Raw genomic sequence first — 70,758 nt, 5'->3', positions numbered from 1 at the left:
AAGTTAATTGTTAAATATTTGGGTTACTACCCCTAAAACAGTTGATTTTATTTTTGGCATTCTGTTAAAAATATATAGAGAGAGATATATATCTCTCTAGATCTATATATATATACATACACACACACATAGATTATTGTACTCCTTTTTAATTATAATGTATATAATTTGAATTTTTCCTACTTATTAGATTATGAAACATTTCCATGTTATAGTTGTCACAATTTTAATTGACATGATTACACTTTGAGAGGCTGCAAAATATTTCACCAAGTCATGCCGTCAATAATTTACTTAACTCTTTTTATGTTAGTTATTTATGTTGCTGGCTCGTTTTCAGTTAATACTTTAATGTACATTATTGTAGATATTATTGTACTTTTCTTCTGGCTAATTATATCTCTAGGATAAATTTTTGAATGCATTATTGTGTTAAATGGTATGAATGTTTTTATGGCTTTTGATATATATATCGCCATACTGTTTTTCAAGAATGTTATACCAGTTTGTACTACTAAGAGATATACAGATGTACCTGTTTCGCCATAACTGGATATAAATACATTGTTTCCTTAAAAGTTTTTGCTTATTTAATAGTGTAAAGTGGCATTTGTACTTCTTTGTTCTATAATGTTGAATTTTTCTCTTTGAGTCTCTTCATGGTGAATTGTTTGTTCATATCCTTTGCTATTTTAATTAGTAAATTATCGATGTGGGCTTTGGATGGTAAGGCAAGTATAACCAGCTAATAAACAGGTGATTATTAAAAAGATGATCAGAACCTGTTCGGAGAGAGTGTTCAGAGAGAGTCTAGTCTGGATGGTACGTTTTCTTGAGAACATAGTGGTTGAAGGGGAACGGGTGAGTTATTCCAAGGTTCAGCTCAGCACATGTTTAGTGCGCATCCATTGTGTACCACGTGTTGCGTCCTCTTAGTGCTTCTCAAGTCATCGTGGCGTATACTTGGCTGAAGGAGGAGGCTGCTTGAGGCTGCTTGAGGCTTGACTTGTGGGACTTTGGTTGCTGAAGTCTCTTTGTGGAGGGCTGAGGGGATGACTGACTAGAACCTCTTTAGCTCATTCATGGCATACCACAGTGCCACGGCACAGTCTTTGAGAAGCTCTGTTCTGAAGGATACAAAGACGAATAAAGCATCATTTCCTCTGACAAGGAGCGAATCATCTAGTAGAGAGAGTAGGGGCACCAAAACAAGAAAGGACTAATAGGAATTTGAAGGGTGCTGTAAGAGGGGTTCAGACAAGGTGCTTAGGGGTTCAGTGGAGGGAGTGATACTGCCCCCTTGCGGATGTAAGGGAACACTTCAACTGAGGAGGTGGCATTTAAATTGCACCACTGTGAAATTGAGGCGCCAGGGCAAGAAGAGCGCATTCTGGAGGGAAGGGTAGCTTGAGCAAAGGCTGAGGGGTGGTGTTGGAAATGAGGTGGATGTCCGGAAACTGAGTATCCAAATTACCCGGACCCTGGGTTACATGAAAGAACATAGTGGACAGTGAGGCTGTTGAGAGGTCATGACTGGGTTTTGGAGAATGCATATGATGGATTGTGAGTGAGGAGAAACTAGAGACAGGGTTTTCAGTCGAGTTCATGGCACTACTCCAGGTGAGGGATGATGAGTGCCTGAGTTAGTGTGCTTGGGAATGAAAGGAGGTGGTGGAGTCACGAGGTACTTTGGAGGTTGAACAGAGAGATGTGGTGACTGATTAGGTAGGAGGGGAAGGAACAGTCAGTTCTGTGTCTTAAGTCAGAGATGATGCTGAGGTGTTTGTGGTTGGATGGCTGGCAGAATGGGACAGCAGGAATACAGAAGTCAGGAGGAAGAGCAGGTCTTAGGGGTTTAGAATAGAGAAAAGATGATTTTGGTTTTGTGTGTTGAGTTTAAGGAACTAGTAGAAAGGTGAAATCAGCATCTTAACCCTGGAAGGAACAGATGAGGAAGTTCAGGGCCCAGAGGAGCCAGAGGGACCAGTGAGGTCTCACAGTTAGATAAAGCAGAGTGAAGACTGAAGCTTCCTGATTCCCAGTGCAGCACTCTCTTCAGTGCCTCAGACTGAGAAACTTCTCTGCTGTGGTGTTTTCCTCGCACCCAGGTGTGCTCAATAGGAAGTTGGAAGTGGCAGAGCTTATGTTGGGAGTGAAGAGTTTATTTTTTAATTACATTTTTTTATTATGGAAAATTTCAGATGTATAGAAGTGGAAAGGGTATAATCAATCCCACTGTACCCATTGTTCAACTTTAATAGTTAGTAATGTTGTTTCATCTGTTTCCTCCCTCTCCATCAATTCTATTGAAGCAAATCGGATAAAGTGTTTTGGTGAACTTGAACTCTGGGTATCTGTAGTTAAGGAGAATTGAACAGTTCAGTAGGGTATGTTCTGAGCTTTCTGGGTGGGGGTCTAGAGTGAACAGAAGTAGCATTAATTGCCAGAATTCCTGGGCAAGTCACTTACGTCTTCTGAGCCTTCGTTTGTCTGTGAGACGGAGGTAATAATGGCAGCGTCACAGAATCACCTGAGATAAGGTATAGAAAACCCTCTGTGAACTGTGAGCCTGAAGTGTTATGCAGATTTTAGTTGTTGGTAATAACAGAAAGGTAGTGCTATTCCTCCGGGCTTCTGTGTTGCTGGCATTCAATACATTTTTATTATTCAACAAAGAATTATGTGAGGTACCTGAGGCTTCAACAGGGAACAAAACAGACAAAATCTCAGCTCTCCTGGAACTCATGTTCTAGGTCTGGAGTATAATAGGAAGCTAATACCTTAATAGTGATTAGTGTGGGCCAGACACTGTTCTAAGTGCTTTCATATTTTACCCTATTTAATTCTTGCAGTAATGCCTTGAAGTGTAGCCCTGTTATTATTCCCATTTTGCAGATTTGGAAATCAAAGCAGATTTTTAAGCAGATTGCCTCAGGTCACAATGCCAGGATTCAGATTCAGGCAGAGCTGGCTTCAAGCCTGTACTCTTACCCCTGTGCCATTAAAACGCTTTAGCTCATTCATGGCGTACTAGTGTTTGGTACAAATAAAAAAGGTAGGCCCTGATTGAAATTATTCCTAAACAAGTAAGTGTTCTCTTCTTGAGGGAGAAAAAAAGACAAAACCAAATGAAAAAAATGGCAGTACACAGTTCTCTGTGGATGGGGGTATATTAGTATTCTTACACAGAAAAGAATGTTTCTTCCTAACTTTTTATAGGCTTCAGCAACTTTCTTGGTTTCTTTAGATACAAATGGCCACCTCAGTGGAACGAAGTCATTTTCCTGCTGGTACTTGGGAAGAGTCTCTTCTTGAATGAATCTCCTTCTTGCTTACAATTCTTCTTTTTTCTCCTACTCCTCTCTTTCCTTACCTTGGGGCAGTTCCCTTCTGTGATTTCCCCTGTTGTCTGATCCTCCTTTTCCTCACAGCTGTGGTGTCCCTTCCCAGTGTCACCAGCTGCCCATGTTCTCAGGGATTTCCTTCCTTCTGCTTTTGCCTTCTCTTCCCTAGCCTGCCTCTGTCCGTCTTCTTGGGCCTTACCCTCTGTTGTGGCTCTTCTGAGTTTCTTCAGCGGGACTAACGTCAGGACCAATTTCCCGCCTCTGGCTCTGGCTCTGCCTTGCCAGCTCGTGGTTCTTCTTCCTGGGCAGGGAAGATGGGGAAATGGGCAGTGAGCCTTCCTTAAGTTTGCATCAGGATTAGGACATGGGCCTCACTCCTTTTAAGGACGGTTAGGAGGGTATTATGGCTTGCATACCTGTGGGGTTTTTTTGGAATATTGTTAAAATATACATAACATAAAATTTACCATTTTAATCATTTTAGCATACAATTCAGTGTCATTAAGTGCATTCACATTGTTGTACAACCATCACCACCATCCATCTCCAGAACTTCATCTTCCCAAATTGAAGTCTGTACTCATTAAACACTAACCCTCCATCCCCCTCTCCCTCAAGCACCTGGCAAACATCATTCTACTTTCTGTTTCTCAGAATTTGAATAGGGTCCATTCATACCATAGGTACCTCATATAAGTGCACTGATACAATATTTGTCTTTTTGTGACTGGCTAATTTCACTTAGCCTGTCTTCAAGGTTCATCCATATTGTAGCATGTGGCAGCATTTTCTTCCTTTTTAAGGCTAAATACTATGCCATTGTATGTAAATACCACATTTTTAAAAATCCATCCAGTTTTTGATAGACACTCAGGTTGCTTCCACCTTTTGGCTGTTGTGAATAATCTTGCTGTGAACTTGGGTGTATACATATCTGTTCAGGTCCCTACTTTCAGTTCTTTCAGGAAATACCCAGAAGAATTGTTAGATCATATGGTAATTCTGTGTTTAATTTTTTGAGGAATCCCCATATTGTATTCCTTAGCAGTAGCACCGTTTGATGTCCACCAGAAATGTAAAAGGGTTCCACTTTCTCCACATCCTCGCAAACAGTTATTTTCTATTTTTTGGATAGTAGCCATCCTAATGGGTGTGAAATGATAATATATACTTGTTTTTAAAGGTGTTTTATGTAGAATAATAGAATTTCAGGACTGGAAATGGTATTAAAGATTTCTGGTTCAATTAGCTGTAGACAGCAACAAATGTTCTCATATGTCTTAGCATTTTCACTTCTTTCTCAGTTGGAGAAAGGCATTTTGGGCAGATGGGTCTCTACTGGATCTTCGGCTCAAGATGAACTATGTCTGACCTAGGCAGGGTACATGGAATGCAGCTTTGCCAGAGATCTGCTCTTCTGCCAGTGACTCTCTTTCTTATACTTCTTTACAGTTTCCAACTGTGTCTTCTGGGTTATTTAATCTTCTTTCCAGCTTCTTTAAGGGATAAGGTAATTGTATTCAAATAAACATTTTTATTTAAAAAAACTAGGTAGGTTAGCAATTAATGAGCCCAAGATCAGTATAAACTGCTCAGATGATTAAAAAGACTCTATTCAATATCAATTTGAAGGAAACCTAAATATTACTCCTGGATGTTAGCTATAATTCCTTACTATGGAAAATAAGTCACCCCTTTTCAATTTTTTTTTTAATTTGGAGGAGATGAGTTAAGCAGCATAAAATAAAATATATTTTGTATTTACGAGAAGATTATAACTTCTGGATTAGTTTGGGTTTTGAATCATTTTTAAGTTAAAGAAAACTCTTAGTTTAATTTATATTATGAAAATCTTTACGCCTACAGCAAAGTTGTAAGAATAGTATAATCAATACCCAATTGTTAGCGTTATGTCATAATTTGCCTTGTCTCCCTTTCTCTGTCAAATAGATAGAATTTTTTTTTCCTGAGCCAGCTGAAAGTAAGTGGCAGACATCTTACGTGGCATTTCATTCATACTTCATCATGTGTCTCCTAAGATTGAGGACATATTTCTTCATAAACATAATACCATTATCACACCTAAGAAGATAATTCAGTAATACTAATAGTTATACTATCAGATATCAAGTCCATGTATAATTTTTTCCTATTTCTTCCCAAAATATATTTTATTTCTTTAGTTTGTTTTTGACTCTTTAGTTTCTTTTTTTTAAATTAATTTATTTAATGTATTTATTTTTGGCTGCGTTGGGTCTTCGTTGCTGTGTGTGGGCTTTCTCTAGTTGCGGCGAGCAGGGGCTACTCTTCATTGCGGTGCACGCGCTTCTCACTGTGTTGGCTTCCCTTGTTGTGGGGCACGGGCTCTAGGCGTGTGGGCTTCAGCAGTTGTGGCGCACGGGCTTACTTGCTCTGCAGCATGTGGGATCTTCCCGGACCAGGGCTCAAACCCGTGTCCCCTGCACTGGCAGGCGGATTCTTTACCACTGCCCCACCAGTTATTCTATTATAAAAAAATTATTTCCTCATTTGTTTTTATGTGATGATGCCTTTATTTATTTATTTTTATTATTGTTTATTTTTGGCTGTGTTGGGTCTTTGTTGCTGCGTGCAGGCTTTCTCTAGTTGTGGCAAGTGGGGGCTACTCTATTGTGGTGCGCAGAATTCTCATTGTGGTGGCTTCTCTTGTTGCGGAGCACGGGCTCTAAGTGCGCGGGCTTCAGTAATTGCAGCACCCAGGCTCAGTAGTTGCGGCACACAGGCCCTAGAGTGCGTGGGCTTCAGTAGTTGCGGCGTGTGGCCTCAGTAGTTGTGGCTCGCAGGCTGTAGAGCGCAGGCTCAGTAGTTGTGGCGTACGGGCTTAGTTGTTCTGCGCCATGTGGGATCTTCTCGGATCAGGGGTGGAACCCGTGTCCCCTGCATTGGCAGATGGATTCTTAACCACTGCAACACCAGGAAAGTCCCAGACGTTCCTTTTTTTAATGACAATTTTGAAGAGTCCTGGTTCATGTATTTCATAGACTGTCCCTCAATTTGGGTTTGTGTGATGTTCTCCTCATGACTGGAATGGAGTTAGGGTTTTGGGGAAGGAGATGTTTACTTTTTTTTTTTTTAAAGAACTAGACAGGGTCTTTTTCTTTTTTTGGGGGGGTGGGTGGGTGGGTAGGAGTTTATTAATTAATTTATTTATTTTTGCTGTGTTGGGTCTTCGTTTCTGCGCAAGGGCTTTCTCTAGTTGTGGCAAGGGGGGGCCACTCTTCATCGCGGTGCGCGGGCCTCTCACTATCACGGCCTCTCTTACTGCGGAGCACAAGCTCCAGATGTGCAGGCTCAGTAGTTGTGGCTCACAGGCCTAGTTGCTCCGTGACATGTGGGATCCTCCCAGACCAGAGCTCGAACCCATGTCCCCTGCATTAGCAGGCAGACTCTCAACCACTGTGCCACCAGGGAAGCCCCGGAGATGTTTACTTTTAATATTTTGTTTCATCTCTCTCTCTTGGCTTTTTATATAAGATATTCAGTGCATATAGATATATATTTTAAAAAGCATGCTTGTAGACTATTATTTTATAATCTGCTTGCTATTTTGTAATCTGGTTGGGATGATGGTGGTATGCTATTTTTTTTCTTTTCAGTACGCGGCCTCTCACTGTTGTGGCCTCTCCCGTTGCGGAGCACAGGCTCCGGACGCGCAGGTTCAGTGGCCATGGCTCATGGGCCAGGCCTCTCTGCGGCATGTGGGATCTTCCCAGACCGGGGCACAAAGCCGTGTCCCCTGCATCGGCAGGCGGACTCTCAACCACTGCGCCAACAGGGATGCCCATTTTTTATTTTTTTGCGGTACGCGGGCCTCTCACTGTTGTGGCCTCTCCTGTTGTGGAGCACAGGCGCCGGACGCGCAGGCTCAATGGCCATGGCTCACGGGCCCAGCCGATCCACGGCATGTGGGATCTTCCCAGACTGGGGCACGAACCCGTGTCCCCTGCATCGGCAGGCAGACTCTCAACCACTGCGCCACCAGGGAAGCCCGGTACACTTTTGTTTTAATTATGCAGTTGGCTCTCTTGCGTTGATTTACATTTTATTTATAAAGCTCCACTGCTTTGGATTATGATGTGTTTACAAGGCTACACAGATAATCTGGAAGGGAAAATGAAGAAATACAAATGACAGAAAATATTTTATAATAATAAAATTTTCTTGGCAAGCAGCAACATTTTCTCAAGGTCAGTCTTTTAATATAATTTGCTTGCTTCATAAATATGGATTTTTTGTTTTTTCATATCTTTATTGATTAGTAAGCATATTAAATGACTTGGGAGGAATCTCACTCTCTTCAAGAAATAATTTGGAATTATTGATCCAGAATGCTGACAGTTCTCAAAAATGGGTCAGGAAAATCAAAGTAATAGATGGAAAAAAAATCTCAATTTTAGCTCTTGATATAACTTTCCTTAAATTTAGGGTTCTTTTTTATAATTTAAGTTACTAAAACAGATGGTGGAAGGTCCATCAAGATATTTATTTTATGTATTTAAAGCATTTTACTTTGCTGTATTGAATTCCATTCATTCTGGAATTTAGGAGAATTTACCTCTTTATGAAAGAGATTATTCAAAGTAGAAAATGATTGATGACCTTCGCTTCCAGTTTTCTTCTCAATAGACTTAGTCTCTCTTCTAATGCTTTTTGCATACTCAGTAATTGTATAAGTTTTAGAGAAAAATGCAAGTCTGGCTGAATATTAAGCAGAGTACAATAAATAAAGCTTTTTTCCTTTGCAGAATATTTTACATGTGTGTCCCATAGATTCATCAGAGATTCTAGTTTTGGATAAAGGCAAGTACATTTCAAGACAATACAACATCCCTATCTATGACATTGGCATTCAAATGAGAAGTGAATTTGGTTCAGGACAGTTTTTGAAATGCTTAGCATTTAGGTTATTTTAGGTCAACTCTTTGGGAAATTCAATTAGAGTATTTATTGAATGGTTTTAGTGAGCTGATTGGTTGTCATGTCATGTCATAGATGATATAAAACATGACTCCTATTTATAAAATAGTTCTGTTGGTCAGATAAGGCATCTTACATGATGTATTTAATCCAAGATAATGGATGGGTAAGAGGCAGATCATTGTCTAGGAAGTAATTCTGGTTTTGAGAGAGGCATTCTTAGGGAAATAGGCCTTGGTGTGTTCATTTAGAGCTGGGCAGGATTGAGGTCCGGAGAGAGGAGGGAAAGGATATTTGGGTAGAGGGAAGGGCATTGGCAGAGCCTCAGAGGCCTGACGGTTCCTGGGGCCTGTGTGGGAATGGTGGGAAAGTTGGGTTGCAGTCAGCCTGTGGGTGGCCTGGACGTTGGGTAATGAGCGTGGCTGTCAGTTTATGGGCGCCCTCTCTAGAGCGGTGTGTAACTTGCTTCCTCCCTGAGGAAGTGTGACACGCTTCTGCTAGCTGCAGTGTCTTCCCCACAGCTGTGCTGTCCATTGAGGAGAAAGGGGCCTGCTCTGCCATGGCTTCCTTACTCCTCAGGGTATGGCGTGTGAGTTATTTTAATAATGTATCAATCTGCCTTTTCTTTCTTTTGTCACAATGCATTTACTTTCTAACGTGGTCTTGTTTTCAGGGTAATAATTGGGTTTCCACAGGGAAAATAATAAAGTATGAGGCAAATTATTGACTTAAAAAATGCATCTCTAATATTTTTCTAGTAGTTCTTCTTTTGTTTAAATTTTTGTTTCATTAGTTATGTAAAGAAACTTATGGATAGTAATTTCTGCTCAGGTGGATAGTGGTACTGTTTAGCACAGCTCATTGGTCTTCTGAAACCTTTACAAATGCAGTCTGATTCATTCCAGCCAAGTTAATTATGACTCACATCATTTTTTTCCCTTAATGGAGGCAAATGTAAAAGACAGAGATACAGAAATCATCTTCAGTTTAGATTGAAGAAATTTTAGTTACTACTCTTTGTTCCTGCTATTTGATCACAGTTTATTTTTATTTTTTGAAGTCTGTCTCTAATCAAATAAGATTTAATGTTTTAGAAGTAATAGAGGACCATGACTAAACTAATAAGAAAAGTTAATTTAAGGACAAGAATTGATTTTTAAAAATATAAAAGTACATTTCATGACTTGATTTCAAGATGATCTGGTGGTATCCTTATACTGTCGCAGAAGGAAGTCCACAGTGGGACGAGAATGATGCTTACAAATCAGCACCCTTATTATCTATGACTGAACATGTGTTAGTCCAGGCCAGTCTGCCTACCACCTCTGTGGAACACTGTTGATTTCCTTTTTCTTCCAGTATTTACTTTTGGTTCTGGACCAGTTATCTAGCTGTGATGGGATTCTTCAAAAGTATCCTACATTTTGTACTTAGTGAACTAGTGATTGTTCTGTTTGCAGACATTCTTTCTGAGGCTCTACTCTTGCCTCGAAAACCTACATTTGCAGAAAGGGAAATGTATAGGTTTTCCTTTTCAATGTATTTATTTTTATTTATTTTTTATTTATTTTTGTCTGTGTTGGGTCTTCGTTTCTGTGAAAGGGCATTCTCTAGTTGTGGCGAGCGGGGGCCACTCCTCATCATGGTGCGTGGGCCTCTCACTGCCGTGGCCCCTCTTGTTGCGGAGCACAGGCTCTAGACGCGCATGCTCAGTAGTTGTCGCTCACGGGCCCAATTGCCCCGTGGCATGTGGGATCCTCCCATTCCAGGTCTCGAACCCGTGTCCCCCCCATCGGCAGGCAGACTCTCAACCACTGCGCCACCAGGGAAGCCCAGGTTTTCCTTTTATTAACAAACTTATCCTTCTTTATTTCCTTCCAGTTTTTAAAAACCGTGTCCATTGTGACATTGAGATTCATATTTAAAAATAATTTTAAAATTTTATTCTTAAAATTATCATACAGTAAAACTAACTTTTTTCTTTTATCCTGTTAATTTAACACGTGTAGTTTGTGCAACCATCACTACAATCAGAATACAGAATAATATTATCACCCCCTGAATTCCCTGATGCTATCCTTTTATAGTTAACTGTCCCCATCCTATAACCTCTGCAACCACTGACCTTTTCTCCATCCCTATAGTTTTGTCTTTTTGAGAATGTCCTATACATGGAATCATACATGTAAGCTTTTGAGACTGGGTTCTTTTACTCTGTCTTTGAGATTCATCTAAGTTATTGCATGTATTGAAAGTTTATTCCTTTTTATTACTGAGTAGTTTTCCATTGTCACTCATTAAAGGACATTTGCATTGTTTCCAATTTTTAACATTTAAGAATAGAGCTGCTGTAAACATTTGTGTACAGACTTTTGTGCAAACATAGTTTTCATTTCTCTATCTCTAGGGTAGCTGTCTCTGGGGAGAGGGGATTGCTGGGTGATATAGTGAGTATATTTTTAACTTTATAAGAAACTGTCAACCCTTTTTCCAGAGTGTCTGTACCATTTTATATTCTCCCACTAGCAATGTACGAGAATTCCACCTATTCCACATCACTGACACTATCAGTGAGTTTAATTTAGCCATTCTAATAGGTATGTGGTAATATCTTATCATGGTTTTAATTTGCATTTCTCTGATGACTAATGCCATTGGACATCTTTTCATGTGCTTATTTGCCATCATTAGATCCTCTTAGTGGAGTGCCATTGAAATCTTTTGCCTAGCTTTTAACTGGGTTGTTTTCTTACTGTTGAGTTTTGAGAATTCTTTATATATTTGGATACAAATCCTTTTTCAGGTATGTGATTTGCCGTTGGTTTTTTCTCAGTCTTTAGCTTGGCTTCGTATCCTTCTAACATAATAGTGTCTTTCAAAGAGGAAAAAGGTTTAATTTTGAGAAAGTCCAGTTCATAAATTTTTTTCTTTTTTATATTATACTAAGATGGGTAGATTTTAAAATAAGTTTCTGTTCTATAAAAGCGGTGAAAAGTAACTTAGTGATGGTAATGTCCTCATAAAGTTGACTTTGTGGAAGGTGCAAATGTTATTTTCTGGAAAGGTAGTACTAATTAATATACCTCTTAGTCTTGGGAACATCTAGGACTTTTGTTTAACCAAAGGATGCAATTGGTTGAGGTTTGTGAGGGTTTTCACACTTTTTAAAAAAATGATAATCACTAATGTGGTTAAATATGTATACTTTCATAATGCAGAACTATGTAGGAATTAGTCCTTAAGACTCTTCCAGGGTTAAAATAGTGGTATATTACATTCCCATTTGATGCTTTGGGGAGTGCCTGAGTTTGAGTTTCTGCTTCACTGGAACAGCATTAGAACTCTGAGTTCAGATTCAGTGTCATGGCTAAAAGCACGAGCTGCATCAGAATGTCTGCATTTGAATCCTGCCTTTTATTTATAGTGTAACTGTGGGTGAGTAACTTAACTTGTCTGTGCTTCAGGTTCCTTATCTGTTAGTGGGAATGATAATAATAACATCCACCTTGTAAGGTCATTATGAGGACTCAAGCAGATTACATAATATAGTCATTTCAAGGGCCTCTGGCCCACAGGAAGCATTCAGCAAATGGCTCTTGTTATTCTTCTTATTATTATTGCTGAAATAGCTTTATGATAAAATTGTTTAAACAAATGTTTTGGAATATTTTCAAGAGTCAGAATAACCACATATCACACTAAGTCATTTCTCTCCCATGCCCACTTTTTTCTCTTTGCACTTGTTATTATTAATCAATACCTGTGACCAGTGTTTTTAATAATCATGTATATATACACTGTTTTACAAGCCAGCTATCAGTTCATTCCATTTTTCACATCTTGTGAGGTACTAATCAGATATACACATATACATCAGTTTGCTTCAGCTGCCTGAAATATCAACCTAAATTGGCTTAAGCTGGAAAGAAATTTGAGTTAGGCTCACCTAACTGCAAAGTCAGGCACAGCTAGCTGGATTCAGGGCTCAAGTAAAGTCATCAGGACTCAGGTTCTCCCCACAAGTCAACTCTGCCTTTTCCTGTATGGACTTCAGTTGTAGGAACTGTATGTTAGAAACTTGGCTGTAGCATATTCACCCCCTGTAGCCTGTCAGTGTTTAGATTCAGCCGGAAAGAGCGCCTGTCTCTTTCCCAGAAGCCTCAGCAAAAGTCTCATAATGTCTCATTGGCTCTTATGGGGTCACATGTCTGACCTGGAGCCAATCGCTGTTTGAGGCTGTGAGACTGGGATTGGCCAGTTCTGGTCACGTGTCACCCGTGGCTCTTTGGCAGAGTCGAGCCCACTGGAGCCACGCTGACTGAGAGGCGGGGAGAGGTACCTACTCTGAGGGAATTTGTGGGCTTTTATTACCAGAAAAAGGGATGGACGCTGGCTGGTCAAACGACTAATGTGCTGTTAGGCTCTTTTTGTAGATCGGCAACGGATCACAGGGGTTAATGGATTTGAATTAGACTGGATTTGAATTAGAACCTTGGTTACTGATTCCAGCTTTTTTGTCTCCAGGAATGCCGTTCCCCACAGGGGCAGGAGTTTGCAGAAAGTTAGTGTTGTGTATTCTTTTGGTGAAAGTTGGATAATTTTTAACAGGAAGAGAAAGAGTCAAGGCAAATAGGGGTGGCGTTCTCAATGGGTGGACGTGGTGCTTCTTCCCACACTGGTGGGTTTAAGCGACTCAGCGCCCTTCTCCGGGCCTTTCTGTCCCCGTGGCAGAGGCTGTACAAGACCCAGCTTGGTCAGTGTCTGTCCGCTACATGGCAGGGTTGCGTGCTGTAGACACGGGTGTATCCGTGTATCCTGGCCAAGAGTGTTGGCTACATGGTGAGGTGTGTCTGGTGCTGGCGTCGTTTAGAGGTCGTTTCTAGATCTCTGTATTTTTTATAGTCCATTTTAGTGTGGCTTGAGACATTGTCTCACTTTGACTTCGGCTGGCAGTTTCTGTTTTATGTTTTTCAAGAAGACGCTTGAACTTCTTCAGGAGTATGTGTAGCCAGGTCATGCTGTTTTCTGAAGAACCAGAGAAGGCAGTTACCAGAGACCTGCCTTGTATGGAGAGCTACGCTACAGAAGTACCCGCAGTGAGGTTCAGGGAGACTGCAGTTAGAAATGAACTGTTGGGACCTGATTAATTGTGGTAGGCATCTTCATATCCAGTGCTGAGGTGGGCACCTGAGCCTACATATCAGAGACATTAACTCTTGAAATTAAGTCACTTCCCCCCATAGCTCCCGGAGTTAGTAATTCTGTCCCTAATCTCTACTTCTGTGTTACTTTTATTGAGATATCCCTGGCTAATATGTTTGGTGATTAATGTTGACGGTAGGCTTTGTGATCTCCCCTCAGAGCCAGTTTTAGGGGTTAGCTTGTGTTTGTCAGCGATGTACAAGTACACTTGTTTCTCCAATGGCTATTGGAGAGCATAATCATTCTTATGATTGCATAATCATAACCATTATTATTTTACCGAGATGGTGAAAATAATTCCTCTGTCAAGTAGATAAAGTAGTTACATAGCATGATATTTTATTTTCTAAAAATAGAGTGTTGTATGTTGAAATCTGTAAAGTGATTTCCACTTTGTATAAATTGAAAATATGGAATTTTAGTGAAATAACAATAGCTAACACTTACTGAGCACTCACTGTATGCCAGGCATTCTTTTAAGCACTTTACACGTATTATTTCGCTTAATTCTTAAGTGAAAATAAATAACCATAGGAGGTAGGTATTAGTTGTCTGCTTGCCATTTTAGAGGTGAGCAAGTTGAGATACTTGAGGCTAAGTCATTTGCTCCAGGTCACACAGCTGGTGAGTGACACAGTTGGTGAGTGACAGCTGGTGAGTTCTGAATGTAAGTCCTCTGGCTCCAAGTCTGTGCTTTGGATCACTATGCTGTGTTCTGTCCCTAGTAAAGATTTTAGCTCATGTGTTGTTAGTTTTTCTTTTCATTTTGCTTCTTTTTGTAATATTCTCTAGATGTGGGCTAGGAGTTTTATAGAGAAGATTTGCTAATTCTAGGACCTTTGGAATCCATGGATTTATCCATCTTCTGTTGCTGTTATTTGGCAAGCAAACACTATATGCTTGTTTATATCAGTAGGTGTCAACCAGGAATGATTTTGCCCCCCAGGGGACATTTGCTGATGTCTGGAGACAGACATCTTTAGTTGTCGTAAGTCAGGAGACGTGCTCCTGGCACCTAGTGGTCAGAGGCCAGGATGCTGCTGAAACATTTATGAAGCACAGGACAGCCTTCCGCAACAAAGAATTGTTCAGCCCAAAATGTCAATAGCATCAACTCTGGCCTATAGAATAAGTGACTGATGATCTTGTAATGCCATTCTGATCTCTAATGGGCAAAGTCACATTAGTAATGTAGAAATGATTACTTTTGATGTTTGTTTGATAATTGATTTCCCCAAATTCATGCATGTTTGTATAAGGGACATAAACACCAACCATAACTTAAATATTGAAGTTCCCTTAAAGTAAACTGGGAATTATAGCCCACTGAGGGAGAGCTGAGGAAGTTTAAAGGGAGGCCATGTAATGCCTGAGGATACAATACTCTAAATATTTGTTGGATTACCTTGTGAATTACACAATTAGATTTCATTTTTTGTGTTGTATTAACTTGTCAAATGTATAAACATTTTAAATATCCTGTAATTTTTAAAACCGTGATTTGGTATTTTTTTAATTAAAAATTTCATACTGAGAAAAGTGGAGAATATTACATTGTACCCCGTGTATGTACCACCCATATTTAACAAATGCTAACAAATACTGAAGTGCATTTTGAGCTCTTTCTCATCCCATCCCTTAGGTGTTTCTACATTTTTTATTATACCAAACATCTCAAAAGTTGAAGGGGCCTGGAACTCTTCCGTTGTCTGTCGTCAGGCCTCACTCACTGCTGCTGCCTTTTGTCTGCCTGTCAGCTTCTCCCCTCATCTTTCACTGCAGTATATAGGCGGTAGAGGGCGGAGCCAGGTTGTCTTTTCAAAGCTGGAAAGGCCAGGCCGAGAGTGGATGCGTAGGCTGGAGGGAGGCGGGAGGACAATAAGTATGGGTTCCCCCCAATGACTGAAAGCAAAGCGTTCCCATGAAACCTTTCATAAGCCGAAGTGGCGTAAAGCGAAGAAGCAGTGACCATAGGACACATCTTGCTAACGGATGCACAAAATAAATTGAGCTAAAGTACAGAAGCTCAGTGACAGTTCAAAGCTATGGTGGCTTGATGCTGAGGTGCTGAGTGTGGTTCCCAGAAAGGAGCTGGGTGGTGCCCCTTGCACCCGCTTTTGCAGTGCACAGTGCGAATTGCCTCTGTACGGGCTGCTGCACAACACGTGCCGGGCACTGTTCTCATTTTCCCCCCTTTTTTGTGAAAATAGATACCTCTTTGGATTTCTTTTGGTTGGGAAAACAGGCACTAAAGTGGGTCTTTCTTAAAAGCGAAGTGGCATAAATTGAGCTTTGGAAGGATGGAGGAGACCTGTAACTTGGGGCCGTTTGGTGAGGTAGAAAGTGGGGAGAGTGAGCGAGGGTGGGAAGAGGCAAGAAGAGCAGTCTCGGAACCGACAGAGATGGTGGTGGGAGGTCTGCAAGCGTGGTCCGCCGGAGCAGTGTTGTGAGTGTCAGGTCAGAGGATCTTAGGTCTTCTTTGCCCAGGATTGCTGCTCCCTGCATTATGAGTGGTATAGCTCAGGAGAGGCTGCGCTTGAATTTTCAGTCTCTATTACTTGGACTGCTTAGTGGTCTGTTATTAATGGCAATGCCTGCTTATCACCAGTTGTTCACAGGACTTCTACATGATAGGTTCCTTCTTTTTTTTTTTTTTTTTTGACCACACCATGCCGCCTGCGGGATCTTAGTTCCCCGACCAGGGATCAAACCCTCCCCCCACCCCTTTCCGCCATGGAGGAAGCGCGGAGTCCCAACCACTGCACTGCCCGATAGGTTCCTCCTTTATTTAAACACCTCCCATCATGCTCCATTGCTATGGAATAAAGCCCTCACTTCTTGTGGCATTGGAGGGCATTCTTAGCTCCTTTCCCTCTTTCTCTGACACACCTGGAGTGTATCATGTGCTTTTTCTTGTCTTGGTGACTTCTTGTGCATTCTCTCTGATAAACTCCCCTGTGCTCTCCCTATCATCTCTGCACAGTGAACTTGTGTTCTTCTTTTGAGGGCAGCTCATGCCTTTCGGCAGATGGAAGGTATTTCTTGCTATTTTCCATTTGTGCTTTGCCTGTCTTGCTAGAATCTGAGTTTCTTGAAAGCAGTGATGGCATGCTTCCTCTTTGCGTATAGTGCTGCTAACACAGGGCCTGGCCTCAGGAAATGTTTGCTGAACTGAATTAATAGCCAGTTCAAACTTGCCCTTGAGCCAGTGTTTTGTACTGGTGGGAAAAATCCTACACGGTGTGGACTTTGATTCTCTGAAGTGTCAGTTACAGTATTGTACGACGGAAGATAGGAGTCTGGGATAGGAAACAGTTTTGCACCTTCTGTTTTTTTTTTTTTTTTGCGGTACGCGGGCCTCTCACTGTTGTGGCCTCTCCCGTTGCGCAGCACAGACTCTGGACGCGCAGGCACAGCAGCCATGGCTCATGGGCCCAGCCACTCTGCGGCATGTGGGATCTTCCTGAACCGGGACACAAACCCGTGTCCCCTGCATCGGCAGGCGGACTCTCAAACACCGTGCCACCAGGGAAGCCCTAGATTTCTTTTGTTAATGCAGAGCCTGAGTTTACAACCCACACCCCCGATATTGTTACCTACTTTAATTATGTGTTCTTTTTAAATTTTAATTATTTATTTATTTGGTTGCACCGGGTCTTAGTTGCAGCAGGTTGGCTCCTTAGTTGCGGCTCAAGGGCTCCCCAGTTGCAGCAGGCAGGCTCCTTTAGGTGCGGCTCGCAGGTTCCTGAACTGTGGCGTGTGAACTCTTAGTTGCAGCATGCATGTGAGACCTAGTTCCCTGACCAGGGATCGAACCCGGGCTCCCTGCATTGGGAGCACAGAGTCTTAACCACTGCACCAGCAGGGAAGTTCCAGTTATGTGTTCCTTTATTCATTGGCATGTATACATAATTCTTATCATTTTCCCCCTGTATTTTTATAAATACAGAAAAGTGAATAACATCTTAAAATAAAATGAAGGAAAGGCCTAATGTATCTGAGTTTTTCTCAGTAGCACGAAGGGAAATGTTTGCCAGCAAGAACTGTGGCAAGGTTATCCCAGATGTCAACTGTCTCTACTACCAGGGGCTCAGAGCCCTTCTGAAGCTTCCTAATTGTCCAGGACAGCTCCATTATGACTCACCATACAGGGCCTAGCCTCTCATGCGACACTCAACATTTAAAAATTAGTCTTCGTTTCTCCTTCCCAGCAGGCAGCTTCAGTTGGAGAAAGTAATTTCATTTTCTTATGTACTCGTTCATTCACTCAGTCAACAGACCATCACTCCTCTATTATATGCCAAGATCTATGCTTGCTTCTGGTAACAAGGAAAGAATAATATATGGTTCCTTCAAGCACTTAAGGAGCTCATAAACTAGTGACAGAGGAAGATGCACAAACCAATCAATAAAGAATTAACAATGCTTTGACTTTATTTGTATTATTTGAATTTTTATGAGTATATTTATATACTACACCCTGTTCAAAGTGGAAAGAGATATTTAAGAAAGAACTAGTGATGTAAAAAATCCACAGTAATATGTAAGTTATTTAGAGAGTTAAGACTGGAAATATTTGCACTCTCCAAGAAGCTTGTTCATGCAGATGAACCCCTACTTCTTTTGGTTGCTTTATTTACATTTATAGAGGTATAGGTATTCCCTCTTCTAACAGGGGTTAGTAACTTGGGGAGGGGGTGCTACAGATTAAGGTCCTGATTCAGTGGCAGGTCCATCTTACCTCCTCTTCAGGTCATATTCTCAAGCAGGAGCTACAGGATGAGACGAGTAAAACAGTTCACTTCCTTTGCTTACCCCCAGCCCCATGATAGGCTTCTGCTGGGCTTCCTTGGTTGTTTTCATCATCACTTTCACCACCAGAGGTCAGGGAACCTTCCGGTTAATCAGGGGCCCTGGAAATGATGCAGAAAAGTACTGACTTGAAAATAATAAATAACATTTATTTAGGGCTGACTGTGAGCTCATTGCTTAAAATGTCCTACTTAATCTTCACAACCACTCTAGGAAATTGGTATTGATAAATCTCAGGTATATCCAAAACAAGTCTCTATGTAGGATTGTGATATTTTTAGGACTTTTATGTCTTTAGGTTCGTCTTGGCACCAGACATAAGGCGGTTCAACATAATACGCTGGCCCTAAACAGCTCCAGATGCCAAGAATTGGCAAATCACTACTTTGGTTTCAATGGGTGGTCAAGAAGGATCATCAAGGTGAACTCTGTAGATTTTCTTTGACTAACCAGACTCCTTTCAACATTGAACTCCTAGACTTTAGAGAGAAGAATAGAACAGGGCTATGGGGAGGAGATGTGAGAGCCTTCCACATGGAAGTATGTGAGCATTGGCCTGCCACCTAGAATTAGTGATAATCTCAATGACTTGGATGGCGGTGTCCATAATTTTTGCCAGTATTTGTATGGTATATGATAAAAAATAGTTGTCCATATCTGGTCATTCATTTGCAAGTCCCAACTTGATTTTGAAGCTATTGCATACGTAAACTATTACCTGGGATTGCTGGAGTTTTGTTTTTATTTCTAACAACAGGATATTTTGAAGTCTAGCCTTTAATTCATAATCCTAAGAGCTTCAGGATCTTTCTAACCTTGAAGAAAGGGAAAATGAAGCTATTGTGACACCAATTCAGAAGCAAAGCCTGAAGTTCTTCTGTGCTTTAGAGGTGGTGTTGCCCTCCCATGAGTGCAGGAGTCCCGGAGTTGTCATGGCTGAGGAACCTTTGCATAAGTTGGAGGAAGGTCTGTTTTCCAGTATGTTTATGTGTGGGGAGGTGAGGGAGTGGGATTTCTCTTTTTTCCTTTCTTTCTGAAACTCACCTTTTCAGATACATCATCACTTTTCTAAGCCACTAAAGCCCTGGGCAGATTTTTTCTGCCTGACAATATAGGTTTTTATCTTAGGCAATACCTGACAGCACCTTAAACTTTAGAATTTTAGAACTGACCGCCTGCCAAGAAGCTTAGGAGGAAGGAAAATGAGTGAGTTTTTGTTGTTGTTATTGTTAATAATTTGTTATGTGCTAAAATATTCCTTCAAATACAGATGTCTTCTGGCCTTCAGTTATCCCAAGAAAATCATTGTCTAAAGATTGAAATAAACTCTTGTGTAAATATTCAGTCCTTTGCCTCCTATAGAAGGGCCTGAGCAGAAAAAGTTAATGTAGATCCCTAGAAAGGGGATTCCGATTGGTACTGAGTTTTTTCCTAGAATCCATGGCACTTGGGCTTAGGGTTTTAACTCAGAGGCAGAGCTGTTAGCGAATGGAGTGGAGGAGGCTCCACCATCCACCTGAGTGGGTGATGGTTGAGGAGAGGCCAGATCATCTGCACTACCACCAAATCTATCTCACTGTATGAATCCAGCCCTTTACGCACAGGAGAGCAGGGTCTGTAGCAGTGCAGCCTCAGCTTGTCCATTTGAAATCTGTGAGTAGTATGAGATTTGTGCACGTTCTTGGTTCGCATTTCCCATTGAGTGTTTTAGGAACTTCCAGAATAGATCTGAGCAGTAAAAATGTGCCATGCCAGGGTATACCTACAACAGAGACATTCACCCGTACCCCAGTGTTGTGCCTGCCCTTAATCACTAAGATAATGATCTAAGAATCACAGATGCATTTTTAGTTTTACACACATAACCTAGAAATCAGTTATGCAGACAGGCATTTTAAACTCATCTGTTTTGGTTGGATTTAGGGTCATTATCATTCCTTATGGAAAGGAAGGTAACCCAGAAGCTTGCTATTCAGAAGGCTATGACAGACGCATTCCAGAAACTGCTGATTGTGGCCTTAGGTAAGACCTTTTTGATTGTCCTTGAAGTACTTCAGTTTCAGTGAGCAAATAACGTTACTTGAAAAGTTAATTGGATGAAAATAATGGTTGTCTAAAACATTACATATTCTTTCGCTCACCAGATGCTTTCACAGCAGCAGTCTTAAATGTGTTCTCTGTGGCATTTATGAGAAAAATGACAGCAAATATTATTGTCCCCAGTGTTTAGATGTAGAGTGACTTGCCTCAGTTCATACAGAAAGTGTTTGATCCAGTTCTTCCCCAATTGCTTGCTTATCTTACAGAATAGTGCAGTGATTATAAGCCTTGGGCACCTGTGTTTGAGTCCTAACTTTGTCTCTTAGATTTTGTTGTTGTTGTTGTTGTTGCAATTTTAGGTTTTTCTAGCCAGAGACATTTGAAGGTATTTAATATCTCTAAGCTGCAATTTCTTTATCTGCAAATAGGATTAGTAATACAGCTTATCACCTAATGGAGGATATTGTAAGAGTAAATGAGATGATGAATGTAAAAAGCTTAGAACTATGCCTGAAAGATAGTAAGCAGAGAAAATATATTGACTATTATTATTATCGTTGTTTTCTTGTTGAAGAGTTTATTAGATTATGTTTTTGAAATCAGTTTAATTTCAGTTTTCATTTCTGCTATATTGGGTGAATATGATTCTTATATAATAATTGGCTACGTTTTTGTGAGCCTTGAAAGTGGTCATGCTATTGAATAGTGTTGATTGTGTTCCCTATCGAGTTATACAGCAGTGAGAATGTCACAGGCTGTGCCCAAAGGAAACTTTATGATGAGTAGATTCCCGGAACAGAATTGCTCCCCTGCTTCACAGCCCTGCAGGCTTAGAGAAAATCCGAGCTAAGTTGTCAGAGACCTTATTTGCTTGTAAGAGTTGACCCTGGATTGGTCTTGGCCTTCCAGCCTGGGCAGTCCTTCCAGTGAAGTTTGACTTCCCTGGTCATCAGGCAGAATCTCCATCAGCTGTCAACTGTGTGTAACAACCTTTAAGAACCAAACTAAATGTCTGGGTTGTTTGTCCCTAATATGCCAAGGTATTCCTTGTATGTACTCCAAACTCCTTAGACCCAAAAGCCTGGTGGCTCTAGCTTGCCTTGAGGAAAGCTGTATTGTCCAAAAGGTACATGGGGTAGTTTCTGCCAGTAGAGTGTTCAAATGCTGTCTCTCTCTGTCTCTGTCTCCAAAGCTTTGTTCATTGTATCTGGTAGAAGTTTGATCCCAAGGAGTAGGCACTTGCCTTGCTTCTAATATGAAGTATCTATTATAGTCCAGTGGTATCTCTCCAGGTTTGAACTCATTTTGACCCCCACCTAATGCCTTCCTATTTTATTCTACTGTGATTGAACATTTTTGTTTCCACAGCTTTTACTTTCTATGTCATTATTCCTTAGTTCTTATTTCTAAGATCATAAAGGTTTTTGAACCAAAGTTGATACTTCTTATATACTTTTTCACAAATAATTATGATAAAAACTGGAGTGTCAGATGAGGGAACTTCTAGGAAAATGCTCTTATTTTCTGCTTTTAGAAATCAAAAGAATGTCTAATTATTGGGTGCTACCATTGTATACAGGAAGTTTTAGAACAAGAAAACTTCTGAATTGATCCTTGTTAACTTTATTTCAGAAATTGGTAAAACAGCCGTGGCATATAGACTCTGTGAAGACGTCACAGATGCTAGAACCAAAGAGGAACTACAGGATTTAATTCAAGTATGTGGAGATACAAACTCAAGGGGTACACAGCCAGTGTAGCCATAATTCAAAACAAGCAGCAGGATTTGGAAGACTTTGGCATGTCTACTCAGCTCTGTCTTCCTTAGGAAAATGTGAACTCTGAAACTGCTTTTGAGGCAGGGAATTTCTAGGACTTTTCCAAGTCCCGAGCCTTGTCTCTGGCCCATTATTTGAAGTTTGGAGAGCAGGATTGAGGGCCATCCGTGTACGTCTACAATTGTGGACACAGGAGAAGACACAGGCCCTTTAGAACTTCCCTCAAATAGAATTGCAGGGATTTGGGAACAAAGTAACTATGGCCTTAAGTGTGATTATGCTACAGTGTTTTAAAACTATTCATGCCTTTCAAGTAACGTATATTACCCCGATCTCAGCATCTCATATATATCTTGTGTTAAATATTTTGCCGAAGCACCTTTCTGTAAACCAATTATATGGATGCCTCGAATTAGGGATTAAGTTGTCAACGTAATTTCTAAAAGAAAACATTAATGTACTGTATATAGGATTTTTATTAAAAAGGAGCAAAAAATGTGTTTCATGTCATTGAGAGCTTAATTTGGGGCTAGTTTTCTGATTATTTAACTCACCCCAACGTTGCAAAGTTTGTTTTGAAGGGAAGAAAGTAGAGAAAGAAAAGGTGGTTATGTTCTGAAAAATGTAAAAATTTTGAAAGTTTTTCCTGTACGAAATAATTATTTTAATTCAATTTAAATCAGTCAAGGAAACTTCAAACGTATCCATGTTTGGACATTAAGAAGTCTAGCTTCCTGTGAAATGTGAGAGGAAAGGACTCCGTATTGATAGTAAAGATTTCGGAAAACTGATTATAACAACAGATCCATTCCTAAATGAGACCCATCTTGGAATCGGTTCCATTGAGAAACCATTATGTGCCAGGCACTGGAAATAAGATGAAGCTCCTTCTCTCTTGGAGTTTAGGTGTTACAGGTGTACCAGACAATTAAAAAGGACTAAAATTAAATAGATTATGAAAAGGACTGTGAAGAAAGTAAACTGGGTGCTAGTTACAGTATTTGGAGAAAACTACTTAACATGCTGACTTTAATATTCTAAGTGTCTTCTCCATGTCTGCACACAGGGTAGACCTCTGAAAAGTGACACAGTAGTTTTTTCTACATTAATGGTTCTGTTGAGACAAGGTGGGATGGTGGAAGTTTTCCCATGCTAATATAAAGGGCCATTCACTTGGTTTTAGACACTCTTTCCCAGGATGAATTGCTCACCTGCCCCAAACCCCTCCTATAGATGTTCTGGAGTCATCACTGATTCAGTGGTAACCTCTGATAACAGAGTGGTGAATTGATAATGAGACGTGAATACTGAGAGTTTGGAGGAAATGGCAACATTTTAGAATAATTGTAAGGTGTGTTCCCCTCCCGCCACCCTGACTGGTGCTCACTTTGCAGGTCAGCTACTTTTCTTGTCAGCTCTGTAGCCAAAGGGAGGAAGAATGTCTCTCAGACTTCAGCTTCGGGGAGGAAGTGTTCAGATTGCCAGAACTGGACTAGCACTTTTGAATTTCCCAGAATGCCACATCCTGTGGTTTCCTCGGGAAGCTCTGCATCCTTCCCAACTCCCCTCCACCCCTGGGCTGCTGGAGGTTGTGGCCACTGGGGTCTGCAGCCCAAATCCCGCCTCATTGTTTGGGCTCTGGGAGGGCAGGGCGGGGTTGGGAAGGGGGCCCGGAAGGAGGTAATTGTCACCTTTGCAAGGGGAAGGGTGGCTTGTGCCCTGGGGACTCTGGGAAAAAGGCTCACTCTGGTGGTGTGCATTGGATCTCCGCAGGAGCCTAATAAAGGTGGAGTAACTACAGATGTCATAAATAACGGGTGGGACATTAGGTGGGGGAGGGACACGCGGTTGCTAACGGTTGCTAACGGTGAGCCCTGGCGTTGCAGCGCTGGCATAACGGTTCAGTTCGGCTCTGAAGGACGATGTGGCTCTGGCTCCTCACTGGCCTGGGTCACTGTGCCTGGGAGCGGCCGTATGTTATGTCCTGGCTGTGCCTCTGTGTCCCTGCTGCGCCCCACGGCTCCTCCTCACATGGCAACGACTGTGGCTTCTAGTCCAGGCAGTTCAGCCTCTGGAGTGGGCCCTGGGCCCCATCCAGGTGACCCCCTACCCCCCGCGGCTCACCGAGTCTTGGTCTTCATACGCCTGACACAGCCCTCCCAAAATGCCCCATGCCCTTACACCCCTGGCAGAAGGCGGGGGCTTTAATTACTTGACGTCCTCGTCTCCAGTCCAGATGTTGGCCCCACCTCATCAGGAGTTGACTGAGACTGAGGCTCCATACCCGGACATGAGTTCCGTTGGAGAGCTCCCTACAGGGCCAGATCAGTTTGCTGTTCCATATCAGTATCTGAATAACGAGCAAATCCAACATCAAAAGCTCCCAGAGGCGGTTCCAGTGCTAGAGTGGGATCAGAATCAGCCCTTGGTTCTGCCTCCTCGACACAAAAGTAAGACTAAACATATAGGTCTAGATCAGGCTGAAGGTCACTAATCATTTGAAATACATGTTCCACCTCTAGGTAGTAAGAGCTCAAAACCAATGAGCTTTATTGTTTCACCCCCAAACCTGAAGAAAGATCTAGTTCAGCATCGACGGCTTGCCAAAGTTGTTGTTGGAACTATAGGCCAATTTGAAAAAAAACACTCAGGATCTAGAACAACAGTTGCAGGGTGATTATTTACATCCCAGTATGGATGCCTTTTATCCTGAGGAGAGCATACCTAGGGATTTTCTGGGGAGCCCAGATGAACCTCCAGAGTCCCCTGAGGAAGCTGAAATGTCTGCATCCCAGCAGGAGGCCCAAACTCGTCATCCGGAGCTCACTGAGGAGGCTGAATCTTTACCTCATCAAGAGGCCCCTGCTCAGCATCCACAGACCCCTGAGGACGTTGAATCTTTTTCACCCCAGGCAGAGGCCCAGGCTCAGCATGCAGAGCCCACTGTGGAGGTAGAACCACCTCCACTTCCGCAGGGGGCTCCATCTCAGCCTTCAGAGGCCCCTGAGGAACTAGAAACTTCAAGGCCTCAGGAGGCCCTCACCCGGCCTTTGGAGACACTTAAGGAGGTTGTAGTTTGACCATGTGTTCATCATGGGGTAAATGAAGCTCAGCAGTCACACTTGTACAATGTCACTGTTAAATCTCTGGCTCTGGCACTTCCCATAAATCCACAGGTCACTAAAGAGGTTGAACGTTCTCCCGTCCAGCAGAAGCCCCCATCTCGGCCTCCAGAGCTCCTTACGGAAGTTGTAGCTCAGTCTCCATTGTATCCCGAGGTGACAGATCCAGCACAGAGCAGGACCATGCTGAGCATCCAACATCAGCCAGTATCAAGAGCAGTGGTTCTCACCCAGGGTGATTGTGCACACAGGTGACATTTGGTAGTGTCTGGAGACAGTTTTGCTTGTCAGAACTGTATATGCTACTGGCATCTAGTGGACAGAGACCAGAGATGCTACTAAACATCCAACAGTGTACAGGAGAGCCTCCCACAGCAAAGAATTATCCAGCCCAAAGTGTCAATAGTGCTGCCTAGCTAGAGAAATAAAGATCACTTAACACAAGTATTTAATGAGCATTTAGTATTTTGTATCTAATGCAGCACATATATAATCATGAAAGTATAAATCATAATATCTCCCACAGTGAGATTTCTTTAGTGTATGGAGGGAGTAGTGATGTTATGTTTCATCATATATAAATTAGAATTATTGCCAAAGGATAAATGTTCTGAAAGAATATCTATTTTTCTAATTCTTTTGCTCGTGTCTTTTTTTGTAGAAATCTTGGTTGCAATTTACTCCCAGAACTGAGCTTTGGAACGTTTCAGGCCTGGCATGGAATGCAGTTTTTACACAAGTTGTAAGTGAAATAGAAGATGAATACATGTAAACAACTGTGTGTAAAAACAATCATGCAGTTATTGGTTAGCTGGGTGTAAGTAAGCCCAGTATGAATTCTGGAAAGTATGTCTTGAGAGCCATTTATTTATTTTTTCAAATGAGGCAACTAAGGTACAAAGAGGCCAAGAGACTTGTTTAACTCATATATATGAAAGGCTCTGCTTTCCATAGTACTGATCTTTGGCATGGTCAATTAAAGGCACCAAACAAAAACACTCAGATTAGCATTGTCATGGAATCCCAGGGATGCCTCTCCATTATGCGAGTGGTCCAGGGACTTCCACTTTTGAATTTCACTTTGATTCCTTTTCATGTGCAAAGTTCCTAACTGCTTAAAATGTATGCAACACAGAGCTGCAGAGAACTAAGTTTAGCAGGGTGTGGTTCAGTGGGTGTGGGTGCTTCCCCAACCATCATTAGCTCTTTTAAATGGTAAAGCAGAAAGAATTCCTGAACACCCACCACAGGGCTCTCCCCAGCCTCCCAGAACATTATTTTTCAAAAAAGCATATATTGCTGAAGTGAATTATCTGTGGCCAATAGGAACCTTTGAGGTATGGAAAAAGACGTTGTTTGTGTTCAGCTGTAGTGTGAAAAATATAAAGAAAAGACTTTGCTGCGGCCTAATTCAATATGTTTTCTTTGCTGACTACTCTTCAATAAGAAGTGTGGGTTTTACACCCCTTCAGCTCAAAACTTCTCTGATTTCTCATGGCACAAGGAAATGATAGTGGGTACGTTCAATGGCCCGAAGGCGATTTTAGACTCAAGGTAAAGAGCTCTTCTACACCTGGCTTTGGAAAAGACTCTCTTACCTGTCTTGTGGTTCAGAAATCCAGTTTCACACAGTTCACATATTTTGGGTTAATGAAGGTGTTGAGGCTGTGTCTGGAGCTGGATTAACAATTCCTGCAGATGCCTATCTTTAGCGGCCTCCTTGCTTTCCCTTGTTAGTTTGCTGACGCCTACCTTGGGGAGAGAGCACCAAGGGTCGGTTTTTCTTTTGTTAGCACACCGGAGAGCAGGCTCGTGAGGTCCCTTCACCAGGAGGTTTTAGTAGCGTCAGTACAACGTCTGAAACTCACCACTTTTCCTAAACATCCTAGAACACCAAGAGTTCCTTATAAGAATCAGAGTTTCACTATAGTTATGTAGGTAACACAGGAAAATACATTGTGGAAATAAATAAATAAATCACTGAGTGCCATGCCCACTGTCTGTGAACACTGTACTAAGTGTTGGGGATACAAAGACGCATAGGCAGGGACTTTGTCCCCAAGAAGCTTTCATACTGGAAGGAGAAATATGGATGTCGATGGGAAAACATATATGAGAGCCATTCTAGCATCTATGCAGCAGGGTAACAAGGAGAGGGAGGGGGGTGATGAAGTAGAAAATGGGTGGTAGGTTAGAAAAGATTTGTAATGGAAGAGGCACCAACTTGTTCCTTTGGAATTTGTGCTCCTCTTAAATGACAGAAAAAGGTAGTGAAAGAATCAGAACTATCTGGTGTTGTAAATAAATTAGTACTGTACTCCGAAAACTCATTCACAGTTACTTTCAAAAGATTGTCACAGTATAGTAAGTCTTTGTTTTGGACTAAGTCTTTCTAATAGACAAAGCTAATTTGCTTCAGGAAACATTTGCCATGGTGAGATCTAAACTTTATTGCAACTCTTACCAAAGGCAAGCCACCAAGGGAAGATGCCACCCTCGAGTTAAATCATTTTACTACCTATAATGACATATTACTGGGGTGTTTATAAGTTGCCGGCATTAAATAAGTTTGGAAAAGGGCCCCAGCTGAGGTGGACTTATCATGAATTCAATGAACCTTAGGCTTCAGGGCTCCTCACTTGCATAGGTCCCTTCCAAAGTCTTGAGAGGGGTCCTAGCGATTTTTCTATTTATAACTTTGCATGTTTTTATTAGATAGGATTTCCCAAAGTAGATGAGGTTCAGGCCCCACAAAACCTTGATTCATCACCGGGTGTCAGGTAATTATAAGGCAGTAGGTTTCTTGAATGAAGCCTCTATGTTATTGAGAAATATCAGGTGAAGTAGTTAGCAGTGTGGTAGTCTATTTTAAATCCGAAATCTACCTCAAAGATGAGGCAAGAGCTTATTAATTTATAAAGTACCACTTTTTGAATGGTGGTAGTAATCATATCTCTTTCAGATAAAATCAGGAATGAAATATTCTATGGAAAACCGGCAGTGGCTGATAATCCTAAATGTTAAGTATGCTTTTTTCTCTGACTGTAAAGTGTTTCTCCTTCATTCACCTATGCACGTCCAGACTGATGGCTTATTTTTAAAAATTCTTTTAGTCACTTCATTGGATCTAACAATACAAGCTCCATGATTTTAGAAACTGAAGGACTCTACAATGTAGAAAGGCTATATATAACTTCACCAGACAGAGCACATTCACATGCTGGCTTGTACGTGGTACATCAATATTGTACCAAAAACATAAGCACGAAGAGAGAATAAGAGGAAAATCAAAGCCTTATCCCTATTGAATTATTTACCCCATTGTTGAGAATATCAGTGTGGGAGGTGTGGCCACACTATGAAGGCAAATTGAGCTGCGGTCACAGAGCCGCCCTAATGCTCCCCCAGTCAGCTAGCATTGGTTTCCTTTACATAGCTATGTACACACAAAAGCTTACACACTTGAGGGTGTTGTCCTCCCTTTTTGCTATGTACTAGAATCCTGGCAGCTTCTCAGATTTAGAAAGGCATAAACACTAAAAGCAAAAATAACTTGGGTCTGCCCTTTGGGGTGATTCAGGGTGGCTGTTTTATTTGTAATAGTTGAAAATTTTGAGATTGTCACACCTAGCAACTACTATACTTTTCTCCTCCCAACTGCATCTTATTCTTCCCACCTGTAGTATTTTCTCCCATTCTATATGTTTATTCACTTTCTCGATAGTGTCCTTTGAAGCACAAACTTTATAGTTTTTATAAAATCCAATTCATCTATTTTTCCTTTGGTTGTTTGTGCTTCTGGTATCATATCTAAGAAACTGTTGTCTAAAGCAAGGTCATAAAGATTTACCCCTGTGTTTTCTAAGCTCTTACATTTGGATATTTGATCCATTTGGAGTTAATTTTCATATACGGTGTGAAGCTTCATTATTTTGTGTGTGGATGTACAGTTGTCCCAGCATCATTTGAAAAGACTGTTCTTTCCACATTGAATTGTTTTGGCACCCTTGTTGAAAATCAATAGACCATAAATATGAGGGTTTATTTCTATATTGTCAATTCTGTTCCATTGATTTCCATGTCTGTTCTTATTCCAGTACCACACTGTGATTGCAGTAGCTTTGAACTGAGTTTTGAAACCAGGATGTGTGAGTCCTCCCACTTTGTTCTTTACCGACATTGTTTTGGTTATTCTGTTTCCTTGAATTGCCATAGGAATGTTAGAAACAGCTTGGCAATTTCTGGAAAGAAGTCAGCTGGGATTTTGATAGGAATTGCAATGGAACCATAGGTCGATTTGGGAAGTAGTGAAATTTTAATAAGATTATCTTCCAGTCCATGAATCCAGCATGTCTTTATACTTATTTAGATCTTCTTCAATTTCTTTCAACAGTTTTGTACTTTTCAGTGTGAATCTTGCACTTACTTGGTAAAATATTCCCCTAAGTATTATATTTGTTTTGATGCTGTTCCACATGGAATTGTTTTCTAAATTCCATTTTTCGATTACTCATTGCTGGTGTGTAGAAATAATATTGATCTTATATCCTACAACCTTGCTGAACTCATTTATTAATGCTAACAGTTATTTTCCTAGATGCCCAGGAATATGTCTTGTGGTCTTCCAGTTTCCCAGGAATACATTGGAATATTGCAAAGTGTCTGTGGACATCTCATTCCTCAGCTTTTCTTTTAAAGCTTTGCGGTTGGGTTGTTTTTTGCCCCAAACTGTTATCCGTTGCCTCATGCCACCGCCATGTTAAAATATTTGCTTGAAAATGTTTTCCAGAAATGCCACCTGAGCAGAGGCTTTTCTCACTAGACAGCCCTCAGTCAGGTCAAAGGCAAGCCTTTCAAGTGAGGTCTTCCAGGGGACCACCAGACATGTAAAACAATGAGAGTTCTTTGGGAATGAGGCTTTGAAGGACCTCCCAGTCCATGCTGCTCATTCTGGTACCAGGGATGTGGGCTGTTTTTCAAGGCTACCACTGGCATGGAGAGCAAAGGTCGAGGGCAAGTTAAAGCAACACAGATCTCGTTGTTCTTACAGAAATTAATTTGTTTTCCTTGAATAAATTGCTCCCCCATTTACTGCCAGCATGTTGGTTAAGTTTCCAGAGTTCAGAAGAAGTTGATTCTGACCATTTTTGCCAGTTTTGTTGTTGTTGTTATTGTTGCTTCTATGCAGGGATGAATTTTCAGATGTCCTTCCTCCATCATTTTTACTGATTTTCCTGCAATTAAAAAAAAATCTATAAAGTCTCAATGGCCATAGGCTAATTAAATATTTATCATGAGAGATGATTAAGGAAAAAATAAATAAAAAGAGAAATAAATAAATAAATAAATAAAAAGAGAAAATATAATTCTCATAGAGGCTTTCCCAGATGGGTAGATGAAGTTTGAAAAGGTATTTCTATATTTAGTGCTGTCAAAATTAAGGTTAAAGTAACAGATGTTTCAAAAAAAAAACACCCTTTCTTTTCATTCAGGTTAAACGCAGGCTTTAGAGTCAGAACTGAGTTCAAATTCCAGCTCTGCTTCTTACGAGCTTGATGACTTAAGACAAGTTATGTAACTTCTCTGTGCCTCAGTTTCCTCATTTGTACAATTGTGTAATATATATATCACATAAGGTTACTGTGAGGATGAAATGTTAAATGCTGATCACATATGCATGGCAACCCAAAGGATATTAGTTTTGCTAATTATCTTTATAATATTCTGCAAAAGTACACTAATAATTCTTGAGTAGAGTTAACCTAAAGTCAGATATTCTCTTCTTTCTTCCTGTTTCTTTTCTGTTTTTTTCCCCCTTATTTGTTTTAAAGAACTAAGGGGAAAAAAAAGAAAGAAAGAAAGAACTATGAAGAAAATCTATTCCAACATTTTGGAATAAAATTTTGTTCCCCAAAATTAATTTGTTTATTTTATTGATATATAAATAAAATGTTATTTATTTATTCAGCAAACATTTATTAAATGCCTAGTAAATCTTAGGCACTATGTCAGGCACAGGAATAATAATGACAATAAAGTGTGGTCTCTGCTCTCAAGTTGCTGACAATCTAGGAGAGTGACAAGTAAACAGTTGATTACATACACAGTAACAAAGGCTATGGCACAAGAATACACACGGGACTATGTGATGGGAGTATGGCTTTCACCAGTTCCTCTTGGATTTCTCTCTTCTTTGGCTCCAGAACCAAGGAATTAGCCTTATTTTTGTCTTTAGCTGGGTAGTTTAAATCATGAAATTTTTCAAACTTTGTAGAGATGAAAGAAAAACACCTTGAATTATGGAAGACACTAGAAATAGTACTTTTTTACAGAGCAAGGGCTTCCTACCAGCATAGTCACTTCAAGGGTTTTTAACGTGAAAAGTACTTTGGCATATTTTTTCTTTGCTAGCCACTTTTTTTCTATTTTATTGTTTGTTTGTTTGTTTCTCTTCTCCACTTTATCATCTAGAGACCTGGGTAGCTCCCAGTGAAAGAGTGTTTTACAGATTCTAAGGCTGATATATAGGTAAAGACAGAAAATGATTTTTTTAACCTTCAAGTTCCATACCAAAAAAAATGAATATAAACTTTCATGGAAGTAATTGAAAATGCAGATAATTTTAATTCCATTCCATTTTTCAGAATTCTCAATCGTAATCCTTTGCCAACAGTTGAAGATTCTTGTCTTTTTAAAGTGCCAGCATTAAACTATTTGTAAGTATTGTAACAGTTTCATGGCTTATGAGATAATTTCTGCTCCTTTTTACTTTCGTCAAAAATTGAGTACTTTGGCTAAAGAGTCATAATTTAGATTTTAACTGGGTTATTGAAAATAAGAGTTATTGGCAAAGAAAAGGATTAAGAAAGAATATATATGGGTAAGAGAGCCAGCAGAGGATGAGAACAGTGTTGAAGAACACATATAGATATGGAACATGAAGATACATATAGGAATAGTATTTATCCAAGAAAGCAAAAAGGAATAAGGGGTACATTATTTTTTTTAAAAAAGAGTGATCAAAAGAGGTAGATGCAATTGAAAAGGAGAAGTGAGGATAATAGAAAATGATTGTACTGTTCAGCACCAAGGTCATTAATTTGATGATGCAAATTTAAATTTCTTCCAAAAGAGCTCTTTGGAATTATCATCTATGGCAAGTAAGAAGCCAAAGTGGAAGTAATCACATGTTAAGTATCTTCTTCAGTTTAGAAATTTTGTCTTTGGGTTGTATATCATGCATGTTTGGGCTTCTCCTTCAGAGACATGGGAACAGCACAAGTGTCACTTACAGCAATTGAAAGCATCCTCATGATGACCCTTGAATTGGAAACACTGTAAGTTGATTTTTCTTACATTGATTTTCACTCAATTGTATTTTTAGGTTTGTTTGATTATCTTCTTAAGTCAGGTTTATTTATGTATAATTTTCATTTAACAAAATTCACTCTTTTTAAATATACAGTGTGATGTGTTTTGACAAACGTATAGTTCTATAGCCACCACCACATTTGAGGTAAAGAAAACTTCTGCACTCCCAAAAGACCCCTCCTGTCCCTCTGTAGTCAATCCATCCTCCTGTCACTACGAGCCCCTGGCAACCACCAATCTGATTTTTGTCCGTATAATGTTGCCTTTGCCAGATTATTTGATAAATGAAATCATGTGGTATGTAGTTTTTTGTTTTTGGCTCCTTTCACTTAGCCAGTCTCTTTGGAGATTTATCTGTTTTGTTGCACCTGTCAGTAGCTCATTCCTTTTGAGCGCTGAGCAGTATTCTACTTGTGTGGATACACATTCATTGTTTGATGCACATTTGAGTTTCTTCTTGTTTTTTGCCTATTATGAACAAAGCCTCTGAAAACACTCACATGTGTGTGTGAACATATGTCTTGTGTGAGCATATGTTTTCATTTCTTTGGGGTAAAATACCTCAGGGTGGGATTGCTTTATCATATGCTAAGTGCCTGTTGAACTTTTTAAGAAACTGCTGAACTGTTTTCTAAAGTGCCTGTGCCATGTTGCTTTCCCACAAGCAGTCTATGAGAGTTGCAGATGCTCTACCTCTTCACCTGATCCTTATATTAGTTTTTTTAAAACATTTTAGCCTTTCTAGTAGGTGTGTAGTTGAATCTCGTGTTTTTTGCCACATTTTGCATTTCTGTAATAGCTGATGATGTTGAGTGTCTATTCATGTGCAAATATCTTTTTAAATGAAGTGTCTGTTCAAATCCATTTTTAATTGGATATTTGTATTGAGAATTAAGAGTGCTTTATATAAAAAGCAACGGAAAAAGTCCTTGCTCTCAGATATGTGTTTAGTAAATATCTTCTCCCAGATTGTGACTTATCTTCATTATATTAAAGCGTCTCTGAAAACTAGAAGTGTTAAATTTTTGATGAACTCTAATTTAGCAATTTTTCTTAATTTTTCATATTTATTTAATTTATTTATTTGGTTGTGCTGGGTCTTAGTTGCAGCAGATGGGCCCCTTAGTTGCGGCTCATGGGCTTCTTAGATGTGGCATGCAAACTCATAGTTGAGGCATGCATGTGGGACCTAGTTCCCTGACCAGGGATCGATCCCAGGCCCCCAGCATTGGGAACTTGGAGTCTTAACCACCAGGGAAGTCCCTTAGCAATTTTTCTTAGATGGTTTCTGCTTTTTTGTGTCTTAATCTAAGAAATCTTTCTCTGAGACCCCACTGTCTAACCCAAAATCACAAAGATTTTCTCCTACGTATTCTTCCAGACGTTGTATAGCTACATTTAGGTCTATTATTCATTTTGAGTTAATTTTCATATACGTTGTGAGGGAAGGGTCAAGTTTTATTTTTTGCGGTTTAAGAAACTATTTCTGTAGGACCCTATTGTGACAGTTTATTACACAACGTACTGCACCTTAAATTGTGCCATCCCCCCTCCAATATGGCAAGCTAATAGAAACTTTCTGTTACGCCAAGGCTAGCTGAGGGGATTGCGTGAGATTAGTATGCGGAAACGGCCCTGCATTTAGCAGTCTGTTCCAACCGTCTTTGTCAGGTCACCTGACAAATGACTGTCTTCACCGTGCCGTCACGCATTGGTCACTGCTCTAGCCTCATCTTCCTCAGCGTCCCACAGCATCTGCCACAATTGTGATCCCTCTCTTGTCAGCTACATGCCCTCCTCTCTGGATATAAAAAACTATTTCCCTGTGTAACGACGTTACTGTTGATACACAGTATTGAAGAAATTAAATTCCTACACAATAATATTACCTAATAAAGTGTTGCTATTCAAATTTCCCCAATTGTCTCTCTTATATAATATCATTTCTTTTAACAGCTTTTTGAGGTACAATTGACGTGCAGTAATCTGTGTTCACACACACACATACATACACACCATGAAGACATCACGAAAATCAAAATGTCCATCACCTCAGAAAGTTTCTTAATGTCTCTTTGTAATTCTTCCTTCCCATCGTTCCTTGCACTTCCAAGTCGCCATGCAACCATTGATCTGCTTTCTGTTCGCATTTTCTAGAATTTTATGCAAATGGAATCATGCAGTGTATACTTTTTTCTAACTGGCTTCTAACCCAGCATGATTATTTTAATCTTCATCCATATTGTTGTCTATATCAGTAATTCATTTCTGTTTATTGCTGAATAGCATTCCTTTATATGGATGTACCACCATTTATGTATTGACCATTGATGGACATTTGAGTTGTTTGAGTCTTTGTCTATTACAGATAAAGTTGCTATGAATATTTGTGTACAAGTCTTGTATGGATGTTTACTTCCATTTCTCCTGGGTAAATGCCTGCCTGTAGAATGGCTGCATCATTGGTAAGTGTATGTTTAAGTTTTTTAAAAATACCTATTTTCCATAGTGGTTTGATCATTTTACATCTCTACCAGCAGTCTATGAGAGCTGCATTTTCTTCACGTTGTGGCCAACATTTGCTATGCTCAGTATTTTTAATTTTAGATAGTTTAATAGGTGTGTAGTTGTATCTCACTGTAGCATCCCTAATGATTAATCATGTCAAACATCTTTTCATATGCTTATTTTCCACCTGTATATCTTTGAATCTTTTATCTATATTTTTCTGGAGTTTTGAGAGTTCTTTATATATTCTGGAAATTAGTCCTTTATCCAATAGGTAAGTTGCTAGGTATTTTCTCCCATTCTGTGACTCATCTTTTCGTTCACTCAGGAGTGTCTTTTGCAGGGCAGAAATTCTTAATTTCGATGGTGTCTAATTTATCTATTTTTTTCTTTTATGCATTATGCTTTTGGTGTTGTATCTAAGAAATCTTGCCGAACTCAAGGTTATAAAATTTTTCACCTGTTTTGTTCTAGACGTTTTATAGTTTTATGTTTTACATTTAGATCTTTGAACCAAGTTGAGTTCACTTCTGTATATGGTTTAGATGGAAGTTCATTTTTTTTTTCTTTTTGCACCTGGATATTCAGTTGTTCCAGCATCATTTGTTGAAAAGACTATCATTTCTCCACTGAAATGCCTTTGAACCTGAAAGTCAGTTCTCCACCTCTCTCTACTTCAGAACTTTGTATTCTGTTCCTTTGGTCTTTTTGTCTATCTTTACACTACTATCACAATGTCTTGAAGATGTAGCTTCATAATCCTTGAAATCAGTTGCTGTTAGTTCTTCAACTTTGTTCTTTCTCAAAGTTGTTTTAGTTATTCTAAATTTTATTTCCATATGAATTTTAGAATTAGCTTGTCAATGTCTATAGAAAAGCCTACTGGGGTTTTGATGTATAAATCGATTTGGGGAGAATTGATGTCTCAACAATATTGAATCTTCTGATCCATGAATACTTTATATCTCTCCATTTATTTAGGTCTTTCTTAATTTCCCCCGGCAATATTTTACAGTTTTCAGTGTGCAAGTCTTTTGTCAGATTTATTCTAAGTATTTTATATGTTGGATTCTTTTATAAGTAACATTTTAAAACTTGGATCTCTGATTGTTTGTTGAGACAAATTCATCTTTTTGTATGTTGATCTTGTACCCTGCAAACTTGATAGACTCATTTATTAGTTCCAGTAGCATTTTCGTAGCTTCTATCAGGTTTTCTACATAATCATGTTATCTGCAAATAAAGATAGTTTTACTTCTTCCTTTCCATTCTGAATATGTCTTTTCTTTTTGTTGCCCTATTGCACTGGCTAGAACCTTCAGTGCAATGTCAAATAGAAGCAATGAGAGCAGATATCCTTGCCTTGTTCCTGATCCTGGTGAGAAAGTACTTTGTCCTTCACCATTAAGTATGATGTTAGGTTTTTTGTAGAAGTCATTTATCAAGTTGAGGAAGTCTCCTTCCATTCCTAGTCTACTGAGGGCTGTTTTTTTTTTTCTTTAATCAGGAATGTATGTTAGATGTTTTCATTCTTTTCCTGCATCTATTGCAGTGATTATATGATTTTTCCCTTCTTTTCTTAATTTGTTTATTTATTTTTGGTTGAATTGGGTTTTCATTGTTGTATGTATCCAGTATTCTTAATCTTTTATGTAGATCCATATTCCAATCTGGTGTCATTTTCCTTCTGCTTAAAAATACTTCTTTTAACATTTCTTATTGTGAAAGTCTACTAGCAATGAATTCTTTCAGCTTCTGTATGTCTGAGATAGTCTTTATTTTGCTTTTGTTTTGACAGATCTGGGTATAAAATTCTAGCTTGATAGAATTCAATTCACTACTTTAAAGATGTTATTCCACTGAGTTCTCGTTTACGATTTTTCAAGCAAGAATTCTGCTGTCATTGTCATCTTTGTTCCTCTGTATGTAGTGTATAAGTTTTTTCCTCTGGCTCCTTTTAAATTCTTCTCTTTATTGCTGGTTTTGAGCAATTCGATTATTTTCTGTGCCTTGGTGTAGTTTTGTCCATGTTTCTTATGCTTAAAGTTCATTGATCTTCTTGACTTTGTGGGTTTATAGTGTTTACCAATTTGGAAAATTTTTGGCTATTATTTCTTCAAATTTTTATATTTCTCCTCTCCTTCATGGACTCTAAGTACACATGTATTAGGCCACTTGAAGTTGTTGCACAAGTCACTGAGGCTCTATTCATTTTGTTGTTGTTTTGTTACTCCTTTTGTTTCATTTTGGATAGTTTCTGTTGCTATGCCTTAATGTTCACTGACCTTCTGCCGTGTCTAATTAGCCTTTAACCTCCTGCAATATCTTTTTCATTTAGACATTGTTTTTAATCTCTAGAAGCTCAATTTAGGTCTGTTTTACATTTTCCATGCCTGTACTTAACATTTTCAGTGTTTAGTCTGGGTTTTTTAGCATATGAAATACAGTTATAATAACTTTTCTTCATGTATAATAACCTTTTAAAAGTTCTTTTCTGACAATTCTAACATCTGTATCGATTATGGGTTATTGTTGATTGATTGCCTTTTCTCCTCAGTATGGGTCATATTTTCCTACTTCTTTGCATGCTTGGCAATTTTTCATATGATCCCAGATATTGTGAGTTTTAGTTTATTGTGTGCTAGTATATTTATATTCCTGTAAAATGCCTGGGCTTTGTTTTGGGTGAAATTAGGTTACTCAAAACAATTGTATTCTTTTAGGTCTAGCTTTTAAGTTTCGTTGGGTAGGAGTCCAAGTAGCCTTTAGTCTGGAGCTCATTATTTGCAACTACTGAGACAAGTCCTTTCTGAGTATCATGAGGTTTTCCAGTCTGACTTGTAGGAACAGGTACTATTCCTACAACCCTGTGTGATATCCAGTTGTTCTTCTTATTAATCCTTTCATGTGGTTCTTTTCCTGGCATCAAGTTATTCCTCACACAAATGTACTGACCCATACTTTGTTGAATTCTCAAGAGATCCCTCTGCATATCTCCAGAGTTCTCTGTCTGTGCACTTCTTTTCTCTCTGATACTCTGCTTTGTGAACTCTAGTTACCTTGGTTCTCCCAGACTCTTATCTCCATTTCATCTGTCAGGGAGCCCACTAGTCTCTGTCTGGACTTCTCTTCCCTGTACCATGACGTGAATACTCTCTCAGAGAAGTAAGGGCAATTATAGGGATCACTTCATTTATTTCCCATCTCCTCGGGAATCACTGAAATTTATTGCCTGAGGTTCAGTTTCTTGAAAACTGTTTTTTCATTATGTTCCATCTGATTTTTTCCTTGTTTCAGGTGGGAGGTTAAGTTGGCCCTTGTACTTCATCTTGGCCAGAAGCCAATAACATTCTTTAAGTCTGTTTTGTTTTGATACAGGATCCAATTAAAGATTAGGCATTGCATGTCATGTCTGTGTTTCCGTTAATCTAGAATTTTTCCCTAGTATTTTTTTTTGGTCTTTTATGACATTGGCTTTTTTGAAGAGTCTAAGCCAGTTGTCTTGTAAATTGCCCCACAACCTGTATTTGTCTGTTTCCTCATTAGATTCGAAGTAAACATTTTGGGGAAGAATACTACATAGGTGATGTATTCTTCATACTTCATCACTTGAGGTGGCCCAGTGCTAAGTTTGATCACGTGCTTAAGGTGGTCTATTCCATATCTCTCCATTGTAAAGTTATTTTTCCCCTTGGTAATTGATAAATAATATGTGTGGTGATCCTTGGGATCAGTGAAGATCCTACTTTCAAACAACTCTTCACCCAACTGTGCATCAATGATAATCCTTGTCTGAATCGATTATTACATTGATAGTTGCAAAATAACACTTTCCTAATTCTATCCTTCCTTTTGCATTTATTAGCTGACATTATTCTATAAAGAAGAGCTCCCCCACTTTTCATTTGGAGTATCATTATGAACTCATGTGCTTTTTTTTCAATTAACTACGTTATACCTTATTATAATGATAATGTTATTCTTTGGAATGTTCCTTTTGTCCAGATTTGGTCAATGCGATCTCTGTTATTGTTTAGCCACATGATGCTTTTTTATTACTAGAATAATTTCTAATATATTACTCCTCACAAATAGGAACTGAGAATGTGCGGTCTTATTCATACTCTTCTTAGAAGTCTGCCTTCTTCCTGTGTACTCTCAACCCAAAGTGAGGCTTTCGGGTTGGAAGGAGAAACTTCTGAATTAAACTACAGTTCAGTGTCACCCAATTCTAATCGCTATTCCCTTTTTTCTAGGCATATCATACCTACTGCCATCCTAATCCTTCTGTTGGGCACCTCTCTCCTCCTCTATATTTATTTCCAACAGTCAAGGGCAACAATTGGCCAACCGGCCCCTATCCAGTTCTATAGTCCATATGCCCCAAGAACTCCTTTTTGCACTGGTCTGTGGTGGCCTTGGCCTACCTCTTCTACCTACTCAGGTAACTCTTTTACCACGAATTTAATTACCTGTGTTTCCATTTATAGGATCTTACCCAGCCGTAGGGCCTGCTGCCTCTGCCAATTTAAAAATACTATTGAGGTTGTCTGTGAGACAGTCAAGCTGCGTTGTGACAGTGAACGCCTGAGGGACGTCACACGTTGTGGTGAGTCTCAATTGCGGGATAATACATTTTTAATTTTTAATTTAATTTTTTATTTTTAATCAAGGATGATACATTTTAAAACTAATGATGTAATTACATTATTTTAATACATTCATTTAGAGTTCCAGCTCCCTAAATTTCTAAGAAATACCCCCTTGCTAAAAATCAGATTCTTGGTTACATTATTAAGCTAATGATAGCTCAGTTACATTATTAGCTTCATAATGTAACTGATCTGCATATATAAAGGAACCAGAGAAAGGAATGGAAGGGGGAAGGGAATTCACATTAATGGCCACATATCCTATGCTGCCCTCTGTGCAAATGACAACTTATTCACATAGTACATCACAGTTTGTAAACTGATTTTATATACATTAGGTCTCAAGTACCCTTTGTCTTATAAGACAGGTGTAAATATATTTTTGTTTATTTGGTTTGTTTCTGCAATTTTATAAAGAGTACAAGTGATGCTGTTTTATGTCCTATCTGGAGCCTGAGAGTTTCTGGTTCCATAACCAGAAGCTGCTACCAAGCCCTTCTAATGCGTGGGAGAGCTAGTTATTTCTCTGACTGTCCAGCTCTGAACTTGCTCTGAATCGCAAGTTTTTCTATCCACAAAACACTCAGGGGCTTTCAACTATTTTTCTATACATTAGATTTATGGGCACTAACTTGATGACTTCCAAAATGTGCTTTCATGCCCAGGTAGCTTGAATACAGGTCTCTTTCAGTGATCTAGAGCGCATCATAAATAATAACACTTTGCCACTTATATAAAGACAATATTGCTGATTTTTCAACACAGTTTTTTTTTTCCTTTGGACACCAAGCTGGTGGGATCTTAGTTCCCCCAGCAGGGATTGAACCCGGGCCACAGCAGGGAAAGTGCCGGGTCCTAACCACTAGACCACCTGGAAACTCCCCCAAACATTTTTTTTACTAATTATATTACTCCCTTCTCCCCCAGAAGTGGGCAGAAAAGGCATTTTTACTCTCCTTTTACAGGTGAGGAAAAAGAAGATCAGAGGTGTTAAGTGCTATGACCCTAGTGCCCCGATCTCCTGTCCCCAGTTTGGGGCTCTCTGCTAGCCTCTGCTCCTCCTTTCTCATGACCCTTCCCTCCTCCTTTGACCCTCACCAAAAATACTTTTAATCCTTTTGGAAGACAAACCCAGCTACACAATGGTACACATTACCTTCACACAGTCAGAAGATTTGGATGGTTCCCCAAGTAGAGCTGGAAATATTAGAAGTAAAATGAATTGAAAGCAAAGTAGCCATCTGACAGAAGTTGCTTTTTCCCGTCTACATTTTAGGGCCTCAAGTATTATTCCATTGATTTGTTGAACATTCCACATGAGTATACAATCTGGCAAATCTCTAAACTTATACCCGAGATCCCTGCCCAAATTTTAGCAAAGAGCCAGGGCGGACATAGTGTTTTTTTCTGTATAGAGCCTTCTGTTATGGGGACTGGGATATATAGAAGCAGGGACTAAGCAAAGGACTCAGTGGGTAGTTGGAGAAGGACATGTCCAGATGACGACCTGTTAGCGGCGGTGGTTGTCGTGGAGATCTGTGATAGCAGCAAGAACACAAGCACACTGAAGAGGTGGAGAGAGGAAGCCTCACACTCCTGTGCCTTTGAGGCAGGACAGGATGGGGTATATGAATGTGAGGAGTCACAGTAGATCTGCAGAGAGTCCAGCTGATTAGGGGAATATTTGTCTTCCAGCCTTGGCTTTTCTTGAGTACTGGCCCCTGGGAACCAGTGGAGTAATCCTGAATATAGTTCCTATATTTCACGCTACAGAATTTTCTGAGTAGATAGCCCCCTTTTCAAGAGAGACCTTTCTCACATTTTGTTGTTGCCAGTCATAGGCTTAAGTGTGGGTTTCTTTTTCTCCTAAGTGGCACTCAAACTTTGACTGATTCCTAATTTCTTTGGCTGTGGACTGACAAAAGGCTGTCCCATCAGTCTTCAATGATCAAAAACAGTCCCTTCTTTTTTGACAGATGAAGAAACATCTATAGAGAATGCAGGAGGATCGTTGATGAAGGTGTTACAAGCTCAGAAGAAGAACAACAGCACCGAGCGGACTATTGCGTCAGAGAGGATGTCCTCACCTAACAGTGCTGTCAGCCTGTCAGGCTTCATGAATGAGCAGCTGGACTCTAATAATAAAAGTGATATTATCAGTGCACTAAGTTACATACTGCCTTATATCTCAGAGGGAAATCTAGGAGATGTGGAATCAACATTATTATCATTCATTCAACTTCTTTTTTCAAATACACAAGATGGAGATATGCCACTGGGCCTTTTGAAAATCAATACAAGGAGCCCTTCTGTTAAAGCTGTACCCAACAATTCAACTAATAAAAACAAATTGAGGGAACTCCATTTTGTGGAAAATTTGTTAGATGCAGAAACTCAAGAAAAAATTGATGAGGTAAAAAAGGAAGAAACACCTGCCACGCATACGCGTTCCAACCTTTTAACTGCCATGTTTACACGCTACATCTTTCAAAAGAAATTAGAAACTGCCCAACCACAGAAAGACAGCCTAGCAAAGATGGAGAATACAGAGGAAAAGCTGCTGAGAGTGAACAAGGTCCTCAAGGGGCATACAGAAAATGCACCTCAAAGCAGTGGGAGATGAGAGCGTCAGGAGGAAACAGAATGCCCAGCCATCTGTGGCGAACACTGCCAAAGAATGAAAGCTAGGGAGGCCATCCCCAAGAAAGCTGAAACAGCTTCTCGTGGTGCAGAGGCCCAGGAAGCTGTTGGGAATGTCCTCCAATGCAGAGTCTTCATTCATAAAGGAACACAAGGCCGCAGGCTCCTCTTCCCTGAAACCGTACTTCAAGGGCAGGCCTTGTGCCTCCATCCCGCCAAAACCCCATCTGAGGTTAAAAGCAAATCAAAAGACTTATCCAACGCTATTCATGTTTTCGAAGATGCAAAGGCAAGAGTTAGAAATGTTAAGGACTTCGAATTAATCTCACATTCTGGAAAAAAAATACATCTTCCATAAAATTAGGTCTCCTTGGGTCCACAGAAAACCCAAAGTTAAAAGGAGTCGAGGGGCCTCCCTGGTGGCGCAGTGGTTGAGAGTCCGCCTGCCGATGCAGGGGATACGGGTTCGTGCCCCGGTCTGGGAGGATCCCATATGCCGCGGAGCGGCTGGGCCCGTGAGCCATGGCCGCTGGGCCTGCGCATCTGGAGCCTGTGCTCCGCAACGGGAGAGGCCACAACAGTGAGAGGCCCGCATACCGCAAAAAGAAAAAAAAAAAAAAAGAAAAAAAAAAAAGGAGTCGAGGGGCTTCCCTGGTGGCACAGTGGTTGGGAGTCCGCCTGCCGATGCAGGAGAAACAGGTTCGTGTTCTGGTCCGGGAAGATCCCACATGCCGTGGAGCGGCTGGGCCCGTGAGCCATGGCTGCTGAGCCTGCGCGTCCGGAGCCTGTGCTCTGCAACGGAAGAGGCCACAATGGTGAGAGGCCTGTGTACCGCAAAAAAAAAAAAAAAAGGGAGTCGAAAGTTCAGAAAGAAAAGTTCACTTGATAGAATGATGCTTGCAAGCCCTCCATTCCCTGTCGTGAGGAGTCTCATAAATTCCCCTCCACGAGAGGCTGTTTCGTCTTCAGGAGAAGTGACTTCTTCTCTTTCAGACCCTTCTGCAGAAAACACTACTTCAGTAAACAATACTGCACAAAATGTTTCTGAAGCAATTATTTCTACAGGAAACGCTACTCTGCCAGGAGGAACCGGCCCTGGAAACACTAGCCATAGGAACGTCTCCACTGCACATTCTACTGTTGCTGCAGACAACAGTATGCCAGCTGTTCAACACAGCAACAAAACACAATGGGAGCACCACAACATGGTCACTGAATTATCCTCTAAGCCCACAGGCTTCACTTCCCCAGGGCTCGCATCCCCGGGTGATCCAGTTGAAACTCAGCTAAACCAGCAGCTCTGGTCCCTCATCCCCAACAATGACGTGCAAAGGCTCATTTCTCATGTTATCCAGACTTTGAAAATAGACTGCTCGGACACCCACGTGCAGCTGGCCTGTGCCAACCTCATCTCTAGAACAGGCCTCCTGATGAAGCTTCTCAGCAAGCAGCAAGAAGTAAATGTGTCCAAAGCGGAATGGGATATGGACCAGTGGAAAGCTGACAGCTATATCAGTGAGAGCACAGAAGCCCAGAGTGAGCAGAAAGAGCAGGAGTCAAGTGAGGTGAGGATAACCCCTGACACATAGGACTTGGACTTTTACTCAGTTTAGGACATGCCATTAACGTGCCCAAGCGGGAATACCACGGGCTCCTAGTCAGTATCTTATCTTCAGCCATGAAACGGGCTAAGACAGTGATCTCCAACTTTGCTCATTGAGAGCGTGTGTCACTATTCCTAGGGTAGACGTGAAAAGGACATAACACAAGATAAATAAATTGTAGATAAATTGTAGAAGAAAATGCTAATGATAAGACTAATAACATTAAATTTGGCTTGTTCTTATAGAAGCTACTCGCCTGAAAGGATTGGGTTTCATAGTAGTTTAAGAATAGTTAGCTATCGTTTAGAATAGGATTAAGAATCGTAAGTTTTCATCCCTTCTATCTCCTTGTTTTTAAAAATTGTGATATATTTCTTTAGCTCACAAAAGAAGTTCCAGGTTATGACTATAACAACTAACTCATCTTGGCAGTTCTGTACCTGTAGTAGTGACGATTTGCGTTACAATTTTCTGTCTCAGTGAGGGAAGGACAATAATTAATTCAGATTGAGAACCCAGAAACTGAGAATCAAATCCACCTTTCCACCTGCTACTACTTGATTCTTCCCTTTAGCCATGAGGACTGACATACACTTTGTTCTTTTAATGAAAAGTATATTCCCAGGATGTTTTTGTGTGTGTGTGTGTGTGGTTTTTTTTTTTTGGCTGCGTTGGGTCTTCATTGCAGTGCATGGGCTTCTTACTGAGGTGGCGTCTCTCGTTGTGGAGTACGGGCTGTAGATGCACGGGCTCAGGAGTTGTGGCACACTGACTTAGTTGCTCCGCAGCATGTGGGACCTCCCCAGACCAGGGGTCGAACCTGTGTGCCCTGTGCTGGCAGGCGGATCCTTAACCATTGCACCACCAGGGAAGTCCCCACAGGATTTTTAAAAGGAACTTCACTCCCAGGAGATCCCTATGGAATTGGATCCCTGATAACAAGCTATTGGACTATTTGGACAAGTGAAGTTTATAAGAAGGCCAGAGTTGACATGATAATAAATTTTCTTCAACTCAACAAAGTATGCTGATTTGAGGTCCTCACCAGTCACTCTCATTCTACCGTTGATTTCTTTCCTTCTTGGCTGAAGTGATGAGAGATATAGGATCTCCATACTCAAGGAGCTATCAGTCACCCTGGGAGGGCTAAAAGGACATGCCTGAAAGACACAAGTGTGATCTCGTCAATTCCTCAGGTTTACTTAGCAGCTTTCTTCTCCGGTGTATTAGGAATTGTGTAGTTAGGTTCCATTAAAACACTGCAAGTAAAATCTTGCAGCAGGCTACCCTCAAATATTTATAGTTGCCTATTCCTGGAGCTAGCCTGTTTACCTTTTGTTCAGTTACATAGTGGTTGATTACTTTTCCCAGCAGGCAGTTGCTAACATTAAAAGAGTGATTTTAATAGGCTGACAGTCTTGATTCTACCCTACCACTCCACATTACTTTAGTTATCTTTTCTCCTGTAATGGCAGCCCTCCATTCCAGCCAAAGCAGCTCCTCACTATACGCTAGTTACACCATACCCATTCCTACTTTTGTCTGTGCCTTTGTCCATCGAAAATTCCTTTATTTTGCTTTGCCTGTGGAACTCCTATGAATCTCTGAAAAGCCAACTCAAGTTCAGATATCTTTCTCTGTAAAGCCTTCCCTGAATACTCCAGCCCTCCTGATCCTAGTCCTGTGAGGTTTGTCACCATTTCTTAGGGGCCAGAGCAAAGCAGTCCCCTCCCCTCAGAACTCACAAAAGTGGTAAGCAGTTTTTTGAAAGGCAGCCCCCCAGGAGAGAGCCACCAAGGTTAGCACATCATGGAGCTGAGCAGAGACGTGTAAGGGCCAATGGCTTCCTGGCCTATCACACTTGAATCAAACCTGGCATGATGTACTAACTTCTAAAGAGAAATGTGTCTATCTGCAGGAGGGTTGATCACTAGTGAAAGCATAGAAAAGGTGAGGAGAGACCAACATGGGCAGTGCCCATCCTCACATTGCCCAAGAGTAGAGATGGCACCTTAGGCAGCATAACTGAAGAGTCAGGCCCACTAGCCAGGCTGCCTGTTGAGGAGATGGATGGATCCAGTTACCTCAGGCCTTCCCATTAAACTCTGGATTCAGCTGATTCCTTTTCTAATTCTGTTGTCACCAAGTAGCCTTTGATTCTGTGATTGTGCTTTAGTGTGCCACGGAGGCCTGTCCCCACAGAAGGTAATTCTCTGATTGTGTAGACACAGATGCCCTGTGTGTAGAACAGATGTATTTCTCATTGTCAAGTAATAATTTGGCATTCTGATGTTTGATCCATCCTGTGATATTGCTAAAGTGAGATTGCCACAACAGGAAGACGTCAGTTCTCGCTTGGTGAGGAAGAGTGTGATTTCTGAGCCTAGGAGGCTGGGGACTAGCTTGCTAGTCATTGGCCATTGCCCAGACTGTACCCTCTACATCTCAGGTGGCATATGGCCTTTGGCATTTTTAGAATTTCTGTAAAGTCCCCTTTTTATTGTTTTTAACTTCTTGCATTTGTTTTGTTTTGTTTAGTTTTGTTTGGGCCTGTGTGATCTTAGTTCCCCAAGCAGGGATTGGACCTGTTCCCTCAGCAGTGAAAGTGAGGAGTCCTAACCGTTATTTCCTCTCCCCACATATACGATAAGCTTTTGGAGGACAGGGGCCATGCAGTGTTCTTCCTTTGGTAGACAATAATGGTGTCCAACGGAAGAGAGATGAGGCGTTATGTCAATTCCACAGTGAGGAATAATGCAACCGAATATTTATTTGAAGTAGGATAGAGTCCAGCAATAGACCCCTGTGTTCTTAAGACCTTTGAAATGTCATGTTTTAATATTGCAATCAGGGGAAGAAAATGAATAAATGGTGATAGAATAGCTGCCTAAGTATTTGGGGGGTAAATAGCAGATCCCCATGTTTCATGTTAAATAAACATATATCCATAAATGTGAAAAAAGACCACATAAAGGTATTAGAAGAAAATAAAAGCAATATTTCTATAATCTTCTGGTGGGAAAGAGCCTTCAGAGGCTGATGCCACAAGCAGAGCCTTTGATATATTCCACCATCTTGTCTGTGACACCAGCTTAGCACTGATTCATGCCAAGCATAAGATGAAGAGTTTTCCATATATTGTCTGATTTAAAGCCCACAGTCCTGTGAGGATGATATTACTATCCCTCCCTCATAGATGAAGGAGATCAGTGTAAGGCCCCAGCGGCCAAACCAAAAGCAGAAGGCAGTTTCACCCGACTGCAAAGCTGGTGCTCCCTACTCCACTCTTTTGTCTTGTCTCCTTAGAGACAAAAACACTGGAAATATTCGAAACACTGAAATTCAATGAAAGCCAGTATTTCTTTACCATAAAGAGTTTTTGTTTGTTTGTTTCGAAGTGGTGGGGTTTGGCCATGCTGTGCAGCTTGCAGGATCTTAGTTCCTTGACAAGGGATTGAACCTCGGGCCACAGCAGTGAAAGAGCCACGCCCTAACCAGTGGACCACCAGGGAACTCCCAAGAGTTTTATAAGTCAACAAGAAGAAGACAAACAGTCCAGGGGAAAAGGGGGCAAGGGCTGTGAAGAGTAGGAGGTGTGTTGACAGTCTGCCACCATATCTGCCTGTCGTCTCCTCATGGCTCATGTGGGGTGGGTTTTGTTAGCCAGGCCTTTGTCACCTCGTGACGTAAAAATCATCTCTAATATTTTCTTCAAGTACTTTTATAATCTGTCCAGAATTTGTTGTATTTGTTTGTTCGTGTGGTTGAGGTAGGGGATCTAACTTTTTCCCCCTACATGAAGATCTGATTCTTTTCAAATCTTTCACTGAATGGTTTATTCTTTCTTCCCTGGTCTAATATGCTATCTTCATCTGGATGCTGTTCTGTGATCCAGTTATCTTGTCCTGTACCAGTACTGATATCACACTGCTTAATTCCAGTTGCTCTATAACATATTTTATATCTGGTAGGGCAGGGTCCTACTCTTTGACCTTCTTTCATAACTATTCTAACATATATTCTCTATCAAATGTCAGCAGGCCAGGTTTTATTTAGAAATTATTTTGGCTATAAAATGGATTACATTGAATTTTTAGTTTCATTTCAGGAGAACTGTCCTCTTTAAAACATTCTAGGAGGATGGTATCTCATACCATGTAAGTACTTCTTAATGTCTTTCAGAAAAGTTTTTATATTTTCATCACATAGGTCTTACAAATATGTGGCTAAATTTATTCCTAGGTACTTTATGCATTTTTTATTGATATAGTAAATGGGATGTTTCTTCTGTTTTTTAGTTAGTTAGTTGTGTTATATGGGAAAGCTATTGAGGCTAATATGTTGATCTCTTGATTTTGTATGGAGCCATCTTACTCATGTTACTTCCAATAAAATTTCAGTTGATTCTTTTGGTCTTTTTGGGTCCCTTGTTTCATATGCAGATATGTTTGTCTCTTCTTTCCAATGCTTCGTTTTTCTTATCGTACTGATTAAGACCTCCTCCACAATGCTCAATAGTAGCAGTAATGATTGGGCATCCTACTCTTGTTCTTGACTTTAAAACAATGCTTAGGTTTCTGCCAGATACTTTTATTTTCTTTTCCTACTTCTAAGAGTTTTTATTAGGAATTATCTGTTGAACATTATCTAAAACAGTCAATAAAATATATCACCAGCTGCATGCAAGACCCTAAGTTAGGTACTGTGGAAGAGTCAAAGGATTCTTAAACAGGGTAGAATTCCTTTCCTTGAAAGAGTTATCATCTTACTGGATAGATAAGATTTAAAGTAAAAAGGAATGAATAAGGATTTGGAAATAGTTGTAATGGATAATCATGATCCTGTTTTCTTTCAAAACAGATTTCTTCTCATAGAATTGCAAAAGAGGAAGATAGAAAAAGAAGCAGAAGGTAAATATTGGTCTTTGAAAGCAGAATTTTACAACTAGAGGAGAACTTAGAACTCATCTATTTCAATTTCCTCACCAAAGGCAGGAGGAATGTTTAATTACCCTAAAGGTTTACCCTAGTTTATTTATCAGCAGAATTAGCTCCCCAGCCCAAGCTGAGTTAGAACAGGACTGGCACACATTCATCTGCTCTCACTAGACCTCTAAGGAAAGAGGGTGGACGGGGAGAGGTTTTGGTTGTACCTGTTCCTGCTGGGCTGATGCCTGGTTCCTAGGCATCAGGCCAGGCCAGAGGCCTTCTAGGAGGCTCTGGGGTAGGGAGGGCCACATGGTTGGGGATCTAGGGGCTGGCCTCACTCAAAGCTGACGAAAGGTAGAACATATGAGTCCCTCCTGGAAAGTGGCAAGAAAACTTCCCTTCTCATCCTACTGTTTTTCAGGCCCCTATTCTCTATTCCCTTTATCCAAACCTCATAGAATTTTAACCGGGAGAAGCTTTAGACAGTAGTTTGTCTCTTCCTTTTGTAATAAGTAAATGGAGAAAGAGAAAGGGAAAATATCTTGCCCCATGGTCATACTGCTAGTGATTACCAAGAAGAAGATGGTCCCTTTCCACTGAGGACTTCTCCACTGATCACATTGTGCTTGGGCTGTGAGCTACGTTTTATGTCACAGTTGAGTAGACACATATATACGGACATAAGTAGTTTCTGAAACAAACTTATTGCGCACTGTGAATTTTTTCTATTCTATTTGTATTCGAAAAGTGTATTTTGTGCTTCCCTGCTGGTCATGGCCTTTAAACGGATTCCACAATTCACTGACACCTGAGTGACAGCCTGCAGAGTGAAAGTCAGAGAGCTATAGATGACTTTGCTCGTTGGGTTCAGGTGTTTAATTGGTGTGATTCAACTTATAGGATAGAGCAGCCAGGAAAATAAAATCACCTTCTCCCCACACCCACACCCCCAGCAAATGCTGCATGTGCGACTAAGTGCGAAGCGGACTGGTGTGAAGCGCGTCTAAGGGAGTAACAAGTTTCTGCCCAGTGCCGTTGTGCAGTATTTTCACTGCACGAGGGCAGTTGGCCAAGGGCAAAGAAAGGTGAACGGGGCTGAAAATCCTGCCTATGCTCCATGCTAAGCCACATACAAACGTCTCCCCAGAGACACTTGGGGTCCATTTTGGACAGACACAGAGAACTTCTGGAAGGCCAGCATGCATGCAATGATTTTCATGATCCCGGGTCTGTGGTGATTTTGCTCATTGTGATTATGAACTGAGGTACCCATTTAGTCCTAATGAAAGCAGACATGACACATTGTGAGAGAGATGAAAAGTGACATGTAACACTCACTGTGTGTGTTTTCCTCCAAGGGCCTTTTTTTGATTTCTGCTGCATAAGAGAAGCTCAGGGGAAAGTGAGAGTCAGGTAGATGTGAGGAGGGTAAAGTACTGTGGCCAGAGAAAGCAGAGGAGATGCAGAATTAATATTTCCCTTTCTGTGTTCTAGGAGGGCTTTTTCGGGAGAAGGCGGCCACTTTGGCTTAGGGATATGTATAGGCCTCTCAGCGCCACACGCAAGGAACACATGGCACAAAAGCTACACGACAGGGAGTCTTCTGATGAGGATGAGATATTTCTTCATCCCAGCAGGAGGCCCAAACTCCTCATCCAGAGCTCACTGAGGAGGCTGAATCTTTACCCAGCAGGAGGGGCCTGCTCAGCATCCACAGACCCCTGAGGACGTTGAATCTTTTTCACCCCAGGCAGAGGCCCAGGCTCAGCATGCAGAGCCCACTCAAGAGGTAGAACCACCTCCACTTCCGCAGGAGGCTCCATCTCAGCCTTCAGAGGCCCCTGAGGAACTAGAAACTTCAAGTCCTCAGGAGGCCCTCGCCCGGCCTTTGGAGACACTTAAGGAGGTTGTAGTTCGACTAGAAGCACATCACGGGGTAAATGAAGCTCAGCAGTCACACTTGTACAATGGCACTGTTAAGTCTCTGGATCTGGCACTTCCCATAAATCCACAGGTCACTAAAGAGGTTGAACCTTCTCCAGTCCAGGAGGAGACCCCATCTCAGCCTCCAGAGCACCCTGAGGAGATTGATCCTTCTCTACTCCATCAAGAGGCCCCAAGTGCGGCTCCAGCTTTCCCTACTGAGTATGTACTTCAAATTCCAGTGACTGATGAGGTAGCGTCTCTACCTGGCGTTCAGCGTCACGCTCCTTCAAACTTGCCCCGTGTTCCACTGCAACCTCTGGATTTGGAATTTACCATGAATCCAGAGGCCACTACGGAAGCTGAGTTTCCTACAGCTCAGCAGGAGGCCCTGGCTCCACCTCTTGAGCATCCTGAGGAGACAGAATCTTCTACAACCCAACAAGAGACCACAGCTCAGCCTCCAGAGCCTCCTGGAGAGGATGAGACTTCAAGGGAGCAGTAGCAGCCAGCTCAGCCTTCTGAGCCTCCTGGGGAAGTTGAACCTTCTCCAACCCAGCAGGAGCCCACAGGTCAGCCTCCAGAGCCTCTTGTGGAAGCTGAGCCTTCTCCAAGGGAACAGGAACAACCGACTCAGCCTTCGGAACCTACAGAGCCTCCTGAGGAGGTGAAAGCAGCAACCCAGCAGGAGACCCCAGCTCAGCTTTCAGAGTCTTTTGGAGAAGCTGACACTTCTGCAACCCAGCAGGAAGCCTCAGCTCCGTCTCTAGAGCCTCCTAATGAGGCAGAATCTTCTCCAAGCCAGCAGGAGATCCCAGCTCTGTCTCCTCCGGAGATAGGACCTTCTGCAACCCTGCAGGAGCAACCAGCTCAGCCTCCAGAGCCTTCTTCAGGGGAGGTGGAACCTTCTCCAACTCAACAGGAACAGCCAGCTCAAGCTCCAGAGCATCAGGAAATGACAGTTTCACCTCCAAGTCACCCTCATGCTCAGCATTCAAAGTTATCCAGTGTCGCTGTCAAACCTGCAGATGTGGAGCTTACCATCACAGAAGAACCCACTCCAGAGGTGGGACCTTGTCCAAATCAGCACAAGCCTTCAGCTCAGCCCTCAGTGCCCCTTACTAATGCAGAATTTTCTACAACCCAGCATGAGGCCCGCACGCTGCCTTCACAGCCATCTGAGGAGGTTGAACCTTTGCCATTTCAACAGGAGGCTCCAGCCCAAACGCCAGAAGCCAGTTCACATAATAAACCTTCAGTAAAAGAGGAGACCCCAGCTCAGGATCCAGAGCATCCTGGAGAAGAAGTTATACCTGCCACAAGCCAGCAGGAGACCCCAGCTCAGCTTTCAGAGACTTTTGGAGAAGCTGCAACTTCTGCAACCATGGAGGAAGCCTCAGGTGGAGCAAGACACTCCACCGCAGGAGTGCAAGCAAGGGCACGGGGCCATCCCCCCTTCCTGGTCCCAGTGGTTCTAGCAAGCACTGCGTCCCTCCCAGTTAAGCCTCAGCTGTAGCTACACTCACTACATTAGACTGTCTGTCCCCTTTCCCTCTGCAGCTTGGCTGCCCCAGCCCCTAACCCCCAGATCCCCAACTCCCCGCTGCTCTCAGCCTCAAGTTGGGCTCAAAGATTAGGGACACATACCCTCTGCCACAACTCTACGGATGAAGCCAAAAGATCCCAGAGGCCTTAGAAAATCTCCTGGCTCCACCCGGCACCCCGGCCTCCTTTCTGTCTCCTCTCTCTTCCCCCCTCCGCCTTGCTCCTCCTCACAGACTGCCGGGAGAGGCCTCTTGGGTGTTAATTTGCAGTCACCTACTCAGCATTTGTTATACCTGGGAACATTCCCTGGATAGAGACCTGGGGAGGAGAGCAGGAGAGAGAGAAGCTTCGAAGCTAAGGTGTTCTGGGGCGGGCCCTGTACTGATGTTTCCAGCTTGGCCAGGGCCCCTCCAAGCCGCAGCTCTCATAGTGCAGGGCCCTTAGCGTGTCTCTGGGGCAGGGAAGAAGTGGATCAGTGAAACACTGTGTGTATGGGGGGCTGGGGAGCGGAGGCAGCAATTTTGGTCCTGGGCCCCAATTCTCAGCCTGCTGGACTAGAATCTGAGGATGGCCTGGGCTGGGGGCCGTGTGGCCTGGTGGGTTGACCTGGCCCAGCCCCTGCCTGGGTGGTAGGGTGTCCATGGGCCTGCACTGGCGTGGAGGGGGGCAGTCTGGGCCCAGACTTCGGTGCTGTCTGGAGGTGGGTCAGGGCCTGGCTTCTTACAAGAAGGCGGCCAGGCTGGCCCAGTCATGCAGGTCAGAGGCCAGTGTGGCATCCCCGGCCTCAAAGAGGGGCTCGGGGGGCAGGGAGCAACGGTTGCTCTCGTCCCAGGGGTGCTGCAGGAAGGATGTGGCCAGGAAGGTCTCATCAAAGTCCAGGCTGTCGGTAGCCTGCTCCACTGGAGGCCCCCAGGTAACAGGGCACTCGATGTGGTGGCCATAGGTGGTAAGGTCCACGTCCCCGTGTGAGGCAGGGCTCAGCGGCGGGATCAGCTCCGAGGTCTCCAGCGTGCCCAGCTCCCCGTCCAGTGTGCCAGTGTCCAAGATGGCCTCCCAGTCAAAGTTGCCCTTGAGGGGTTCCAGCTCACCCTGCTCCTCCTGGGTCAGCAAGCAGAAGGGGACTGGAGGGCCGCGGGACCTTGGCCTCCTGCTTGGGCAGCGGCTGTTGATGCTTACGCCCCAGCCTGCCCTCGCCTGCACCCCAGCCCGCCTCCTCAGTGGCCTCCTCGAACTCCCGCAGCAGCTGCTGGGCCTCAGTGTTCACGGTCAGTGGCCCGGCCCATGGGGTGGCCCTGGGAACAGGCGCGGCCGGGCGGGCAAAGGCCGGGTGGATGTGGACTGGGGTCAGCTGCTGCTTTTTCAAGGCCCCACTCAGCAGCCCCTCGGCATACTGGTGGTCGATGCGCCAGAAGGCCCCTTGCTTGGCTCGTGCTTCTCCCGAGGCACATTGATGAAGCCGTTGTTCAGGGACAGGTTGTGGCGAATGGAGTTCTGAACACAGGGAGATAGGAGAGAAGGAAGACAGCTGTGTGAGTGGGTGGGGTCAGTGATGGGGGGCTCCTAGCACCATTGCCAGTCCCACCACTAACTTCTCTCTAATGGGGGCAGGTAGACAGAGGCGCTGCTCTGACTGTGAGGCTCTGGGACACCAGCCACGGGACACCAGGAGCTGGGAGTGCTGTCAGGGGCTTTTGTTCCCTTTTGTCAGGATATCTGCCTGCTCAGTCATCCGAGCCCTGAGCCGCAGGGTGGTTCTCAGTGCCAGCCTGTTCTGCCCTCCCTCCCTTACCCCACCGCTTGCGGCCTCTGGCCAAAGGCCTTGGCTCTCCCTGGGCCTGGACGGCCATCTCCCTCTGCCTGGGCCTGGCTGGCCTTCTCTGTTTGTGAAATGAGTGAGTGGGTGTGAGGGTGTGTGTGAGGGGTGTATGAAGTGTGGGAGGATCTGATGACTTTCCTTATTTGTAGAGCCGGCTGCTGGCCTGGGCCCTCACCCACCATGTCCCCCTCCTCCCACTCCACGCTCTGAGGCCTCAGTTGATTATTACCCAGCCAAGAGCATAGCGCTCATTCCTGGGGGCTCTCAGTCTTGGGTTAGGCTGGGGAGTGGTGGAGGGTCTCTGCTGTATCACCAAGGTTACAAATGGTACTTGCCCCAGGGTCAGGGCCCAAGCAAACGTGGAGTAGCTGTGATCACAGGAACTTTGATCCTGTGGCCTGTACCACAGGGAAGGATCTGTGCATCCTCAGGGTCACTGTCCCCAAGTAGCCCCTGATCCTGATGGTCGAAGAGGCTCAGGGCAGTGTGTGCCCAGCCTGAATCGCCATCCTGCCTTGTTCACGCCTGGGTTCACAGTCCAAACCACGCTGGGGCACAGGGATCTGGGGCCTGGTGGGTGTGGCCGGCAAGTGAGTAGTGCGCCCTGGCAAGACTGGGATGATTACATGGTGGCCTGGGCCCCTTGGCTGCTCTGTGCCAGGTTCCGGAGACTTGGAACATGAAGCCAGTGTGGGAGGAAAGATCCCCTGTGGAAAGCACGTGGCTGAGGTAATTGTCGCCCCAGGGAGGTTGATGAGAAGGGGGGGCAGAGTGTAGGCAGGAAACTAGGGAGGGCTTGGGGTGGGGGCTGGCACAGCAGCTTTCGGAAGGCCCCGTAGCCCTTCCACTGGGACACAGATGGCCTTCACACCCTGCAGCACACCCCTCTCCCCTCCCAGAGCCCCTCCAGCCAACTGAAAGCAGGCGGGATGCAGAGCCTGGCAGGAACGATACTATGCTTCCAGTCACGCCCTGACAAACTGACCTTGAGGAGGGTAGTGTCTAGGAATTCTAGGACTTGGGACAAAAATGTGTCCCCCAGTCCATCAACCTACCCTGGGGGCTGTGTCCACGCATAGTTCAGCCCAGATCTTTGGGCTGAGCCTGCCGGATGAGTGACAAGTTCTTGCCTCTTGAACCTCTATGTCGCTACCCCTACAGCCCTCTGAACATCCTCCCTCCTCCGTCTCTGAAGTCAAAGGGGCAGCAGTCCAAGCACTGGGCTCCCTTGAGGTCTTTCCTGGACGGCCTTCCTCTCTCGGGGCCCTGGCCGTACCGCGCCTACTTGGCCTGCGGATCTGGGATGTGAGTCCAGTCCGCGCGGGCATGGGCAGGGAGGGAGGGAGTGCCTCCCTACCTGCCAGGTGGGATCAGCGTGGCGGAAGTAGCAGAAGCTGTCTGTGTTCCATTTGTAGATGGCCGACAGGGTGATCTTGGTGGCCTTGCTGGCCTGCATGGCCATGCAGATGAGCGTGGAATACAAGTAGAGTGGCTTCACTTGCGGGTGGGTGGCGTAGTCCACGTCGTCGGGAGGCGAGGCCTGCAGCCCCGAGGGGGCGCTCCGCGACGTGCACGAGGACGTGGGCTTGCCGGGTGTGTGCGGCTGCCCCAGCCAGGCGGAGTCCGCTGCCAGGGGTGACCCCAGCTCGGCCGAGCCTGACAGCTCGTGGTAGCCGTGGGTGTCAGTGTCCCCCGAAGGCAGGGAGGGAGCTTGGCGTTGAGAACAGTGAATTCCTGCAGCCACTGCAGGCTGGTCAGGCTGTCATTCAGGGCGTTGGACTCCAGGACGCCTTCCGGTCCGGCCTCCTCCGCTGCCCCTGCTCCCGAGACGCGTAGCCAGCTCTCCGCCATATCTGCGGGGACTCTCCGAGGGGGCGGTCAACATCCTCGAGCCGAGCTGAGGGTGGCCGCCGAGCTCTCCGGCCCGCTGACTCCCACGGCTTCAGTTACGCAGCCTCCCGGAAGCGGGCTTCCATCCCGCGATCCGAGGGTAGCCTCCTCCAAACGGAATGTGGTGCCTGCGGGGACCAGAGAGGGAACTGAGCCCTCTTTCCCCACCCCCGAGGGGAGAGTGTGTGCGACGGGGGAGGCTCTTACTAAAATCCTTCCTGCAGCTGGGGAGGATCTTTTACTGCTGAGGTCTGGGAAACAGAAGGTGTGCCCGGGGGTCCGACCCACACGGGGTTCGCCTCGCTCTTTTCCTCTTGGATCTTTTAGAGGAGACTTAATTATCCAAACGAGGGAATAGTGTAGGGGCATGCGAGGCCACCCCTTTCTCCCTCAAAGCGGGGAATTAACCCCCCTCTCTCCGTCCACAACCAATGGAAATGGGGTGAGAGAGTCCAGGAGGGCAGTACGACGGGTCGGGGGGCGGGGGAGGTCGTCTGATCTTTGAAAAGGGATATTAGGATGGGGATCAAGGGGAAGGAAGGAAAGAATACAGAGAGTTATAAGGGGGCGGGAAGTGAGTGTCCCCCAAACGCCTCTGATGTCAGTCCCCGGGCCCACCACTTCCGTCGGGGACGGATGGGAGAGCGGGCTGCTACTGACGCCCTCCCTTCCCACGGCCTGCAGCCCTCCCCGTCCCTTACCTGGCTCAGAGCGCAGCCCGGGCCAAAGGAAGGTTCTCAAAGAAATTCCTCCCACCGCCCACCCTCACCGCGGCTCTCTGCTCCCAGCTCGAGGGCCCAGCCAGCAATCCTCGTCGCCACTGACGCCTGACGGCGCCACTCTGAAAGCCAGCAGCCTAGGACAGGCACTCAGTAGCCGCTCGCAAGGCGTCTCCTGCTGCCGTGGCGACGCCCCGCCCATATAAACAGCTTCCGCTTCTGCCATTGGCCAGGGCGTCTCCAAAGAGACTGCGGGCTCTTAACCGCTCTCTCACGCGGTAACTCTCTTCAAACTCCCTCCTGCTGCCCTCTCTTATGTTGAGGAAAGTTCCCTCTATGCCTACTTTCTGCAGGGTTTTTATCATAAATGGGTGTTGAATTTTGTGGAAAGCTTTCTCTGCGTCTGTTGAGATGATCATATGTTTTTTCTCCTTCAATTTGTTAATATGGTGTATCACATTGATTGATTTGTGTATATTCAAGAATCCTTGCATTCCTGGAATAAACCCCACTTGATCATGGTGTATGATATTTTTAATGTGCTGTTGGATTCTGTTTGCTAGAATTTTGTTGAGGATTTTTGCATCTATGTTCATCAGTGATATTGGCCTGTAGTTTTCTTTCTTTGTGACATCCTTGACTGGTTTTGGTACCAATGTGATGGTGGCCTCGTAGAATGAGTTTGGGAGTGCTCCTCCCTCTGCTATATTTTGGAAGAGTTTGAGAAGGATAGGTGTTAGCTCTTCTCTAAATATTTGATAGAATTCGCCTGTGAAGCCATCTGGTCCTGGGCTTCTGTTTGTTGGAAGATATTAATCACAGTTTCCATTTCAGTGCTTGTGATTGGTCTATTCATATTTTCTATTCCTTCCTGATTCAGTCTTGGCAGGTTGTGCATTTCTAAGAATTTGTCCATTTCTTCCAGGTTGTCCATTTTATTGGCATAGAGTTTCTTGTAGTAATCTCTCATGATCTTCTATATTTCTGCAGTGTGAGTTGTTATTCAGTCAAACTATTAAAAGCGTGCTGGAGAAAGTCGGACAGAAACTCACAAATAAGCCAACTGCGCAGTTAACAGCTCTCCTTCCCTTGTGAACAGTTTTATTCATTTTTAAGAATCATGCTGCTATCCATAAATATTGCCTCCTTGACGTCCCCACTGTAGTGTTCCCATGAGTGTACTCCAGGGAGTGAGGGGTACACAGCTGGCACAACAGTACACACATACTTACACACACTAGGTGTGCAGATCCTAAAGCAAAGTGAGCAACCAACGTGCCAAGGTAAGGCGTACAGGACACAAACTCTCCCCAGGTGAGATGGCTTAACGTGTGTGGATCCGTGCCCAGGAGATGCCCCAGCGTGGGCATGACCTCTGGTGGGATGGGACTGGGGAGGAGAAGGAAAAAGGGCTCTGTGAGAAGGCTGGGATCACCACACCACCCGGAAGTGAGCTCATAGGTGAGCTCCGACCTGAGTGTGGCAGGAAGGAGCCCCAGGCCTCTGGTTAGTCTGTGTCCTTGTGTGAGAAACCAGGCCCCGTCATATTCTCTGTGGGTCAACTGCTAACAACATGACCATCTCCAGATGATGACTGGGGCGGCTGTCCTGTTCCCCGACCAGGCTCTGTGCTCCGTTCCCTGATCCCAGCCCTTTTGGATGGGATATTTCTGCTCGCCAAAGAGCTAAATGAGGGCAAAGAAGTGAGGGGATGGGGGAGAGAGCAGAAACTGAGAAACAGGAGTGAAGGGCCACTTCTCACCCGGGTATGTCTTGGTTATGGAACCAAGGCCTTGAGGAATCTCTCTGAGCCTCTTCCTGGGAGAAGACAGACCCTCCAGAAAGGGTGAAGACAATGGCTTCCTCTTAGGGTTCCTGGCCACTGTGGCAACTGTTTACCTGCATCTCCTTCATCTCAGGTAACACCACACTCTGAATACTACCTGCCGGGAGAGGAGGTGGATCTGTATACCACCACCCAAGGCTAAGGGAGCGCCCCCTTCCCTAGTGCTTCTGGGACTCAGACTTCAAGGAGATCAGGAAGTGTGGTTATTGCTGGAATCATCAATATGAAAGGGGCTGTAAGAATGTTTCGGGGAAAGGAAGGACATTAAATGGAGCCTGAAACAGCAGAGCCCACTGCAGGATTTCAGAGCGGGTGGACACGGGAACTCAAGGCAGAAGCTGAGATTCAGGCTTGGCTCATGTGTCTGTCAAGACCACAGGCCTCCCCCTGCCCACCCCCAGGGCAGGATGTGAACCACAACCACCAGGCAGTGAGTGTCACCAGGCACCTGGTGGCGCAAAGCAGCCACACAGGAGGTGCAAAACATGCCCTGGCACTGGGCTCTCTTTGAGGCCTTGGGAAGGACCCTGAAAAGCTCTTGTAGGGCAACAATTCCAACTACTAATTCAGGCCATCATGGTGGGCATAGCCTAGGGCTCTGTCATATCTCAGCCTCACAAAATGTTGGATCCCACTTTGCTTCTCAATCTCATGCTCCACTAAATAACCACCTCTTCCAAAAGCCAGCAGACAATGCATCTATCAGAGAGCTATGAGGAATCCATTGATAACACTAGTGTTGAGGGACGAACAGCCAACAGCTTACGGTCTTGCTGTTTCAGGCTGTTATTTCTATGCCCTACACCAGAGTGAGGTGGGGTGCACATGTGATTTGAACAATATCTCTAAATCTCTGATGAGCCTATGGAAGGCAGTACCTCCGGCTCCCCCCATCAGGCTCAGCTGATCTGGAGGACAGGGGAGGAAAACCGGTGGGGTGGGGAGCCTCCCAGACCACCACTGACCCCAGCTCAGCCCTTCCCCCAACCTCCTTTGGGGTTCCTGGGCACCAAATGAGAACCACCGGTCCACCCCTCTCTCAGCTTCTTTCTTCAACTCTTTCAGAAAAGCGGGGTGGAGACGGGGGCAGCAGGGATAAGAATGCCACCTGACAGGGCGGTAGTGATGAAACGTGATAATATACGACAGTCCCTAACAAGTGCCTGGTACATAGAGGGGGTCAAAAATGCCTTTGCAGTGTCACCTTAGGATGGAGCCCCAGGCCTTCCTGAGTGCACCTGATCATAAAGAACTCCCCGGTAGGTCATCATTTAACTGAGGGGTTCTCAGATTCAAGGCCTCCTTCCTAAGCAGACACACGAGGCATAGCCTCTGCTACCAGAAGCAAGAACTGTTTTCCCAACCAACCTTCTGGTGGTTGCCACTGCTTCTTGTCCTTGAGAGAGGAGCTCCTAATGCATTTTGAGGGAAACCCCACTTACAGTGCAATATGGCTTTCCCTTCTCACAGGAGTCATCCCCCAACGCCACCCCAAACTGCAGGTCTCAGATTGGTTATGATGTCCCAGAGACTAGAAAATGCCAGATGGGTGTTTGTAATGAAGTCACCCAAACTCTTGAGTCTTCTTGGTCTACCTCCTAAGGAGAAAAAAAAAAGATGCACAAGAAATAACCAGTCTGTAGGCCACAGCTCCACCTGAAGATCAAGATACAGTGGAAACATTCCAGAGAGTCTCTGCAAAGGGTCTCATGAGCTGCAGTTCGAGTGGCTTTAGCCCACAAGGAGAAAAGAGGTTTCCAGTCCCTTCTGAGAGGGGAAGGATCACGGTTGCGGAAGAAGATGAGTCTGGGAGAAGGGTCAGGTGCCCTCAGCATCCAGCTTTCACGTGGGTCTCAAAAGTCTCCGTGTGTCTTGCTGAGGATGCCCAGGAGGTCAGTGGTGCCATGAGGCCAGGATGGGATGTGAGAACGGGAGGAGAGCCCTGGTACAGGGGCTAAGGCTCTCAGATGGCCAAAGGATCCCACACGCAGAGCCTGTTCTCGGGGTCCTCCAGGCTGCCAGAAGATGAGCGTCTGCACTGCGTGTTCTGACAACTGACCACGTTGTCGTCAGCCTGCCAGGCACCTGAGAAGAGGAAAGGAAGGTTACCGGACCTTTGGTTTGGTGCAGATGGTGTCTCTGGCAGGACAGTCCGGGAGTTTGGCACGAAAACTGGCAAGATGCGCATTACCTGGAACTCCCACAGGGTGCAAACCACAGCACGTGAAACTTGGGAGCAGTGGCGTCCACTGGGTGAGGGACAGTCATGGCCACTGTGGCCCACTGATGGTGGGACATGCAGGATGGTCCTTGTTTCGTGAGCTTGCCGTAGGCTCCACCTTTGTATCTTTATTTGGTCTTGAAGTTTGCCTAAGTGTTACAGCGGACCAGGAAAAGGAACTGAGTCTGGCTGAGACTTTCACGAGAGCAGGAGGAGGTGAAGGGGAGGGAGAAGAGTGTGTTAATTTGGGCTCAGAGTTAGTGTTTGCTGTGGGGGCCAGGGGGGGGCAGGAAGGGACTGGCTGCCCAGCAGGGTGCCAGGGACCAAATGGCATGGCAGAGAACAGAGTGACAGCTGTTCCTCTCCTTCTGCACCTGAACAGCCCACCGAGAGTTGCTATCAGCTGGTGCCACCAACCCCAGGAGACATTAGCTCCAGAGCTTTGGGGTCCCCCGGGTCCCATCCACGAAACTCATCATCTTCCCCCCTTGTACTGCAGTCCCTGCACGAGAAGCACCCACTGCCCATGCTGGAAACCCACTCTTGGTGCTTCTCTCTCCTTCAGGCTCTGTATCCAATCCATCCTGACCTCCTGCTTGTTCAAGCTCTAGTAAGGTCTAAATCTGTAGTCAGAAAACCGGGATACAGCCCCAGCTTGTAACGTACTGACTGTGTGACCTTGGGCAGGTCACTGTACTTGGAGCCCAGATTTTCCCATCCATCAGATGGGAGACAAGTACTTACTCCCCAGGGATGCTGTGAGACTAAGCGAGGTGACATGGAAGAGTGGTGAGCAGGGCGCCAGACTCACAGAATGTGCGTGAAAACCATCCGCCCCCCAGGCCTTGTTCAGGCTACACTCATCTCCCCCAAGTCGTCCTCCCATCCCACAGACTGACTCCATCTGATTCAGTCACCCCAGTGGCGTGAGATGCTCCTTCTGAAGGGAGAGGATGAAGCCCTAACCCCCTGAGTTTGGGGAAAGCCTTCCATTCTCGGGCCGAGGACTGCTGAGCTGCCTCTTCCAGCACCTGCCCCCAGAAGGCCCCCCCTGAAGCCAGATGGGGTCCAGCGTGCTCCGAAGTGTTCCCCCACTGGCCCGTACGACCACCCAATTTCTCATGCTGTGTGGAAATTGCTGGGTCCTCCAGCACACGGTGATCTCCTCCAGGGCAGAGCCGAGAGCCATGCCCTTCAGAGGGCTCAGTTCGTGGACGGAGCCAGCTGACCCTGGAGGGTGGGCGTGAGGCTCACTGTGTCACATTTGAGGGAGGCCACTCACCAATGTCTGGGGTCAGCTTCAGGTTAGGCCAGCCCAAGACACGAAACCCTTTAATGGCACTAGGATTCAGCGTGTATAAATTGTGTACACTCATAAATGTCCTGGTGTGCTAATCTGCCCTAAGGCTCTAATAATAGTCTTGTGGAGGTGGACCCCAGGGGAAGGGGAGTGAGTGGGACAGGAAATGTTTAGGTATCTCTCACAGCCAGATGGAATGCGGGGATCTTTACTCCCTGGGGGTAACGGAGTCTGGCACATGGGTCCACAGTGCTTTACCACTCTAAGGGTGACAGGGTGAAGAGCAGGAAAGATTGCCCTTTTAAGTTAGGAAGCCCCAGAAGAAATAAGTTGTTCCTTCATTTTATATAATTTGGTAGATCTCATACTTATTCCTCTGTGTTTAATGGGCAGGACTCCGGAACTGCGGCTGTTTGGTACGAAAGACCAAAAGCAAATGGTAAAAAGGAGAGAAGACACACACACACACACACACACACACACACACACACACACGCATACACACACACACACACACAAAGTCAAATCAAAACACTGCCGCAGCCTCGCCGCCACCACCACTGGCTGCCAGGCTGCCTGGCTCTGAATTCTTGAGTCCTTGCTACAAACACCACCGGTCCAGATTCTGAGCCAGGGCTGAAAACTGGCTCCTTCTGAAACAGCCTCAAGACTCAGACCTGAAGTCTCTGATATCCCCAGCTTCTTGGTACAGTCGGTGGTGCTCTTTCCTCTAAAAAGGCTTCTGCCAGACCCTCGGCGAAACCCTGCTGCTCCGTGCATCCTGGATGCAGAAGGTAAGCCTGGAAGGCGCAGGAGGACTTCCTGAGCGAGTGCTGCCATTCTGTCCAGCCCTCAGCCAGAAAAGGGAGCCTGGAGATTGAAAATCCTTCATGGGAGGTAGAGAAATGTGGTTCCCACTTAATTCCATCCTCAGGCTCAGAAACGGGGGCGTGAGGAGACCTCTAGAGGCAGATTTGGGGAGCACATCTAGGGGGATTCCACACACCTCTTTCCTGCCTCTACCCAGCCACTAATTAAATTTAAGATTTGTAACAGTTCCACCATCTTGTAGAGTTTCTCTCCAGGAAAAGAGAAAGTTAATTCCGATTTTTCCTTAGTATCTGCGAAGCATAACCCTTCCTAGTGGCGTCTTAGTCTTGGGTTATTTCAGGTCTCCATAAGTACTTTTCTTTGTTTTGTTTTTGGCTGCACAGTGGCTTGGAAGATCTTAGTTCTCCGACCAGGGATTGAACCAGGCCACTGCAGTGCAAGTGCTGAGTCCTAACCACTGGACGGCCAGGGAATTCCCTCCATAAGTACTTTTAGATTTCATCGGTATGCCCACTCCTGTCCAATGCCATCATTTAAAAACATCTGTATCGGGCTTCCCTGGTGGCGCAGTGGTTGAGAGTCTGCCTGCCGATGCAGGGGACATGGGTTCGTGCCCCGGTCCGGGAAAATACCAGATGCCACGGAGTGGCTGGGCCCGTGAGGCATGGCCGCTCAGCCTGCACGTCCGGAGCCTGTGCTCCGCAATGGGAGAGGCCACAACAGTGAGAGGCACGCGTACCACAAAAAACAAAACAAAACAAAACAAAAACATTTGTATTTCCACTAATAAACTCAAATTATCTTTGCTTTTTCCCATCACACTCCCCAGAGCCTTTTCACAGAATTGTCACTGGTCCCCTGGCCACTATCCTGACGCCTGTGTGATACTCCATCAGGTTCCTTGGGGCCCCATCTACCTAGCATGGCCTCACGCTTCTAATCGGCTCACCACCTACAATGGTCAACTCAGATTTCCTCCCTTTGAGAACCTTGCAGAACAATCTCAGAACATACCATCGCCCCCGCCCACCTTGGTCTCAGGGCCAAAGAAGACCCAGAGGCTTCTTAAGGGAAGAGGTGCTGGAATGACACAGGTGCTTTCTCAACATCACTCCCACAAGGCTGATGAGAGCAGCGAGGATGGGGACCTGAGCCATCCTTGCCGCGAGCTGGGGCTCCTGGCAGAGCACCTGTGGGCCTGGGGATGATGGACCACGGTATGCTCCCCGGGCTCCCTCCTTGTGGGCGCTCCGTGAGGGGAGTGGCATCCATGTGGGGAGGGAAACAGCGTGGAGAGGGAGACCAAGTGCCTGAGAAGCTGTCCTGACGGCCAAGCCAGCCTGAGGCACCTCAGTCATAGGATGGAACTTTGAACTTACAGCTGAGCGTGGTGAGGTCTGTTGATTCCACGGGACCTACCACAGTGGATGCTCCTGTCATTAACCTGACATTAACCCGACAGATCCTTCCAGAGAGTCCCCCAGGTCTTTACTACCAGTGTGACGCTAACAGCAGAACCCGAGAAACATTTTACCAAGAGAGCAGATGCACTTTCCTTCTCCCGTAAGAGCCCTTGAGACCTCGGGGTGAGACTACGATGCGACCCTCAACTCCCTCTCCCGGCAGCCGCCACTGTCATTCGGTTTCATGTCTGGCCTGAACGGTGAAGCCAGTTTAATCTGAGAATGGCTGGCTCTCGAGATAAACATAAAGAAGCCCAGCATTGTTTTCCTTACAGGTCTCGCTCCCCTGCCGCAATCCTAGAGTGGAATAAACATCCACCAGCAGGTTGGCCTGAAGGAGTTAGGGAGAGGAGGAAGCAAAAGGCCTGGGGTCAGTTTCCACCAGCATGGGTGGCTGAAACAATTCCCAGGAGCTCTCTCTGCCCAACACGGGGGTTGGTGGGGAGCCACTGCAGGGAGGCAGGAGCCTAGATTCCTCTCTTGAAACCCAGTGAGCGGCTGGCCGGCACAGCTGCCACAGACTCAGGGCGGAGTGAGGGCAGAGATGGCATCTTCCCCAACTAGTGAAGAAAACAAATCCTGCCTGTAACCTTTGCCACAGAAGCATCCCCACTTTTGTGGAACAGGGATTAATCTAGTCTCACAAATATGTTTTTTCCTGGAAAATTTCAGCATATTAAATACAGGCTCTTGCCAGTTAGGAACGGAAGCCTCAGCGAGGGCCCCTCGGATGTGCGTGCGCCCAGCAAGCTTGGGGTTGGGTGTGGGTGAACATGAACTTTCACACGAAGTCTGGATAACCTAAATGAGTTTCAAAATAAACAAACTGGACAGACAGACGTACATTTGGCAAAAAGACATGAGAAACAAATGGACAGGCAGCAGCCAGGTAAAGAGTAGGAAGGCAGGAAGTGAAGTGTACCCTGGACCTCAGCCACTCTGGCCCAGGCCTGGCTGGGTCAACGCTAAGTGGGAAGGGACCGGAGAGCCCCTGGGAAGGCCGTGGGAGGTGTCTCTGGGGATTATGGCTTCCTCCACCACAAGCCTTCATGGGGCCAGAGGGGTGAGGACCTGGGTCTTTTGCAATCTGATGGAGAGTGGCAACCACAGGAGTTTGTGTCCCTCCAGCACCTGTAACCACGTCGCCAAGAGAGTAAAGCACTGGACCAATGACGGGACGTGGCTGTCCTGAAGCTTAAGTATGTCCTGGGCATGTTTAAGAGATTACAAACCACGCAACATGAAGGCAGTCTCTGCTGTGAACCCAAGAGGGGCAATTTCGACCTAGTCCACCGGGCAAGATGTGGCTTTAGAGCCATGGTTGGTGAAGCCCTTGGTGAGCACGGAGCAGAGAGACATCAGTGCGCAGAGTGTGACTGACAGGTGGGCTCCTCCTGAGAACACATCCCGGATTCAGTTTAGTGTCATGAGAAGGAATAAGGGGCACGTTGATGGCCCTGATTGAATTTATAGAGTTAGGGCACCAGGGAGAAGAGTCACCCTCGACCCCTGATCGTTCCTTTGGGATCCAAATCTAGGGAGCACAAGGCAACTGGTGGTCGCCCAGGGCTCACTGGTTCACAGAGCTAGTCTATAAAATGCAGGCTTTGAAATTCCTCTCTGATCCTAACTAACCACTCTCCTCTGAGGGGCTACAGGTTCCCTTTTCAAGGGCTCAGGCTCTCTTTCCAAGACCTTATCACAGAGGCCGTGTCTGCCTTAAACTGCCTGTTGATGGAAACAAGACCAGGCCCGCTGCCATGGGATCTGCAAGATCATGATGGAGGGGGCACGATCAGGCCAAATCGGAAGGCTTTGGGGGTATTTTTGCGCCTTTCTCCATGCCCAAATAGATTCGTTTAGAGCAGAGTCGCTCTTTGCCCAAGGACTCTCCCGAGGCCGCCTCACTTCCTTTCAGCAACTGGCTCCCAGCACCTTAGCAAAGCCCATGCCTTCTTGCAGGAACTGCAGGGCAGGAGATGGGTGTCCTAGGGCGAGAGCAGGGGTGCGAGAAGGGGAGCATCTCCCACCAAGTTCATGTTCAGCAGACTGCCACTCACCGGGTAAGCAGACCGCACAGCACAGCTTATTGTCCAGTGCTTTCATGCTGGCGATGTCAAAGACATTGTTATTGTCACACACCATACCTAGAAATGCGAATGTCCTCTGGCCTGTAACGGAGTTAAGGCAGTTAGAGAGGACCTGGCTGTGTTTTTCTCTGCTTTGCTGTCCTTAAAATAAAAATCTTAAGGATGGAGACAAAAAACATCAAATCATATGTTAAAAAGAAGACAATAATTAAGTGGGGAGAGTGGACAATAAAGGAAACTGTGTGGGTACGTTTGTGTTCTCGCTCTGTTCTGCACTGTTTCCTTAACTGGCCCCTTTCCAGCCTTTGTTCCTGGGAAATCAGGCGCTGGGGAGGTCTTTGGGATTCGGACACACAGACCCGGGCCCACAGCAGAGCTAAGCCAGGCTGGAAGAGCTAGGAGAGCCACGGTGGAAGTGACCCCAGGCTCCGGCCTGTGTCTGTCGGTGCACGTGGGGTGTGTTTATGACCACAAGGCTCTGCGAAATGACTAATACATAAAATGGCAATTAAAGCTCTTTGGTCCCGTAATTTTGCACCTCAAATCAAAGAATCGCATCACTTGCAAAATTATGATTTATTTTCTTTGAGACTTAATTTGCTATTCTGAGGATGTTTTAAGGGGCTGACCAGAAACCTACAGTCGTGTAAGATGGGAAGGGGACAGTTTTAGGTGTTATTTTTTCAAGGTCCCCACCCGTTTTTTTTTTTTTTCTTGGTGAAAGGCAGAGGAAGAAACATACATCTACTGTGTACAGCATGTCAGGTGGAAACCACATATGGAATGTCAGGCGGAAAGCACGTACTGCCCTGTGCCTTTTAGAAGCAAATATTCTACTGGGGACAACAATCACAATGGAGAACTCGGAGCCTTGCGCCCTGAAGACATCAACCGAGGGGAGGTAGCGTCCAACCCCGGCTTGGTTGGCGTGCGCGGGCGACAGAGGAACAGCCTGGGCGACCACCCCTCCTCCGGCACTACTTGGCCAGGAGAGAGTGGTCATGTGCACATGTGCACCCCCTGCACACCACACCACCCAACAAGCAACCGCCATGGCCAAAGCAGAAGCGATTAGCATGACATTTGCATCCAGGCTGGGATCCAGGTTTGCTCTAGAGGTTGCCCTTCTGTGGAGGCACCTCAGAGGACCAGACGGAAGAGACACCGGGTCCTGGGACGCCTGGTCCTACAATCCCAGGTGGGATTCCCAGCTTGCCTAACCCCCCCCCACCCGCCACTTCCTTGCTCTATAAGTAGGTCCTTCCTTCGCTTCTCGGCTTACTAGAAACAAAATTCTTCCGACTGAAGATATGATTGACCTTATTTACAAAACAGAAATAGAGTCACAGGTGTAGAAATCAAACTTATGGTTATGGCGGGGGGCAAGGGAGGGGAGGGATAAATTGGGAGATTGGGATTGACATATACACACTACTATATATAAAATAGATAACTAATAAGGACCTGCTGTAGAGCACAGGGGACTCTACTCAGTACCCTGTAATGGCCTATATGGGAAAAGAATCTAAAAAAAGAGTGGATATATGTATATGTATAATTGATTCACGTGGCTGTACAGCAGAAACTAACACAACATTGTAAACCAACTCTGGCAATTAAAAAAAAAATCTACTTGAGGCCTGAACGATGGTAAAGAGACTCGTTCCAATAGCCTACAAACACTAGTGCACGCTGAGCTGCTAACGTCTCTTCACCTCACCTTTGCTGTGCCGCCAGGGCTGTGATCCTTCTGCTACTGTAACATCAGCCGTTTTCTTCACTAAAGCAGGAAAACCTACTGCCTAACAGTCGGTTCCCCCAAGGGGAGGAAGCTGTTCTCCTGCTGCAGATGAACTTTGGGGCTGCTAGAGCAGTTCTGTGAGACTCAGCTGAGAAGCTGAAGCAGGAAGGAAGGTGATGGCAGTTGCCCAAGAAGCTTCAGGATCTACTCAACGTAGATGGAGAACTCCATGTATCTTCTGCAGCCTTGGCTCAGAGGCCCAGAAAGAGCCAGGAAGGCTGCTGAGGTACTCAGATACCCTGCTTGCTTTGATATTCCATCAAGGAGACAACCTTTCCCCAAAGCCACACCCTTGAGCAGTGCCACGAAGTCACACCAGTGCCCCTTTCTCTACCCTTTAGAGAATACCCGTGAAAGAAATATAATAAAAGGGAGCAAAAGACCAGGTCTTTTACCATCTTCTTCTGTGGGTGGTCCGTCCTCTTCTTCTAGTACATCATTTCCCTAGGACAGAAGGAAGACACTGTGAGTCCATAAAGCAGTGAAATGAGTCTACTGATTGTCAGAAGACAGAACTAATCACCTTCATGGCAGCCATACATTTCCTGTCCGTGTGAGACGGCTGGGAGGCCAAGCAGAGGCAGATTTTGCTTGGAGAGGCAGGATCAGCCCATAGGGACCAGGTCGGAGGCACGTTACAGAGGGACCAGGTCTGAGGCACCTTACAGAGGGACCCTGGGACTGTGAGGAATAGCCTTGGTAATAGTTTAGCTCACACTGTTTCTCTCAGGTGGAAATAAAAGTTGTCAAATGAAAAAGCAAACCGTGAGATCATAAAACTTTCAGAAACACTTTACGATCCCCAATCCCATCCAGATACTCCTTTGAGAACATCTGGCTCAAGAGAAAGTTGCGGAGTCCCCACTGGGAGCTGGGCATTCCATATACTTCGGCCCCACCTACATCAGAGCACTTCTCACGCTGAGTTATAACTCTGATTCATCCATCAGATGGAGCTCCGGGATGGGTGGGATGGGTGGATTGGGGGCGTGGGCAGGCAGAAGCCATGTCACTCGGTCTTTGTGTCCCACAGTGCCAGGAAGATGTGAGATGCCTGTGCCAGGTAAATACTAAGTGAATTGGAGGACAAACAACCTCTCAAGGGTCTGCCCTGGAAGACTTCCCTCTGGAACTCACCCCACGCCTATTACGCTGAGACCAGCGCCCTCTGCTAATCGGACAGTCCTTCTGCCTGCACCCTGCCTCTAACAGATCCAAGTGCACCACCTTGGAAGGCTTCTTCCAGAACAGCCCCCATCCTATTTGCATCCTCTGCCAGCGCTGGCAGTCCCTCTGACCGGGGAGGGGCACCAGCGTCCACCTTGCTCTTACCTCTGCATCCTGCTCTTTGGCGGCGGTGGCGAGGCCCGCAAAGTTGCAGTCTGGAGACGCCGCTGGCGTCACCTACAAAGGAGCAACAAAAGTCAAGGTGCAGTTGCCACCGGCTCTCTTACCCAGCTCACCTGGCAGCAAACACAAACCAAGTCATCAGGACAGAAGTGGTGCCACACGGAAGATCACATCTGAGGGAGTATTTGATTCAAGGATATGGTACCCTGTTTTCCAGGGCTCCCCTCCCGAGCACTGGGGGGCTTTGCCGATCTCCCTGGCAGGCCCTGGACTGAGCTCCTTGGGACTCGAGTACAGAGCAGAGCAGAGTGGCGAGGGCGATCCCATGCTCCTCTCTTACCTCTGCTTCTTCTGAGGGGGTCCTGCTGGTGGCCCGGGGGCAGGGGAGAGCCTCCCCGTCCCCTTCCATGCCAGGGGCCATGTAGGAGCCGGACATGGAGTAGGCGGTGTCGGTGTTGATCTGGGACGACACCATGGACATGACCGACTGGGCCAGACTGCTGCTGGCAGGGTCTTTGGAGACAGGAGTTGGAGGAAGGCCACGGAGGTCAGGCCCGGCTGCTGTGAGTGCACTGGGAACAGAGCTCTCTCGCTGCACCCGGGCAGTGAGGACACCAGCGGCCGGGCCTTGCCCTCACCAAATAGGGTTTAAATGGAAGGTTTTCCGAGGTTTGGCTCCTTTATGTTTTAGAGCTCCAAACTCAACCTCAGGGATGAGGGATTTGCTTTTCCCTGTCATATTGTTAAAGAAAACCTTACGACAGCAGGACTGGGAGTGAGATACCTGCTTCTCCCCCAGCTCAGCCGCTAGACCGCCCTCTCTTTGCAAGGGAGTGAGTCTCACTTCCTCTCAAGCCGTGTCCTATTTTGTCTGCCGCTTACGTATTAGTTTGCTGCTCCCCAGTCCATCTGCGAGGAAATATTTGAAGCACTACAGACTCAGCTGACGGGGAAGGACCTGCAGTTGTTCCCATCCACCATCATGTACCTTCTGGGGAGGAAATTG

At 44.5% G+C, this 70,758-nt stretch overlaps 2 long non-coding RNA genes across 4 annotated transcripts; both read left to right on the top strand.

Moving 5' to 3' along the window:
* The first annotated feature begins 19,075 nt into the window (after positions 1–19,075).
* On the top strand, positions 19,076–22,227 carry LOC308611684. The gene is made up of 3 exons (XR_014015004.1): positions 19,076–19,280; positions 20,238–20,336; positions 21,987–22,227. It is a non-coding gene; the product is annotated as an uncharacterized lncRNA (long non-coding RNA).
* A 2,269-nt stretch (positions 22,228–24,496) lies between these two features.
* On the top strand, positions 24,497–41,817 carry LOC308611685. 3 transcript variants are annotated; one of them, XR_014015005.1, is made up of 7 exons: positions 24,497–24,582; positions 25,916–25,996; positions 31,899–31,970; positions 32,517–32,591; positions 34,994–35,090; positions 39,624–39,742; positions 41,762–41,817. It is a non-coding gene; the product is annotated as an uncharacterized lncRNA (long non-coding RNA). The 3 variants fall into 3 exon arrangements; XR_014015007.1 differs by lacking the exon at positions 41,762–41,817 and having other exon boundaries at positions 39,624–39,876; XR_014015006.1 differs by lacking the exons at positions 34,994–35,090; positions 41,762–41,817 and having other exon boundaries at positions 39,624–39,876.
* The last annotated feature ends 28,941 nt before the right edge of the window (positions 41,818–70,758 follow it).

This window comes from Mesoplodon bidens (genome assembly GCF_964165515.1).
Source record: "Mesoplodon bidens genome assembly, contig: HAP1_SCAFFOLD_1060, whole genome shotgun sequence".
NCBI lineage: Eukaryota > Metazoa > Chordata > Mammalia > Artiodactyla > Ziphiidae > Mesoplodon > Mesoplodon bidens.
Note: the sequence above shows the minus strand (reverse complement) of the source record. Positions and strands in the feature narration are given on the sequence as shown.